The sequence below is a fragment of the Quercus suber genome, unplaced genomic scaffold, assembly GCF_002906115.3.
Source record: "Quercus suber isolate HL8 unplaced genomic scaffold, Cork oak 2.0 scaffold_437, whole genome shotgun sequence".
NCBI lineage: Eukaryota > Viridiplantae > Streptophyta > Magnoliopsida > Fagales > Fagaceae > Quercus > Quercus suber.
The window spans coordinates 272,623-338,132 of record NW_027069888.1 but is presented as its reverse complement, the minus strand read 5'-3'; the positions used below and the strand labels follow the sequence as shown (position 1 = coordinate 338,132).

At 35.3% G+C, this 65,510-nt stretch overlaps 6 protein-coding genes across 7 annotated transcripts in view; 3 read left to right on the top strand and 3 right to left on the bottom strand.

The window, feature by feature from the left end:
- The window catches only part of LOC111989353 (histone-lysine N-methyltransferase ATX3), a 19,252-nt gene extending 4,267 nt beyond the window's left edge, over positions 1–14,985 (top strand). Inside the window, exons 4-23 of the mRNA XM_024021145.2 lie at positions 2,028–2,147; positions 2,262–2,330; positions 2,425–2,493; positions 2,585–2,676; positions 2,821–2,913; positions 3,113–3,248; positions 3,859–3,931; positions 4,073–4,172; positions 4,322–4,446; positions 4,890–5,035; positions 7,336–7,440; positions 7,659–7,723; positions 7,850–8,063; positions 8,289–8,375; positions 8,518–8,574; positions 8,692–8,781; positions 10,516–10,602; positions 11,148–11,222; positions 14,304–14,404; positions 14,550–14,985. Coding sequence (XP_023876913.2) covers positions 2,028–2,147; positions 2,262–2,330; positions 2,425–2,493; positions 2,585–2,676; positions 2,821–2,913; positions 3,113–3,248; positions 3,859–3,931; positions 4,073–4,172; positions 4,322–4,446; positions 4,890–5,035; positions 7,336–7,440; positions 7,659–7,723; positions 7,850–8,063; positions 8,289–8,375; positions 8,518–8,574; positions 8,692–8,781; positions 10,516–10,602; positions 11,148–11,222; positions 14,304–14,404; positions 14,550–14,640 — 1,995 coding nt within the window. The 3' untranslated portion in view covers positions 14,641–14,985. The remainder of the gene's footprint in view (positions 1–2,027; positions 2,148–2,261; positions 2,331–2,424; positions 2,494–2,584; positions 2,677–2,820; positions 2,914–3,112; positions 3,249–3,858; positions 3,932–4,072; positions 4,173–4,321; positions 4,447–4,889; positions 5,036–7,335; positions 7,441–7,658; positions 7,724–7,849; positions 8,064–8,288; positions 8,376–8,517; positions 8,575–8,691; positions 8,782–10,515; positions 10,603–11,147; positions 11,223–14,303; positions 14,405–14,549) is intronic.
- A 3,077-nt stretch (positions 14,986–18,062) lies between these two features.
- On the top strand, positions 18,063–22,218 carry LOC111989364 (probable F-box protein At3g61730). The gene is made up of 8 exons (XM_024021156.2): positions 18,063–18,258; positions 18,939–19,141; positions 19,228–19,272; positions 19,896–20,057; positions 20,153–20,200; positions 20,914–21,084; positions 21,459–21,566; positions 21,820–22,218. The coding sequence occupies exons 1-8, from the start codon at positions 18,143–18,145 to the stop codon at positions 21,900–21,902; spliced, it is 936 nt and encodes a 311-aa protein (XP_023876924.2). The 5' UTR covers positions 18,063–18,142; the 3' UTR covers positions 21,903–22,218.
- A 1,204-nt stretch (positions 22,219–23,422) lies between these two features.
- LOC111989397 (putative RING-H2 finger protein ATL21A) lies at positions 23,423–26,507 on the top strand. The gene is made up of 2 exons (XM_024021183.2): positions 23,423–24,254; positions 25,914–26,507. The coding sequence occupies exons 1-2, from the start codon at positions 23,495–23,497 to the stop codon at positions 26,342–26,344; spliced, it is 1,191 nt and encodes a 396-aa protein (XP_023876951.2). The 5' UTR covers positions 23,423–23,494; the 3' UTR covers positions 26,345–26,507.
- Positions 26,508–35,319: 8,812 nt separating this feature from the next.
- On the bottom strand, positions 35,320–43,807 carry LOC111989347 (kinesin-like protein KIN-12D). Of its 2 annotated transcripts, XM_024021140.2 has the most exons (19): positions 43,711–43,807; positions 42,083–42,846; positions 41,442–41,532; positions 40,937–41,328; positions 39,700–40,418; positions 39,355–39,430; positions 39,198–39,246; positions 39,054–39,104; positions 38,706–38,866; positions 38,410–38,497; positions 38,273–38,331; positions 38,100–38,163; positions 37,945–38,010; positions 37,679–37,862; positions 37,050–37,127; positions 36,823–36,888; positions 36,317–36,397; positions 36,099–36,180; positions 35,320–35,813 (listed from the first exon to the last, which is right to left on the bottom strand). In XM_024021140.2, exons 7-14 carry the CDS (start codon positions 39,201–39,203, stop codon positions 37,773–37,775), a joined length of 585 nt encoding a protein of 194 aa, XP_023876908.2. In that variant the 5' UTR covers positions 39,204–39,246; positions 39,355–39,430; positions 39,700–40,418; positions 40,937–41,328; positions 41,442–41,532; positions 42,083–42,846; positions 43,711–43,807; the 3' UTR covers positions 35,320–35,813; positions 36,099–36,180; positions 36,317–36,397; positions 36,823–36,888; positions 37,050–37,127; positions 37,679–37,772. The 2 variants fall into 2 exon arrangements, with proteins under 2 accessions (XP_023876908.2, XP_065618075.1); XM_065762003.1 differs by lacking the exons at positions 35,320–35,813; positions 36,099–36,180; positions 36,317–36,397; ... (7 more) ...; positions 38,706–38,866; positions 39,054–39,104.
- Positions 43,808–44,479: 672 nt separating this feature from the next.
- LOC111989362 (putative disease resistance protein RGA3) lies at positions 44,480–47,524 on the bottom strand. The gene has a single exon (XM_024021155.2). It carries the CDS (start codon positions 47,522–47,524, stop codon positions 44,480–44,482), a length of 3,045 nt encoding a protein of 1,014 aa, XP_023876923.2.
- A 1,355-nt stretch (positions 47,525–48,879) lies between these two features.
- On the bottom strand, positions 48,880–55,083 carry LOC111989350 (uncharacterized). Its single transcript, XM_024021142.2, has 3 exons — positions 54,314–55,083; positions 53,679–54,198; positions 48,880–49,241 (listed from the first exon to the last, which is right to left on the bottom strand). The coding sequence occupies exons 1-3, from the start codon at positions 54,952–54,954 to the stop codon at positions 49,095–49,097; spliced, it is 1,308 nt and encodes a 435-aa protein (XP_023876910.2). The 5' UTR covers positions 54,955–55,083; the 3' UTR covers positions 48,880–49,094.
- Positions 55,084–65,510: the final 10,427 nt, after the last annotated feature.

The following is a 65,510-nucleotide window of genomic DNA, read 5'->3' as shown; positions in this document are numbered from 1 at the left end:
AATTAATTTTTTTTTTATAGAAGTTTGTTGTTAAACCTATTTAAGATTATTAATTTCAAAAGGCATGTTATAAAACCTATTGTTAGTTAAATTAATTTACAAATTTGTTTTGTAAAACTTATTGTTATATAGAAACTTGTTGTAAAACATATTGTTAGAATTAACTAATAGAGCCTAAATCATGCTAATCCTATTTTGAAATAATTTTTAGACCTAATTTCTTTATGCTTCACATTGAAAAAAACTTCATTATAATATTATAATACACTAGGTACATATGATTTAAGTTCTATATGTATAATAAATATATTAAGAATTTGGCGCCTCGCTTTACTCAGGCTAGCGCCTTTTTGTCGCCTCACACCTCGGGCAATAAAAGGCCTTGGTGCCTTAAGGTCGTCTTTTGCTTTTGACTACCTTGATCAAACCATCTCAGGTGACTCTCCCTCATCTTTTCATCAATGGGGGCTATGACGCAGCAGCTTATCTGTCACTAAGTAACTTGGCAATTCATTAAGGCAGCAGCTTGACAAGTTATCTATCTGTCTCACAAGTGATGAGCAATTGTAATCTGAGTGCCTTGATCTGTAATAAATAGTCAAACTTGATATGTAGTTAGATAAGTGAGTTAGTTGATCAGTTAGTTACAAGCAACAGCTGCGGTGGCTGTGATGGCAGAATCATAACATGGTTAAAGAAAGGATATTCTCTTTGGAAGCCCAAGGCTAAGGGAAAGCCCAAGAATAAGTGCCCATGGTAGTTAACTAAGTTTTTATATTTTATTTAGTTATTCTTGAGTCAAGGGTATTTTAGCAATTTTACTATTGTTGGGTATGGGCCACAGTTAAAAGCCATGGGTTTTATTAATTAGTCTTATTTAATTATGAGTCTTTATGTATGGGTTTTGATTTAATTTATTAGGAACCCTGATACTAGTAGGAATCCTAATACTACAAGTAAGTCTTTATATATATATATATATCTATATATTGTAGGTTTAAAAATAGTAGTCCTAATACTAGTAGGAACCCTGATACTAGTAGGAAATAAATATATATATATATATATATATATTTTGTGTTGTTTCTTTTGCCTTCTCTTTTTTCTTTCCTTTAAATGTTACTGTTTACGGATACTGTTCACACAGCCCCTAAACAGCCTTAATTTCTCTCTAATTCTTCTTCTTTTCTAATCCTAAACCCGCCACAACTAAACGTTAGACAAATTCCTAATTTGTCCTACATCAGGCTGTAATAGAATTCAGGTATGCTGATGTCAGCCAATCCCAGCTGGATCTTGAATTAGTTGCAGATTACTAGCTTAGTGATTAGAATTTGGAGTGCTTTGTGTAAATAAGACATTGACGGTATCAAATACTCAGTTTTGATAATAAAGACAGATTGTTTCTTTTCAAGAGTAAGCCTCTTGAAGAGTTGAACTTTGTCCGCTGTTTCTAAACAAACAACTCAGCCTTCAATATTTCCTTCTTAATCTTGAAATTTCCTGCATTACGCTACCTCTTCTTTAACCTTACCTCATCTTGAACCCTATCTTTCCATGTATTTCAACCTATCCATCTTAACATTCTCTTTTCAGCTACACTCATTCTATGGATATGTTGCTTCTTAAGTTATATATAAATAAAAGCTGTCCCAACTTGCCCCAATACCCTTCCATAAACTACTCTCTTGTCCATGGCAACTGCATGTACATGCTTATTTGGGGCCTTGTACTGAGAAGAATAGATATTTTTTCATTCTGTAATTTCTAAGGTTATTTATCTAAAATTGGTTGATCATGGACTGGTTGCAGTCATTTTAGTGACGGTTTCATGTCAAAATGCTGCTTTATTATTAGCAACAGATCATCTAGACGTGAAAATTTTCTTTGGTTTATGTTCGTGTGCATGTACTTTCAAAAGCAATTTTTGGTTCCGTGTTTTGGGGTTACTACTTTATCAGTTAAATGCTTACAGAATCTGATCTGTTGAGTTAAAGAATTCATCCATGACTTAGTTATGTTTGCAGGATTTCTGCAAGGATACAAGACCCTGTGACGGCTGTGGTTTGTTTCTGCCTTGGAAAAATATGAAGAAAATGAAGGGCTCTACCCGTCAAACCCAGCTTTTGTGTAAACATTGTGCTAAGGTCAGTTATAAGTGTTTTACTTATAAGAGAAAAAAACTGTGGAGAACCTTTTCTGGAAGAGCGTTAATAGAGCTTCTTGTTTTCTAAATGATGTTCACCTCTTTATGTTTACAGTTATGTAAATCAAAACAATATTGTGGCATTTGCAAGAAGATTTGGCACCATTCAGATGGTGGGGATTGGGTGAGATTACCTGCAAATCTGACTTAGGTTTATAATTTTTCCAATTTTTTTTCCTTTTAAAAAACAATTCATTGAATTCAGAGATGTTGATCAGGTGTGTTGTGATGGTTGTAATGTTTGGGTGCATGCTGAGTGTGAGAATATTTCCAGCAAGCTTTTCAAGGTGTGCTTAATTACTTGATTTATGAATTGTGATGTTAATTTCTGTTCCTACCATATATGTGTTTACTAACTGACTTGTGTATGGTTTAAAGGATTTGGAGAATGTAGATTACTATTGCCCAGATTGTAAAGCAAAGTCTAATTATGAGTTATTAGCTTCAGAAAAATGCCAACCAAATGTGAAGTATGTCTACGCTATTTTTGTGTGTGTGCGTGTGCAATTCTTCTCCCTCCAATTGATTTTCAAGGCAATTGTATATTTGACTTCATAGACTAAGGAGTTTATCATCAGGTTTAAAGCCTAATTTTTTGACAATTTTTGAAGCAGGTCTTTAGAAAATAGTGGACAAAATGTTCTACCTGAGAAGGTGGCTGTGGTGTGCAATGGCATGGAAGGAACATATATTCCAAACCTTCATATGTAAGCCTTGAGCTAGTTTCTAAATATTACATGTATGTTGACATATTTTTCTTTAATATTCTTGTAGGACCTTTATGCCCTCCTTTCTCACCACCACATTCATTTTCTTCTTATGCACTCCTTACAACAACTTTCTGTATGTTTTGTTCAAGGATTCATTAAGATGCTTATTTATCATTTTATTTTTCCCCCATCTTAGAGTTATGTGCAAGTGCGGTTCATGTGGGTCAAAGAAGTATACACCTAGTGAATGGGAACGGCACACAGGTTGCAGAGCTAAAAAGTGGAAGTATAGTGTGAAAGTGAAGGGCACAATGCTGCCACTAGAAAAATGGGTCTGTACCAATTATCTTCATTTTGAAAGCACAACCAGTTTCTCCGTGTTCTGTATTTCGACTTGTTTATGGTATTCTAGTTTTATAAAACTGATAAAAGTAACTTTTCTTTGTAAAACAACTTGAGAAACTGGGTATTTTTATTTAAAAATTTTTTTGATGTCCCAAAGTTTTGGTAGCATCTTCTCAATGAGTTTTTGGGTGATTGCTTGATTGTGCATACAGAAAGGGAGATGACTCTGAAATTTAGTATAGGGCAAAGTATCCATGACTTAACACAATGAAAGAACTTAGAGAATGAGTCAACTAAGTTAGGACTAATCTATGAAAAGAAATTTATATTTTGTTATGTTAAAAATTATCTAATGTTTATATACACACACATACACATATAGTCCTCAATCCCCCCACAACAAAAACAAAAAAAAGAAGAAATGCTGGCTTCAATGTGTGTGATACTAGACAACTGCTATTTTTTAAGGAAATTTTTGTATGACTTTATAAGCATTCCTTCTTTTTTTTTTTCCCCCTCATTTCATCTTTGGTTAAAGCTAATGAATTATATGTATGGCCTCTATAAAATTCTCTACTAACATTGAAGATGCTTCAGATTCAAGAGTATAATGTACATGGTGTGGATCCTTTGAAGTTAGACAAGCAGCAGTTATTTGGGTTGTTGCGAGGTAAAATATGCACTTCACTGGAATCTTTACATGTTGAAGGCTAGTCCTATCTTTGGTGTTTGTGTGGGTGCTGTATCTGCAGCCATGGTGTCTTTTGATTGTAATTCTCAACAGCAAGGATACTTATTTTAATTGCTACAGAGAAGTATGAACCTGTTCGTGCCAAATGGACCACAGAAAGATGTGCTATTTGCAGATGGGTTGAAGATTGGGATGACAACAAAATTATTATCTGCAACAGGTGTTTCCATAATTCATTGGATCTTAATACCCACTTTGTGTATTTTGGATGCTTAAATAAAAATTTCCTTGCTGGTAGAAGAATGGATTTTATTTACAACCTTCACTGCTGAAAGAAGTTCTCTGACTTTTTTTTTCTTGGGTGTATAGATGCCAAATAGCTGTCCACCAAGAATGCTATGGGGAAAAATCTGTTCAGGATTTTACTTCATGGGTTTGTAGAGCATGCGAATCACATGATCTCAAGAGAGAATGTTGCCTTTGTCCTGTACAAGGTATGCCATCTAGATTAGTGTGTTAAAAAATTCCTATTCAATCTGTATTGAAAGTTTTATACGATTATATTGTGAAGTTCTTATTAAAACACTACTTTGTCTGTCTAGAAGAGAATCTTCTTTGTCTGTCCAGAAAATTAGTTTTTTGACCCCTTTTTTTTTAGGAATATTTGCATTCCTTATACCTTTTTAGTTGATTTCAGTATAACATGGATGATACTCATTAACAGTGCCCTGCCCCGCGCCCACACCCCCCCCAACACAAAACAAATTTACTAGTATTTTCTTTTTCCACTAAGTTGCATGCAAATATGCTGACTATATAAATTTTTTAAGGATGTTTGCTTAGTATTCTTACTTGGAAATGCTTGTGCTAATTGATTATTAAAGTTGATTGTATTCAAATGCTAACATGTTAATATCTCTAAAAACTGCTTTTATAGGGGGTGCTCTGAAGCCAACTGATGTTGAGATGCTGTGGGTTCATGTCACGTGTGCTTGGTTCCGGCCTGAAGTTGGTTTCTTAAATCATGAGAAAATGGAACCTGCTGTTGGAATCCTTAGAATTCCATCCAATTCATTTTTGAAGGTAAAATTGTGTTCCTAATAATTGTCTAGTCTATCTTTGGTGTTTGTGTGGGTGCTGTATCTGCAGCCATGGTGTCTTTTGATTGTAATTCTCAACAGCAAGGATACTTATTTTAATTGCTACAGAGAAGTATGAACCTGTTCGTGCCAAATGGACCACAGAAAGATGTGCTATTTGCAGATGGGTTGAAGATTGGGATGACAACAAAATTATTATCTGCAACAGGTGTTTCCATAATTCATTGGATCTTAATACCCACTTTGTGTATTTTGGATGCTTAAATAAAAATTTCCTTGCTGGTAGAAGAATGGATTTTATTTACAAGCTTCACTGCTGAAAGAAGTTCTCTGACTTTTTTTTTCTTGGGTGTATAGATGCCAAATAGCTGTCCACCAAGAATGCTATGGGGAAAAATCTGTTCAGGATTTTACTTCATGGGTTTGTAGAGCATGCGAATCACATGATCTCAAGAGAGAATGTTGCCTTTGTCCTGTACAAGGTATGCCATCTAGATTAGTGTGTTAAAAAATTCCTATTCAATCTGTATTGAAAGTTTTATACGATTATATTGTGAAGTTCTTATTAAAACACTACTTTGTCTGTCTAGAAGAGAATCTTCTTTGTCTGTCCAGAAAATTAGTTTTTTGACCCCTTTTTTTTTAGGAATATTTGCATTCCTTATACCTTTTTAGTTGATTTCAGTATAACATGGATGATACTCATTAACAGTGCCCTGCCCCGCGCCCACACCCCCCCCAACACAAAACAAATTTACTAGTATTTTCTTTTTCCACTAAGTTGCATGCAAATATGCTGACTATATAAATTTTTTAAGGATGTTTGCTTAGTATTCTTACTTGGAAATGCTTGTGCTAATTGATTATTAAAGTTGATTGTATTCAAATGCTAACATGTTAATATCTCTAAAAACTGCTTTTATAGGGGGTGCTCTGAAGCCAACTGATGTTGAGATGCTGTGGGTTCATGTCACGTGTGCTTGGTTCCGGCCTGAAGTTGGTTTCTTAAATCATGAGAAAATGGAACCTGCTGTTGGAATCCTTAGAATTCCATCCAATTCATTTTTGAAGGTAAAATTGTGTTCCTAATAATTGTCTAGACAGTTTCTAATTTTCTGGTGCTTCAATTGCAAAATCTTTTATGAATGAATTTATGTTAGGCTGCGTTTGTTTTGGCTGAAATCAATTTAAGACCATAACATATTTTCAGGTGAACATTTTCTGGAAAAGAAAATATTTTCAAGTGTTTGGTTGCGTTCGTAAAAATGTTTTAGAAAATATTTTTGGGTGTTTGGTTGTGTTTGTGAAAATGCTTTAGAAAACACATTTTCTACTACTACTACCTCACATTTTCCCAGGTTCCTAACTGATACTATAATAGAAAATTCCAATTTAAAAATCCAAAGAAACAAAAAATGGAGAGCAAAACCAGATTTTGCGAGATAGATTGTGTGTGAGAGAGAGAGAGAGAGAGAGAGATAGACAGCTAGATTGAGAAGGAGATAATAGAAAATTCCAATATAAAAATCCAAAGAAACAAAAAATGGAGAACAAAACCAGATTTTGTGAGAGAGAGAGAGATAGAGAGCTAGATTGAGAAGGAGAGAGAGATCGGTGACAACAACTGATGATGTTGAGATCTGCCTTAGGACAGCGGTGTTGATGGCTGGTGGAAGATGGCAAAGTTTTGTGGAGTGGCTGTTGGAGGATGACAAATTTTCGCTAATTGGCTGGCGGAGGATGACAATGACCAATCAGCAAAAACAGCCATGAAGAGAGTGGATTTTGCAGTGGTTTAGGGAGGTGGCTGGGATTGGGTTATGCAGTGGTTATGGAGGCAAACAGAGGTTGGTTTGGGAAGATCGGGCCTCGTGGTGGCTTGATGGGTGGATCATGGTGGTTGGCACGAGGCTGGTTGGGTGCTCTGTGTTCTTTGTGCTTGAAGGAGTGGAGAGTGTGAGGGTGTAAAATCTTGTGACTGAAAATCAAGTGTAAATTGATTTATGGTCAAAGGGAAAACATTTTCAGGTTGACCGGGCTTTTCAGTCCTCCCAAACACCCAGAAATGCATAAAATTTACATAAAAACAAACGCAGCCTAAGTCTCTTGTAAAATTTCATAGTATTGAGTTCAATTCCTTGATGGTTAGTAGAAAGCTTTGGAAATTCCCGTGCGTTGTTCTTTAGCAAACCAAGCTTTATGAGATTAATTTGCTGTGTGGTAATGCTTTTTTTATTTTTTATTGCTTGACATCTAAATATACCCTATTTTTCTGGACTGCAGCGTTGTGTAATCTGCCAGCAGAGTCATGGTTCCTGCACCCAGTGCTGCAAGTGTACTACTTATTTTCATGTAATGTGCGCATCGAGAGCAGGATATAGCATGGAAGTAAGTCTTCACAGTTATTATGAACAGAGCAATGGTCTGCCTGAAACTACTAATATTATAGAATATTCTTAAATTGAATTGTGTTGTCCTGTTTTGGTGCTTGCATTGCGTGTCTGTATGATGCATGCCTTTATTTTTCAAAATATTTTCATGTAAGTTTTGAGAAAAAATTGAGGATGGAAAAGGGACTGCGTTAACATTATCTGTTGAACTTTCAGTTGCACTGCTCGGAAAGGAATGGGACACAAATGACTAAAAAGTTGATATATTGTGCAGATCACAGGTTTGGGTTGTGCCCCACAATTTGTTTCAATATTTTCTTTACCAGTGGAATAATTTTTATTTTTTACTTTTGGTTCAACTCCATTATGCACCACATTTATTGGTTTAAACCTTGGTTTTCACGCAGAGAGCCAAACCCCGATGCTGTCGTTGTTGTTCATACTCCTGCAGGGGTTTTTTCTGCTAGAAGCTTGCTGCCAAACCAGCAGGGGTGCTTCAGGGGTTCAAGGCTGGCTTCCTTGAAGAACACTGAACTTCCTGAGTCTCCAACATCAGAGATTAATGAGTTTGAGCCCCTTTCTTCTGCAAGATGTCGTGCCTTCAAAAGATCAAAGAATAAGGTTACTTTATGTAGCAAACTTATATCTGTCTCTGTAATTTTCAGTTCAGTAGAATACTTGTTTCTTAACAAAATTTTTCCACACTGCAAAGCTTTTATTTCCTTTTTTTGTTAGGGATGAGCCCAATTGATCATATTGTTGTTTTGTTGTTAGCATGTTGCCAACAAAATCATCAATTGTCTCTCTTGTTGGTCTCATTTCAATATATATTTTTTTGTTTGCCAGATGGCCGATGGACAGCCAATATTCCACCGACTGATGGGGCCAAGCCATCATTCTTTAGATGCAATAAGTAGCTTGAGCACAAAAAATGTAAATTCTTGTCTTTTAAATTTTTTTTACCTCTCAGATATTAAACTTTTGCATTTTGGAAGGAAATAACCTTATTTTGCTTTTTTGGTTGTGTAATGCGACATGTTAATATCCATTTACATACTTTGTTCTCTTTTAACAGGAAGTAGAAGTTTCTAAGGATTTCACGTCTTTCAAGGAACGACTTTGCCACTTACAGGTAGCTATGGTTTTTTAATATGTAATGGGTACTTGCGTACTTTCTACTTGATATAATTTCTAATTTCATTAACTTTTGGTCTAGTATTTTTTTATTAACACTTGTTTGTGGCTTCAGAGAACTGAATGTTATCGGGTTTGCTTTGGTAAATCTGGTATACATGGATGGGGTCTCTTTGCGCGTAGGAATATTCAAGAAGGAGAAATGGTACTATGACACACTCTCGCACACACGTGTATATGCGTTGCTTATACTGTTTCCATAATTTCTGATATTGAGAATTTTTCTTTGGATATCCACTTCCCAAAGATTTTTTGGTAAATCAATAGACAATGTTGTGGTAGCTTTCTTCTTCTCTTGTTTAGTTGACATAATAGCATTCTGTCTACTTTTTCTCTGTCCTTTTAAACATTAAGTATTTCACTGGGTTGGTTCGTTGATGTGGAAGGAGGAATACAATTTTTATTTTGATTTAGTCTTTATGTAATTTTGGAAGTCAATTGCATTTTTGTTAGTCACTTGGATTTTATTTTAAGTCTTATTAGTTAATTAGGTTAGGATCTTATTTAATTTCTTAGAGTCAAGGGTATTTTTGTAATTCAATAAGCGGGATTTTCTCAATCATTTGAAACTTGGTTTTCTAAGTCAATTTTAACTAGAATTATGGTTTAATAGTTTATATAAGCATGCTATCATACCGCTATGGAGACAATTTATAATATGATTGATTAAGAATAGTTCTCTTGAAAATTGTTCAATGGTCTGGAGTCTATTCCAACCAACCTTAGGGCTCACTTAGGGGGATTACAATAAGAATGATAATTTTTGTTTCTTGGAATAACATATGTTATAATGGAATAATTAAATCTATTCATACACATGTTTGGTTGTAACATTAGAATAACTCAGGATCTGTTTTATGCAATATCTTATACAATTATATTTCCTAACAACAGATTTTTTTAAAAAAAAATTGTTTAAAAAAAAAAAATTTGAGAGATAGTTTTTATAATTGTTTGTGCATATGGAAAATTTGTATTTTTGGAAATATATTAATTTTATAAGTAATTACACCTACTAAGAATATTATAGCCCTTTTAGAAAGAAACAACTATTTCACAAGAATAACCATTCTATTACAGGACCTAGTACAATATACCAAACATATCCTAAGAGTGTTTGTTTGGAGGTGAAATAGGGTAGATGAAAAATTTTGGAGAAAAAATGGGAAGCAAAACTCTTTTGGAGTGTGTTTGTTTGAGTAGGAGGGAATGAAAATAAATGGTGGGGCTCAAGTGTTTTCTCCCCAGGACCACCCAAAATGTTTTCTCCCCAAAATGGAGAGCAAACTGAGTGGGGATGAATTTTTTCTTGATTGACAATGCACATGGGTTGCCTTTATTTTTATTTTCTTCTCCCTTGATGTTGCCTTATTGCCCTTCTTTCCTTTTTTTTTATATTTATTTTATAACTAGACATGATTTTTATTTTTTTGGGTTATGATTTTTATTTTTTTAATAAATTTGGGTGATTGCACTTTTTTTTGGGTTATTTGTCAATTGTTTTTTTTTTTTAATTGAGCATTATTTTTTAACAAGGATATATGAGTAAATTTATTTAAACTCATTTTTTCTATTCTTCTACTTTTCCACTTTCAACCAAACAAAAAGGAGAGAAAATAAAATCTTTTCAATCCCTCCACTTTTCCATTATCTCACTTTTTTCTATCCTCTTTTCTACTTCTCCGACCAAGTGGATCCTAAGTGTTGACCCCTAGGTTTGCTCTTCCTTGCTTGATGCTGATTCCAAGCAAGCCTTGGTGTTGACACCTAGATTTTATCCTTTTATTTTTCTGTTCTTGCATCTGTTTTGATTTGTTCTGCGTCATTCTTTTTTTCTTTGGAAGGTCAGACAACTGATGCTAGGTATGAATGTTTCTAGGTTGTTGAGTATCGTGGTGAGCAGGTGCGGCGTAGTGTTGCAGATTTGAGGGAGGCAAAGTACCAATTAGAAGGCAAAGATTGCTATGTGAGTCTTTTGTTTAATACTCCCTTTTTCTGCATGTGCATTCTCTTGGCGATTGCTAATATTGTTAGACCTCCATATGCCTATATTGGAAGTCGTGAAAAGTATTTTGATGTCTCAATTGCAGTAAGGGAAATTTTGGGGAACTCCCATTCTATGTTTAGTTTAGGCACAGGTACCCATTGCATGTCTTTTACACTCCATATTTGATAATTAGGTGAAAGTGTTGTAGTATAGGAGTGACTATTTAACTGTTTGAATTAATTTTAAGTTAGGGTGAAGTTACTTTCTTATGTCTTATGACCGGTCTGTTTATTTTATTTTTATTTTTATTTTTAAAAATAAGGGACTGGTCATGATAAACCATATATAGAATACAGGAAGTCTTACGTTTTGTTTTACTGACAACCTGATGATTTTAAGTATGCCCCATTTTAATTTATTTTTACCCAAACACCTCTTTTTGGCAGGTTAAATTCTTGTATTATCTCATCAGATTTATCTCTATTAACTGTGGTTTTTAATGTCCAATGAAAAATTTTATGCAGCTCTTCAAGATCAGTGAGGAAGTAGTAATTGATGCCACAAATAAAGGGAATATAGCACGTTTAATCAATCATTCGGTAAGTTCTTGTGTTGAAGTTTTTGATTGACTTTGAGAAAATATCTCCTATTCTTCATTTGCTTCAAAAAGCATAGGCTCATATCTTCATGCTCACTGGATTGTTCATAGCTTGGTTTGACCTCTAACTTGAATTGATCCCAACTGGGAATTTGATTGGCTTTTGTCATGTTGGTCAAATTTGCATTGTGGTCACATTGCCTGTTGAGGCATTGACCAAGAAGATATTAGCTTATATTTTGACAGACTAAGGCTGTGTTTGTTTCGTGTAAAACGTTTTCCGGAAAATACATATTTTCCGGAAAAGGAAAATATTTTTAAGTGTTTGGTTGAATTATGAAAATTGTTGTGGAAAATATTTTCATGTGTTTGGATGTATTCTAAAAATGCTATTTTCCGGAAAATTTTTCACATTGTCTCAGCATCCAAACAAATTTTATTACAAAAAATTTCAACATCACAACCAATTCAACAACAAATTCCGGCAATAAAAACACAACACAACAACAACAACAACAACAATAAATTCCGGCAACAAATTCCGGCAACAACACAACAACAACAACACTACCAAATTCCGGCAACAACAACACAACAACCACAACAACAACAATCAGTTCATCAAAAAAAAAAAACAAAAACAACAATCAAACTTAAAAAAAAAAAAACGGAGAGATCGAGGAAGACGACCATCGACGGCGTGGCGCGGCGCGGTGCGACTCGCCGGTGCGAAGAGCGCTGGGTTCGAAGGAGTTCGACGATCGACGATCGACGGCGCGGCGCGATCGAAGGTGCGACTGGATCTGCCCGTTGCAGTGAGGTGATGGGGACTGGGTTCGTGGGTTCGTGGTCGCCGGCGATGGTCTCTCGGCTTGGATCGGCGGTTCGTGGGTTCGTGGCTGCCGGCGATGGGCGTTGGGCTTGGATCGACGATGGCGCTGGGCTCTCTCTTTCTTTCTCCCTCTCCCTCTTCGTGCTCTCTGTTTCTTTCTCCCTCTCCCTCTTCGCGCTCTCTGTTTTTGGGTTTTCCGGAAAATAGGATTTGAAGTGAAAATAGGAACTGAATCCATTTTCACCTTTGACCGATAGTCAACGGAAATCAATTTCCGGAAAATCGATTTTTCAGGTGCAACCAAACACCCGTAAATTCAGAAAAGCATTTCCGGAAATGCTTTTCACCCAAAACAAACACAGCCTAATAGTAGAGCAGCAGATTTACATGTAAGACCATAGTAATGATCTTAAAGTAGATTTGGCTTGGGTTAGGGTTCCTTTCTAGATATTATGTGGCCCAAATCCAACCTTTGTTTTTTACAAAGAGAAATAAAAAGCAAATAAAATTTCTACGTGCATCTTTTCTTTTTGATGGTTCTATACATGCATCTTATATCTTACAATGCTAACCATTCAATCACATTTTACTGCAGTGCATGCCCAACTGCTATGCAAGGATCATGAGTTTGGGTGATGAGGAGAGCAGGATAGTTCTTATTGCTAAGTGGGTTATTTGTCAATTGTTTTTTTTTTTTTAATTGAGCATTATTTTTTAACAAGGGTATATGAGTAAATTTATTTAAACTCATTTTTTCTATTCCTCTACTTTTCCACTTTCAACCAAACAAAAAGGAGAGAAAATAAAATCTTTTCAATCCCTCCACTTTTCCATTATCTCACTTTTTTCTATCCTCTTTTCTACTTCTCGGACCAAGCGGATCCTAAGTGTTGACCCCTAGGTTTGCTCTTCCTTGCTTGATGCTGATTCCAAGCAAGCCTTGGTGTTGACACCTAGATTTTATCCTTTTATTTTTCTGTTCTTGCATCTGTTTTGATTTGTTCTGCGTCATTCTTTTTTTCTTTGGAAGGTCAGACAACTGATGCTAGGTATGAATGTTTCTAGGTTGTTGAGTATCGTGGTGAGCAGGTGCGGCGTAGTGTTGCAGATTTGAGGGAGGCAAAGTACCAATTAGAAGGCAAAGATTGCTATGTGAGTCTTTTGTTTAATACTCCCTTTTTCTGCATGTGCATTCTCTTGGCGATTGCTAATATTGTTAGACCTCCATATGCCTATATTGGAAGTCGTGAAAAGTATTTTGATGTCTCAATTGCAGTAAGGGAAATTTTGGGGAACTCCCATTCTATGTTTAGTTTAGGCACAGGTACCCATTGCATGTCTTTTACACTCCATATTTGATAATTAGGTGAAAGTGTTGTAGTATAGGAGTGACTATTTAACTGTTTGAATTAATTTTAAGTTAGGGTGAAGTTACTTTCTTATGTCTTATGACCGGTCTGTTTATTTTATTTTTATTTTTATTTTAAAAAATAAGGGACTGGTCATGATAAACCATATATAGAATACAGGAAGTCTTACGTTTTGTTTTACTGACAACCTGATGATTTTAAGTATGCCCCATTTTAATTTATTTTTACCCAAACACCTCTTTTTGGCAGGTTAAATTCTTGTATTATCTCATCAGATTTATCTCTATTAACTGTGGTTTTTAATGTCCAATGAAAAATTTTATGCAGCTCTTCAAGATCAGTGAGGAAGTAGTAATTGATGCCACAAATAAAGGGAATATAGCACGTTTAATCAATCATTCGGTAAGTTCTTGTGTTGAAGTTTTTGATTGACTTTGAGAAAATATCTCCTATTCTTCATTTGCTTCAAAAAGCATAGGCTCATATCTTCATGCTCACTGGATTGTTCATAGCTTGGTTTGACCTCTAACTTGAATTGATCCCAACTGGGAATTTGATTGGCTTTTGTCATGTTGGTCAAATTTGCATTGTGGTCACATTGCCTGTTGAGGCATTGACCAAGAAGATATTAGCTTATATTTTGACAGACTAATAGTAGAGCAGCAGATTTACATGTAAGACCATAGTAATGATCTTAAAGTAGATTTGGCTTGGGTTAGGGTTCCTTTCTAGATATTATGTGGCCCAAATCCAACCTTTGTTTTTTACAAAGAGAAATAAAAAGCAAATAAAATTTCTACGTGCATCTTTTCTTTTTGATGGTTCTATACATGCATCTTATATCTTACAATGCTAACCATTCAATCACATTTTACTGCAGTGCATGCCCAACTGCTATGCAAGGATCATGAGTTTGGGTGATGAGGAGAGCAGGATAGTTCTTATTGCTAAGACAAATGTTTCTGCTGGTGAAGAATTAACGTATGAATTGTTCCCATGTGTGTGTGTGCGCACACTCACATGTATGCATTTGTGCATGAATGAGTTTGCTGCCTTCAAATTTAACCTCTTTTTTGCATAAAAATTCAGTTTGGGAATAAAGAATTGTTTAATCTTTCTGCCACAGGTATGATTACTTGTTTGATCCAGATGAGCTTGATGAATTGAAAGTTCCTTGCCGATGTAGAACTCCCAATTGTAGGAAATTCATGAATTAAGTTGCACATTCTTTTTTGCCATTTTATCTCTGCAAGGAGCAGCTTGCACCGGCCGCGTACCTCCTTAAGTCCTAACCCATGAGGATTCATTCTTTTTCAGAGTGAGCTTGTAATTTTTTTAACCCAAATTTGTATTATAATCATTTAGATGCAATAAAATGTAAATTCACCAACTTTTTTGTTGGTGCCATTTTTCTGAAAAAATTGCATATGACTATATTTTTGTATTATATATCATGACTGCGCACCATGCCAATTTGGTCCCAAATTTGAATGAGTTACCATTTGTATTGTAAATAAATTTGTCTATTTATACGCTTAGCAAAAAAAAAGAAAAAAAAGAAAGTGTATTTGTATAATGAAGAACGCAGAACAGAAAAAATAACAAAAACAACAGAATTAGAATGGACAAGAAACAGAGGGAAACGTAGCAGAAGACTCCAGCAGTATTATATTATGGTCCTTTTTTGTTTTTTAAACTGGTTAGAAATTTATCTTAAATTTATCCTAACGTACTCGCCTGGGGCTAGAACCCTTGACCCCCTCACACCCAAGCTCTAAGGCTTGGGGAGGTACCGTCCCGCCTAACAGGTGAGTGGTATATTATGGTTCTTTGTTTAAGCAGAATCATAGGTTCATAACATACATCGAAAGGCTTTAGAAATGTTAAATGATGAGAGGCCTTAAATCTTAATGCCAAGCCAATCAATAAAGTTGAGTACATCTATATATGTATAAGCTGCAGCCAGCACCTTTTGAGTGATAGGCAGTAATGATCTCAAGACTAGTTTTTCCTACCTGATTGTAGTCATCACTCATCAGGGACAGGAGGAATTCAATAGATTTTTTAAAAGGAAACATGTGAGTGCGTCGCTATTGGTTCTTGCTTTGTTTTGTTGAACGCAAGATCAAACTCTCTAGCTCTAGAGGTCTTAGAAATATCATCTTTCCAAAGATCTTGACTTTGGAAAAATGATGTTTTATTGTCAAGCTCCTAATGAGGCAGACATTTTAAATTAGTATAATTGCAGTTTGGAATCTTACAAATCCTCTGGGTCTAGATGACTTCTTGACTCTGTTTTATGAGTATATCATCGGCACGTAACTAGATGGGAGGTAGTGGAAGCGATATAAAGCTTCTTTTAGCAGAGGTCACCCCTTCTAAGTCCGAAGCCGAATCCCCAAAGGCAAGGGAGCTTCATCGGTGAATCAATGCAAACCTATTATCTTATCTAGTGAAAGCTAAAAGTCCCACCCCAAAAAAAAACTTTGCTTTTATGAGTGTTTTTATTGAGCTTCGTCTTTCCCCTCAAAAATAATTTTTTTTCTTTTTGAGTCTCCCATTGTGTGGGTAGCACTTTAAATTAATTATTATTATTATTTTTTTTTTGGTTGAGAATCATAAATTTTAAATTAAATTAAGTGTGAATTTGCGTAGTGGCATTTCTGCGTTTGTGTTTCACGTGGCTGGTCTCATGGCACTGTTCATGGACTAGCCAAGTGATGAAAATGTGTGAACAATATTTTCAGCAATAAAAAATATTTTGCTACAGTATTTTTAGCAAAATAAGCGGTATCCAAACAGATCCTAAAAAGTTAAGTTATGAAATCATTTTTTGAAAATTTGAGTATTTGTCTTTGTTTTATATACTCATGACTCATTTATATCTACAATACATATCAAGCGCGTATGCATGCCAAAGATTCGTAGATAATACAGTTACATTAACTTCAAACGGTCATATCTTACTCATTTAAATCTAAAATAAGTCAAATTTGTATCCATTTAAATTCATAGATGGCTACTTTTTAATAGAACAAAATAAAATCACTTAACTGTTGATTGTATTTTATGAAGTGACATATTAGAAGTGACGTATTAGAGTGTATAAATGTCATTGTCAACATAACTTTTAATACTTTTGACCTGGGATTATCTTAAATTCTCTGAAGAAAGTATCATCATGCAAAGAGCCAATTATACCTTTATTACTTTTTCATTGAGATAGCATATGTGAATTTATTAGTCAGTGCAAAATGGGACATCCAAATTAGTCATTTATTGAAACTTAATTGTTGTCCAAAACCTTATGCATAGAAAAGCAATTAAGGAATTGAGGGAATTAAATTGGCTATGGAAAAAGAGTAAAATAGAGAATGGAATGGAAGTTCCTTCTTATGGAAAAAATTTTCATTTTAAACCAATGGATCTCTATATCGATATATAAGTGCATATCCTCTCCATCATACTTAGTTCTTCTAAATGGAAGTTTATGTTTCTCCCATTGAGAGGACTAAGCTAATATCACATGATCTCTATGTACATCACCTTTATTATATATTATTATTATTATCTTAGGATACAAAGTTCTTTCAAGATTACTTTAAAAAGAGTTTGACAAGAATTCTTGGAAGGAATTAAATTGATTTTTTTAGACAGAATTTTAACCTATGACATCCGCTTTTGATATTATTCTTTATTATTAGACCAAGACACCAATTAGATTTGATATAGTCAATGATTGAACACTATGTCTCTTATTCAATGATAAGAGAAGAGACTTTACTACTTTGTTTCACCTTTATAATATCAAAAAATGATTTAAAATGACATTAGAATGGAACAAAAGGACTAAAATGACAATGTTGTCAAAATTAACTTATTATAATGATAAAATTTAAACTTAATGTACTAAAATGGTAATCCAACAAATTTATAGTGTAAATTGCATGCTTATAAAAAAAGAATGAATATAGGGACAATTTTTTTTTTTTTTGGAGTAATATTTAGAAATTACATTGAATATAGAGAAATGTTGTCCACAATATTTCACAAAAAAATTTATTTTTATTATTATTATTTTATTTTTTTTGGTTTAGGAAATACTACTCACAACTTGAAATTTGTAGAAAAAGTTATCGATAAAAAGTAGTATTAAAAAAAAAAAAACCTATAAATAATTTTATGTTATGCATGAAAGTCATTAATAAAAGCGAATAGGTTCTTCAAATGAACTTAGGGTCCACAAAACATAATTTTTTTTTTTGGAGTAATATTTAGAAATTACATTGAATATAGAGAAATGTTGTCCACAATATTTCACAAAAAAATTTATTTTTATTATTATTATTTTATTTTTTTTGGTTTAGGAAATACTACTCACAACTTGAAATTTGTAGAAAAAGTTATCGATAAAAAGTAGTATTAAAAAAAAAAAAACCTATAAATAATTTTATGTTATGCATGAAAGTCATTAATAAAAGCGAATAGGTTCTTCAAATGAACTTAGGGTCCACAAAACAGCCCCATACAAAAGTAGAAATTGTGGGCTAACCTGAGGCCCATTAAAATATTAAACAATTTGAAAAAAATAATTAATAATAATTTGTTGGGTTTGTTTTGAATGGGAGTACTTGGCGCGCGAAGAAAGAAGGAAATAAATAGAGGCAGAGAGTGAGAGTGAGAGTGAGTTTTAGTTTGTGAGCTTCAAAAATCGAAAGCATGGGAAAGCGGCAATTGCAGAGCGCAGTTGAGCACATGAGAAAGCGATTGCGATCAGCCAAACGCATTTGCTCTTGCACCTCTCCTCCTCAACCTTCTCGCTCCTCTTTCTCCTGGTACATTCATTTTGATTTCGTTTTTTTTTATAATTTTGTTTAAATTTTACGTTGAATTTTTAAAGGTTTTGGTGTGTATTTGAGTGTGTGAGATTCTGAATCCGATTGTGCTTATTAGAATGATCGGAAATCAATTCTTTCTTTTGTTTAGAGAAGCTAATTTTAGATTCGTAAATCTGTTCTTGGAGAAAACGTTTTGATCATTTAGTGAACTTTTGAATCTCAATTCAGTGATGAATTTCGTTCATATTTGTACAGCTGTTTGGATTATGATCTGGAAAATCTTTTTTCTGAAATGATTTTTAAAGTACCGATCTGTGATTTGAAGTGAATGCTGTTATACTCCTGACTGATTGATCTGATTTCGAATCATGATTGTTATTCAGTAGCGGCAAATTTTCGAACTCTGTTTTAGTTTGAATCGGTTAGAAAATCGAATTAACAAACACTTTCAAGTTTTAGTCATTTTCTTGCGTTTTCTCAGAAGCCAAACGCGAATTCATTTAGATTTTTTTGAATTCTCTCTAACTAACTTTTGAGTCAAACAACTAAAAGAGAACCTAAAAACAAAACTCAAATAACAGAGTTTGAGTTTTAGACTTTTAAAATAATAATAATAATAATTTGATTTTTTTTTTTTTTAAATTTAAAATATGATTGTTAATTGTTTGTCTTTGAAGGTACGAAGAGGACGTGTGGACAGAGATTGCGAAGTTTCTAGACGGAAGGTCTCTGATGAAGCTGGCTGTGACGAGCAAATGGTTCCAGCGTGTGATCATGGATGATAGCATTTGGAAATTCGTGTGCCTTCGTGATCTTCAGCTCCCTGCTGCTCCTCAACACGTGGATTTCAAATGGTTCGACCTCTACACTTCTGCCTTCGGTATGTATAAAAATTTCACACTATCATGGCCTCTCTACTCTGCTTGCTTTCCACGTCTCAATCATCAGCTTTTTTTGATTTTGCAGATGGGAGCCACTCTTTCAAGTTCCACCAAAAAGAGAAGCATATTGGTGAGTTTGATTCATCGAGCATTTTGGATTTGAAAGAAGTTCATTTACCTAACACTTAAAATAATTTTGGCTGAATATTATTTTTATTATTATTTTTTTCGCAATAATTGATATGACAAATTGTGATTGAAGCAACGTCATTTTCATTTTTACACACTATCACTTTAATAATAAATTTATGTTGTATGTCATTGTTAGGATTTTTTTTTTCCATTTAAAACTTTGCTTATTTTATAAGGAATAAAAAATTTGTGCATATTATAATTGGTGAAGTATAAAATGGAATGTTTAAAGTAAAATAATATTTTTTATTAATTACAACTAACATTACTTTTATTAGCACTAATCAAAACAGGCCAATTATTAGTTGTGAAAAATATTGGGCCTTTAAACTTATTTTTTTGAATTGCATAAGAGCTATGCATTGAATGTTATTATTGAAAAAAAAAAATTATTGTAGGTAGTGGTAATATGAACTGTAGGAGGAAGAAAGCAATTTTCATATTTTCAGTTGGATGGGAATAATATGAATCTGTGTATAAGTAATAAAACAACCTTCCCTTCCCTGCATTTGCAGACCGGCTGATTTATTAACTAATATTTTGTTGTGATGGGAATGTCAGATTGGATGCGAATTGGTGCATTTTTGCTTGACTCTTCAGTATTCCTAACAGAGAAGTTAAGCCCTCCTCCCGAAATCCCAAATGAAGATACTGTAGAGAAGATGTTGCAGTCTAGTGGCTGTTGCGTGTTAGACAATGTTAAACCTGGGATCTGGATAGCTGGTACTTCTAATAAGTCTTCTAAAAAACAAGGATCTCATGCTCAAAATTTATCACCACAATTAACCTTTGTTTTAATTCTGGGCTCATGTTTTCAGATCTGCAGCTTGTTCGATGCCCCGTCTGCGAACTCAATACATGTGATGGTGAGCAGGAAAAAAAAAACATTAATACCAATAAAAGTACAATGTATCAATTCCCTTGTTGGTTTATTTGGTTCATGAGATTAGTGCCTAAGGGATACCATTAAGAGACATGTGACTACTTAGATAATCTGGTTTTGTTTCTGTGAGTTAATACTTGACTAGCTCAGAGTTTGGGTGGTGGTAACTTATGGCGAGGTTTATAAATGAAAAATCTTCACAGGTTTAGCTACTTTTGCAATGAATCAATCACTCATAAGCTTGTTTCCTTTTTTAGAATTCTATTCAGTAGTGTATTTTTGCTGTATTGTTGCAAAATTAATCCACGAATCTATATACCATATTAATGTACTTTCATACTAAATGAGCTGACATGCATGTCTTATTTGCTGATACTGTTGTTAGTTAGGATAACTGAGACATCCTATCATTGACTGATACATGCTATTGTTCGATGAATCTTACAATGCAGTAGCCAAATTTGTCACCTAAGAGACAAGTTCCAAGCCAACGAGCTCTAACTCAAATGGCACCTCCTCCCCTTGTAAGAGTAAGGTGGAGGGTGAGCTTGTGGGTTCATGATCCACTGGACGCATGTTTAATTATTAATAAAAAATTTTTTTTGCATAAAACATCACTTTGTTTTGGTATTTTGGTGTCTCACAAAAAGCCTGCACAAGTTTCCACGATATGAGTTAATATCGTTGTTTATGTAGGAACGATGCAGACTTTAGATGCAAGGCATATAGAGCTGTTCCTCTGTGATGGGTACCAGAAGGGAAGCTGGGAATACCAGCTAATTGGATCTCATGATGTCAAAGAGCGTGTAGCTGGAGCTTCTGGGGCCATTTTTGATGTCAAAAACCTGAAGGACATTTCATCGTGTGGTAATTCTTTATACTCTACACTAATTGAGGTCACTGTATCATTTTCCTGTCACCAGAGAAAAAAAAAAAATTATACTATAACATGACACACCTGAAAATGCTGTCTGATCTTAACTGATTCATTGAGAACAGATAACATACTTTCTCACATCAAAGAGTGAATTATTTTTTATTAACTACCCAACAACATTAGAATGGTATTCTTCAACAAGTCAGGCATAATGATTTCATGAGTTATGCTTATTCAATGGGATTAGAAGGGGTTTAAGAGTGTAATTTAATTCTCTTGTAGGAAAACTGACTCAAGTGTCTTGTTCTATTGCTGATCATTTAAAAGTAATATGGCATTGTATAATTTCCAAATGAATTGGCAGCTGTCTTTAATCTCAACTCATGGGTAGGGAAAATCAACGACTTGCATCCAAAGGCTATGATCACTCTCCATGCAGTTGCAGTCAACACCAATTTACAAGAAAATGATGGTAAAGAAAATTCAAAGCAGTCTTTTAATTTCTGCCCCCCACTATTAATTCCATAACTAGTCATATAGTTACTCAAAATAGACAATCAGATCATTGCTTGCATTCCCTATAGTTGGTTTATTCAAGGCCGCAGTTTGCAATAATCTTTTCTATGATTAACTTCTATCTGATCTGTCTATTCTCTTGGAAACAGGAATTAATGTCAGATTCCATGATTAACTTCTATCTGATCTGTCTATTCTCTTGGAAACAGGAATTAATGTCAAATTCCACACCATGAGAGCTGGAACTAATGGAGAAGTAGTTGCTATTAGAATCTCTCAGCAACTCCTGTAATTATCCTCAAATCCCTTGGTCTCCTTAGCAAAGTTTTTCTCTTCAAGGGAAGTAAAATTCCCCTTCTCGACAACTCATACAGAGTACTACTTAAACCATTGATCCATTCAGTTGGAATATAATAATATCCTTTGTGTTGCTCCTTAAAAGTACATAAAACATTGAGTCTGGTTTCCCCTGGGACTGTACTGTACCGTATTATACTGTGGCAGCATGGAAATGACAAACATTTGTACCTATAGGCTATAGGTATGTATGTATATATGAGCCTGTACTTATGTACACTTACATGTGGATATGCATGCATAAAAAATATACGGGGCGGCCAATCTATGTTTGGGTGGCATGGATGAATAGTGCGAAGTAGTAATGGTAAGGCTATAATTGAGCAATGAGCATTAACATCTGGCTTCTCAGAACATTTTGTTTTCTGCCAAATTGAAGAGTATAGGAATCAAGAATCACCAAAATTGTTTCACATCTGGCGCTTCAACGCTATTCACAATTTTGCAAAATGCTATAGTGCTCAACAAGTTTGGAGAGTACCGTAACGTTTTGTAAAACTTTTCTCCTGTTTTTATACTCTTAACTTATTCTATTTCCTTTCTCTCTACTTCCTAAACAAAATTAAAAAAATTATAATTAATATTTTAATATATATATATTTGAGAAGAATATCAATATTTTAATTGAATGTATAAGAACTGAAAATGAAAAGTGGGTGGTTAAAAATAGAAAAAAAAACTTTTTACTTCAAAAATAAGTTTAATTGTACTTTAGATACTGATTATTTTTTCAGCGTTTGTGTTTTGGTTTTTTTTTTTTTTTTTTTTGAGAGAGGTGCGTTTTAGCTTTTCAGTGGGTCCCGTGCACTGTTCACGGGACCCACAAACTTCTTTTTTCATATAAACCTTTAATGAGTCTCACAGCATTATTCACACATTTAAAAATTAACCTGTTGTTTTCAATTTTCAACAAAATAAACAGTATTTAAACATATCCCAAGTCTACAAAACCAAGTTCGGTCATGCGTTATAGTCTTATAGACATGAAATGTGTAGATTAATGATTGAGTATTTCTCACATTACTTGAGTCTTGAGATAAGATGTTACATGATATTAAACTATTAATATTATTATGCTCGCTCAATTGCAGCTTTCCACCTAATATTTAGCAATATTTTTATAAATGGTTCATGTATGACTTTCCCCTAAAAATTAGGGGGACAAATTTTTCAGCATTGGAAGCAAATATAATAAATAAAATTAATTTTACACGTGGTATATATTTACTAGGCAGCCGTACCATTATAGTACTAGACAGACACGTACGTACGTAACTGTAAAAATAACGGTCAGTAGGCCGCTACCAACCAGTGTTGATTGGATAATGCAGTTAGTTGTAAATGCCAGATCAGTATCAAAATTAAAACATTGACTTTAGAATTGTTTAGAAATTTATTTAATAATAATGGTGAGTCTTTTAAGTTAAAACAGGCTACTTAATTAAGTATATATGTGCAAGGGGTGCCAAATCTCACCCCTAAGGCCCTGGATTCAGGGGGCTTTCAATTTGAACAAAGAAAAAAAAGATGAGCATATTCCAAGTCTTGTTTCTTGTCCTCTCCTTCTTGTTCCTCTCTCCTAATCCCATTATTATCATTATTAAAATTAAAGCTGCAGGAGCTGCAGGACCTGCAGGAACAGGACCTTGCCCAGCCACCAAGTGTGGCACAGACAAGGACAACCCTTCTATTCGTTTTCCCTTCCAATTACAGTCTCAATCTGGGCGTAATAATGATAGTAATGAGTGTGGATATCCAGGTTTCGACCTCAGCTGCAAAAGCCAGAGTCAAACAGTTTTAAAACTTCCTCATTCCGGCGAATTCTTAGTTCGCAACATCGACTATTCGAACCAACGGATAGAGTTGTATGACCCTGGTCGTTGCCTTGCACGAAGGCTCCTGCGCTTCAACCTTTCAGGCTCACCTTTCGTTACTGCTTTCACTCAGGAATACGTTTTCCTCCGCTGCCCATCTGAGTTCACAAAGTTCGGTCTCACTGTCATCGATTGCCTCAGCAATTCCACGCATTCTATCTTAGCTACATCCTCGTTGATTCTTGCTAATTCAACCATTCCTACATGCAAAGTCATTACCATATCGCCGGTTCCGGTAGCCTGGCCATCCCAGTATTACGAGGGATTCACAGACCGTGACCTCAACCAGGATCTTCTCTTAACGTGGTACTTACCTGGTTGTGGAGATTGTGAAACACAAGGCGGTGTGTGTGGATTCAGGACAAACAATGATACTACTCAACAAATTGGTTGTTTCTTTACACCTCAACCAGGTAATTAAATTAACATTTTCCTTGTATATTCTCTTTATTTGTTTTCCATTATTTATTTGATAACAGACATATATAATTTCTTTGACATAGAATTAGAATCGTTTTTAGAACCATCAAACCCTACGTTGATCTTGAAAATGAATAATGAATTGGAGAGAGAGAGAGAGAGAGAGAGAGAGAGGGCATGTCAGCTTTCGGACTAGGTCTATATATTCTTATTTGGGCCCACAGAAACGATGTTGTACCGCTCATTAAGGTCGTTGACTTCAAAAAAGATAATGTTTATATTATCACATTCTTCGTATTTTATATATTTTTGGTACTGATTAAGGAAAAAAGAGAGAGAGAGAGAGAGAGAGAGAGAAAAGACAATGTCAATGGAATGGGAGCCGTAGGATTGATAGAATTGACAATTATATTGTAATTTAGAGTCTTTAGACAACACTGGTATTGATAATTTGACCACTAAGTATAATATTTTAAACCTTAAAAAAAAATGTTCTAACATATTAATAAATATCTAATTTTGGATATATTTTCTAAAATTAACTTTATATAGGTAGTTTTAAGGAAAAAAGAAAGAAAGTGAAATGTTGAATTCAAGTGTTACATTAGTAATTCTAATATAGGTAGGGTATGTGAGAATTGATAATTTATACTTAAAATATAGGAAATAGAATTCCTCCAATTTATTAGAATTGATATGTTAACAAAACATACTCTAGTTCTTCTTAATAATAATTTTATTAAACGAATAATCAAATTTTGAATAGTTCTAAAAAATTAACAAAATTTCCATCTCTAATTCATATTTAACAAATTTAACACACTTATCGGCCTAAATGTCTAGATGTATCATAATGTTAGTACAGAGATTATCTGTTTTTTCTAAAAAAAAATGGAGAGAGGAGTCAAACTCAAGATTCACTTGTGAAACAATGAGTTAGATAGTCCATCACTAAAATTCAGGTGCTAACCGACCTTAATTGCCAACCCTTTTTTGTTGTCAGTCTGTCAAGCTACAATGACGTCTCATTAGACATCCTAATCGGCACTTATTTTTTGAACTGGCTTTAAGGGTATTGGTTAGATTTCTAAAATTTTAGGTTCCTTTAGCTTTGAACAACAGCATATTGGTGGTTATCCTATTGTTTCCGTTTGCTGGAACTGGAAGATGCAACAACTCACTTGCCCCATTAAATTAAATTAATCATGTTAATTTTTATTTACGTAGTTAATTTGTTGAGATTGCTCACTCAAGTCAAACTATTTATTTGGATTTAACTAACCTACAGATAATTAGAGCATATTATATTCTAAAGGACAAGAAAAAGCCCCCATTAAGTTCGAAAATCTCTGTTACCAAAAACAAAAAGATTCTAGACCTTTGAACCAAATTGCAGTATAACAGCAGCTTTTCCATTACATATACTTGGCATTGATTGCAAAGCCTAATAAAACTTCTACATATCTATTTTGATTACAAATTCTGTGCTTGTTGCTCTCCCCTCACATGGGATAGAGTATAGACATCCTTTTGCATAGCATTCAAATATGAAATCTAAAATGAATGTAGAATTAGGTGATAATTTAGCTCTAAACTGCATCTGATCCCTCTGATTGCTACTTAATTTAGAACTTAACTGCTTCCAATTTCAGGCCAATTATCTATGGGTCTCCGAATTTTTAGGATCGTCTGCTTCTCCATTGCCTTACCAACCATCACATGTGTTATTGGGATTGCATGTTTCGCATGTTGCATGGAAAGTGCAAGAGGCCGGAGGTCCAACCCCCAGGCTATAGTGACACCACAACGTCCTGATGTCATGATGGGTCTTGATGAATCCACCATTCAATCCTATGAAAAGCTAGTCCTTGAAGAGAGCCAAAAACTTCCTGGACCCAATGACAACACTTGCCCAATATGCTTATCAGAATATTGCCCCAAAGACACACTGAGATGTATACCGGAGTGCAAGCATTGCTTCCATGTTGAATGCATTGATGAATGGCTCCGAATGAATAAAACTTGTCCAGTTTGCCGAAATTATCCATCTACTGCTCATCAGGCTACTTCAGACATTGTTTGATAATTGTAATTAGCATTTTTGGAGGTATTCTTCCGTTTGATTGTACATGGAGGTTGTAACTTTGTGTCTTTACTTTACTCTGTATATCCATAGTTACAGAATGTTGTTTCTAAAAACAATAATCGATAAATAAATAATTTTCAAATTATCATTTAAATAATAACATTTCACATAAATTAGATACCATAATATCATAATATACTAAACAATTTATCGTCAATTCATGAATGTTTTTAAGTGGTGAAGTTAAGGCATGGATTAGGTCACTATCTTGAGACGATACAGTCCACTGACGAAATTTTAGGTGTATATGTGTAATAGACTTACAATTTGTGTGTCTCCTCCAAAGATACAATAGTACGACCACTTTGATGATTATCCCTATAAGCCTACAAAACTTGTAAGATTAAACTCTCTCAATAGTACTTTCTTTTACTTTTTTTTTTGCTGAATAGTACTTTCTTTTACTTAGAAATATAATGAATGAAAAACACATACATTCTCAATAGACCAAGCGAAGATCTTGGAAATTAGTTGCTACGTGCAAGGGTCAAGGGGGGAAAATTTGACCACCTTATACAAAAATCAATGCTTACTTGAGTAATTTCATTTACCAATAACAGAGCCCCATTTTTTCTAAAATGTGTATCCTAGCACACAATATACTGACGTTTGTTTATCTATGCATATATTTTCATGTATAAAAATAAGATAATGAACTCAACTCTGATGAAAGGAGCAGTTAGAATGAACAGATTCCAATTCTTCTGAAAGTGCCGAATCTCACGAAGGGCCACTGTACCTCACTTAAGACATGGCTTCTTCCGCTGCCCCTGCGTTCCCGGAGCTACAAAAATATCAACAAACAAGTTGAAGAAATAAGTCATCATAAACAGATTAAAAACTAATGGATTTGACGAAAAAAAAAAAATTTACATTGTGAATTCTCCCTGTTGGTACCCAAAACAAAAACCAAAAAGAGTTAAGTCTCTAGGTTAATGATTGTAGCAAGTCAGAACAGCAATATCTTTCCTTATCTAGTCAAAATTTGAATCAAAAGACAAATGTTTGCCTAATTAAAAAGTATGCAAATGTTACCAAAAGAGAGTTTCTATGCAATTTCCTTTGTACACTTTCACATTTTATCCCTTAATGTCAGCAGACACTATGTTCTGCAATTCCATTAGCTACGAAACCTCCAATGCAATGTAACAAATACCTATGGCATTAAAAATGAGCCCAGCAGAAGTGAAGAATTAAGCTCAGTGACTAAACATTTGAAAGTCATCTTAGATGGATTAACTGTGTGCAAGTGCAATGACGGAATTCGATCAGTGATAACACCACTGAGTGGTTTTAGGAAAATGTAACAAAGGGAATGAAGGACAAAGCTTTTAGAAAAGATTTGGGAACCTATGGGATAGTGGTATCCTTGCAACTAATTAAAACCCAAGCAATTTGGCCATTAGGATTTTTTCCAAGTAGAACATTTAAAACACGCAGATAATGGTATTTGCGAAGTACCAAAGATGGTTATCAAAATCAATTTCCAGATGCAACAGAATGAAGCAAGCCCTTGAACAGTAGTATATTTCTGGCATATTTAATAATAAGCCTAAAAACCACCAAAAGAATAAATTGCTTCCTATAATACTGAAGAAGAAAGCATTGAACAACAAATCAATAGGTGAGGTCTATCCACCCCAAATCAATATGCTGGCTGCATGAGCTACTCTTAGGATAATGTGTTGATATCATCAATTTACAACCAGCATCAGGAAGCATGTTTGTTGTTCTGATTTCATTGATTGTCAACAATTATTTCTTTGGTCACCCCACCCCTTGAGCGAAAATAAATAAATAAATCTTGAATTAAATCCTTTAAAATCACCAATCCTCATTATTAATTGTAGAGCTCAACCACTGCATGGTCACTCCACAATTATAAGTGCTTGTACGGTGTGGGAGGTAAAGACCGAGGTTTAAGTCTCTAAAACAGAGCTTCACACACATATACACTTAGATTAGGTTAGAATAAAATTTTTATCTTGTATTAAAAAAAAAAAATTATTGAGCTAACTAGTCCAAGTTTTTGACATCCAACGATCACCTTCAAATTCAATACGTGAAAACATTGACTGGGGTAATACTTGAATTGCTGACTAACTTCCTATTATAATTTTACACTGGTTAGCCTTTATTTAACATGAAAAATAAATTTGGGAAGAATCTTGCTTCGTCATCTCAATCACATCAATACTAGGGCTGTCCACCACCCGCCGAACCCGAAGAACCGCCCGGTACTCGACGATCTCCACCCGAGAACTGCCCAATCCAAGCGGTGGTTTGATCAGCCGCAGGTCACTAGCGCTAGGACTTCATGTTGTCTGTTCGAGTGGTGGTTTGGCTGTCTGAGAACCCGATGAACTTGACCTACCTGAACACTTTTTCTCTCCGTGTCAGAAATTGCGAGTTTCGGCCAAAACTTCGGTAAGCCCGACTCTAATTTTGTCGATATTAGGCGATCTCATCCAGATCTTGGTAGATTCAGTGAGATCTCGGCCAGATCTCCATATATCTGAAGGAATATCAGCTAGATCTCGTTAGATTTCGCTAGATCTAATGAGATTCGGCCAGATTTCGGCTAAAATCTGGCAATATCGGCAAACCTAAAACTGACTGATACACACCCGACAACCGATATGACTTGACCCGGTTGATCCGAAACTTCATTCTGGTTGGTTGTAGGTCAAAATCTTCCCTACCTGATCATGTCGGGTCGAGTCCAAGTTGGGCACAGACCTGGCTCAGCCTGACCCGTGGACAACCTTAACCAATACCTAGGCTAGCACGACCATTATATGCAGTGGTTTGGTCACACAGTCTCTGGTTAAAGGCCTCAAGAAGAAGAAGTTTTGTTTTCCATGATAAGCAGGTGGGTTGTGCCAAAACGACGCCGCTTCAAAAGTGGAGATGCGGGGTATCAATACCCTGTATCTTTACCATCTAAGCTACATCCCCATTTTTCAATTGTAGCAGCATGTGTTTAAATCTTAATATACACACAAGCGAGTGGTGGAAACTGCCATTCCATTTTCAAGTTTAAATGCTCATCTTCACTTTACCAAAAATAGAGCGTCCTTACTTTAGTATTGTGTACTAGCTTTCCCAAAGGCATGCTCAAAGATTTTTATTTATTTATTTTTTTAATATGTCCTATTTGTTGTGCTCAAGATTTTCCTTCTCTTTATTTGTAGAAAAACTTCAAACTACTAGGAATGAATTGGAGAAAACTCAACAGATTGATTTAAGGTAAAGAAACTACAAAATTATACACAACATAAAATGAATGCGCATGAACCTAGATTCATATTAGATACATGAATTTGTGAATAAACTCCCAAAACCTTGATTATACTCTCAAACGCTTTCTAAACTCCCATAAGAGCAACTAAACACATGTAAGAACATTAGCGTAAAGAGTGTCAAATGCCAAATATTTGGCATTTGGCACACCAAACACTAAAAAACCTCTCACATGAGATGTTCTAAATGCCAGAAATTGTAAAACTTTTATTATTATTTTATTCTAGTTTTTTTTTTTTTTAAATTATTCTCCTCTCACTTGCTTTTCACTCTCTTTCTCGTTTGCTTTTCTCAGGCCAAAATTGGGAATTAATTTCGTTTTCCAAACAATATAATTAGTAGGCACTGTTTTCAAACTATATTACTTACTAACATCTTAAGTCTAAGAGGCTCGATTTTGGGCTTATAAACCGAGTCTTTGAGGCTCGGTTTTCATGTTCTGAAGGAGTCTGACCTGGCCGGTTTGTCCACGTGGAAATCGAGTCTTAAAGACTCGATTTCCATCTCAACCCTTATATACTCGATTTATGTCATACCTACATCCCACGTGGATTCCAACTAGATATCGAGTCTCAGAGACTCGATTTCCAATCTTTGGTCCACGAGCTTCCACATGGTTAGGGCAGCTACTGACCTTAGTCCTCATAATGTGGGTATGGGATCTCTCCATTTTTTCCTCCAAAAAACCCAGCAGCTCTCTCTTCCTCTCTCACTCTCTCTCTCTCTCACTTTCATACAAAACTCACCTCCATTACAAAACTTCAAATCAAACTCACTCTCCATATTTTCACATCCTCATGTCAGGTAAGGTTTCTCACTCTCTCTAGTTGTTAGTTACAATATATATGTATTGTTAGGTTTTTTTTATGGGTATGTATATCATGACTATTTTTTTTTTTGTTTGGTTTGATATTGTTCTTTATATTTTCGATAGAATGATTTGAAGGTTTGTAATGGGGTGAGTTGTGTGTTTAGTTTTTTTTGGTTTGAGTATGATTAATGATTTTTTATTTTTTATTTTTATTTTAGAAACAAATGATAATGATTGAGTGTGTTTGTATGTGATAGGGTGATTATATGCAAATGTGGGGTTTGTATATGCATATGATGTAACAAGTTAGTGTATATATTTGCTAGGCTTTTATAAAAAGAAAAAAATATTGTAGATATATATTTGTATTGTTAGGCTTTTTATCATGACTATTTTTGTTGTTGTTTGGTTTAATATTTTTCTTTATTTTTTTGTTAGAATGAGTTGAAATTTTGAAATGGGGGTGAGTTTTGTCTTTAGTTTTTTTATTTGCTTGAGTACGAAATGATAATGATTGAGTGTGTTTGTAAGTGATGTAGGGTGAGTATATGCAAATGTGGGGTGTGTTTGTACATGCATGTGATGTAAGAAGTTGTAATTTTTGTACTTTGAGTAGATAAAATGGTTTTGTAATTGATGTTAAATGAAAGAGATAAAATATGTCACTAACATATTACACTTGACTATAATAGGTTCACAATCTCTGAAGAATATTGATATAAATGTATACAATGATGGACCCTTTCTCAATCTTGATGAGATTGATGGATTCCCATTTAAAGGGTTGGGTATCGAATGCTATTACATGATGATACATCGTAAGTTGAAGACGTTATATGATTTGAAGATGAAAATAATGGAAGAATTGAATTTGAACCCTGCTTGTTATGACATAAAGATTATTTACCGTTACCCACAAGAAGTCCTTCATGAACGGATAAATTATGGGTATATGGCGGTCAAAGAAGACAAACATGTAAAGATCATGTTTAATAGGATTTGTAAAATGCCTCAAGTAAATGCTACTGAGTTGTACGTAAGTTCAGAGTCGCTTGCAGAAGTTGATGCCGAGAAGGTGCAACAAACAACTACATCTTTACAATTTACAGCCCTAGATGATGGATGCACTACAATGGGAGGCTATACAATGGGAGATTATACACTCCCACGTCAAGATCATGCTGCTAATACTGGTGAAACATTCCAACCTCAAGAGACACATTTAAAGGAGGAAGACAAAGACGAAGACGAAGATCATGCTGTGAATGATGGTGAAAATCTTGATGATATGGATGAGTGCGAAGAGAGGATTGAGCGAGGCGACTTTGACAGGGATGTGGATGACCATGAACTTGTTCCCAATTTTGCAGAGGAAAATATGGAGTACCATGACGAAGGTAATGCGGATGATGATATTGGCGTCCAACATAATACAAATATGACCACTGCCTACACACCTCCTGCCAAGTCATTCTATGCAAATACTTGAGAAACTATGGTTGATCCTTCACAACTTCAGATACCATTTGTTTCTACTTGGGAAGATGAGATGAATTTTAGTAAAGGGTTGACTTTTGCAAATAAAGAGGCAGTGAAGCATGCATTGATAATATACGCAGCAAAGGAGAATAGAAATTTTACAATTCGAAGGTCGACCAAATCCAAATTGTGCGCTGCATGCATTGACACCAATTGCAAGTGGTACGTTGGGGCATTCATGAAGGCTAAACTTAATGGTCTGTGGATGGTCACATCTTATGTGGGTCCACACAGTTGTATACCCTTTGGCCTACGAAGAGATGGTAAAATGATGGATTCTAATTTTGTTGCATCAGAAATTGTGGGAAAATTGTGACAAAATCACACTGCTCGTATTGATGAGCTCTGGGGGATCATACATACTAAGTATAATTATGAGCTTTCTTACTATAAGGTATGGGACGCAAAATAAAAGGCAATTATTAAGATATTTGGGGATTGGGAGAAGTCTTACCAAAGGTTACGAAAGTTGTTGTTGGCATACTTGGATCAGGATTTGGGTACCCAGTACAACTATTACACCATACCTAGGGGCATAGATGGTACTACGTTACTGCGCTATGTATTTTGGGCATTCACTCCATGCATTGCTGCATTCAGATATTGCAGGCCAGTGATCAGTATTGATAGGATTCATTTGTAAGGTAAATATTGAGGGGTGTTGATGATTGCAATGACAACTGATGCTAACCAAAAGGTTTTGCCTTTCGCCGTTGCTGTTGTGGACAAGGAGTCAAGGCCTAGTTGGGGGTGGTTTTTAGAGTGTCTCAGGATTTCGATAGAGCATGTGATACCTGATGAGGGCATTTGCATTATTTCTGACCGACATAAAGGTATCAAATGAGCCATTGCAGAGTGGCCTAGAGGTGGTGATGGAAGCTTACGGGTATTTCACTGATATTGCCTTCAACATGTTGCTAGCAACTTCAACACACACTTTGATGACCTGACTCTAAAGGCATTGGCCTTGAAAGCTGGATATGCGACTTATGAAGCTAAATTTGAGTCCATAATGCAAACCATTAGGGATGTCAAGATTAATGCACTGAGGGGTGTAGAACCTGATGATCCTCATATTGCACGCTATATGCCATACACATATCTAATGAGTGAGAATCTGGACAAATAGACCCAGTCACATGACGGTGGAAGACGTTATGGGGCAATGACAACCAATATCTTTGAGTGCTTTAATGGGGTACTTAAAGGTGCACCCAGTTTGCCCATTGTTGCAATGGTTGAGTTCACTTGGTGCAAACTTGTTGCATATTTCCACGATCGACATAAAGAAATTACTTCTGATCCCTCTCGAGGTAAGGTGTGGAGTGATTATGCAATGGGGATCTATACCAAAAATGCGCAAAAAATTTTAGGTCACACTCTGATGAATTTTAATCATGAAACTGGTGTATATCAAGTGGTTACCCCGTACAACGACCATAGAGGTGGAGGGTGAAACCACAGTCATGAAGTGCACGTATTTACTAGAACATGTGGTTGTGGAAAGTGGCAAAACATTAAGATCCCTTGTTCATATGCAATTAAAGTTCTTCAAGGTCTGCACCTCGATGCGACCAGCTATATTGACCTATGTTACAGTTTGGACAACGCCTTCACACATATGCACATCAATTTGTGGTGCCAAAGTCAAAGTCATTGTGGAGGGATGTTCGCGGATCACAGTGGGTGTCTGACCCACAGCTGTTGCAGGCCAAAGGTCATCCTGTGAAGTCAAGAATAAGGAATGAAATGGATGGGGTACAGTGAGAATGGGGAAGCTGGAGGTAAGATGATGACTTGAGGGAGATTCAATCGAGGCAGCGATGTGGAGTGTGTCATGAAGAGGGGCATAATTGCAAAAGATGTCCCAATTCCCGTGGGGCTTCGACAAGTGGTAGTCTACAAACTAGGCAAGGGCTGTCGTTATTTTTATATAATATGCTCATAATTTCATTTGCTTTTTGTTCTTCGCATTTGGGAACTAACAATCGTATTTTAATGTTTGTCAGGCGAGCGGAGACTCGATTTTGGAATGACATTGTATGTGGGAGTTGTGGTTATCTTTGGTATGGACAAGTGCTAGGCGATTATGTAGACCATGTTGTATCAGTATGGACAAGTGCTAGGCGACTATGCAGACTATGTTGTATCGACTCAATTGTTATTTTGTTTATTGCTGAATGTTGTTGTAATTGAACTATTCACTATCCATTGTACTCGTTACATTAGTTGCACTGTGCAGCTTTTGCCTATAATGCTAGCAATGATATTACTTTGGCATTAGTAGCTAGTACTTTGGCAAGTTCAACCACAGGAGCCTTGTACCTATCGATGATAGCTAGCAATGTTTTTTGTGTGCCTTATGTAGTGGTTCAATTTTTCTGGTATGTAGGTAAGAGGGCAACTATAATGCCTATGAATAGTAATTGTTTTAATCCAGTTTTTTGCATCTGATGTACTCTCCCTTTGACTGGTATCATATGCTTGTATCTAGTTGTTTATTGCCCATGTGATGTGTTTTGGATCTGGTTTATTGCTATAGGGGAAGGACAAAAAGAAAAGAAACTAGTTTACTGTTGTAGGTGGGGGAAGGGGAAAAAAAAATTCCTAGTGGAAATCGAGTCTTTGAAACTCGATTTCCATTTGGGTGGCATATTTGTAAATAACTTGCCAGTATTTTAATAATAATAAAATAAAATTAAAAAAAAAAAAACTACCAATGCAAATTGAGTTTCAAAGGCTCGATTTATGCTGGACTTATTTACAAAAAAGCCACTGAATGTAAATCGAGTTTCAGAGACTCGATTTCCACTGGGAATTTTTCTAGTGGCAGTTGGCCGTAAATAGTTTTGAACTCTTGGCCTGACATACTCGCTGCTAGTGAACTTGAGTACTGAATGGAAATCGAGTTTCAAAGGCTCTATTTGTCGGGATTTTTTTTTTACCACAAACTATGAAAATAAATCTTACAATTTATTTCATGGTAATGAGTCAAAATAAATCTTACAATTTAAAAACAACCTAAATTGTAAGATTTATTTTGACTCGTTACCACCTTAAATCATAGGATTTATAATACAATTTATTAAAAATAAAACCAACCAGTCAATGGACCAACCAACAGACCATCAACGTAACTGAAGGCTATGTTTACTTTTATAATTTTTTTGCTATCTTTACTTCTCATTCGTCTTGAATTATTTATTGAGTTTATGATAGATACTAGATGGTACTTTTAAGATAGTACTCAGCACCAGCATTAGAAAAAACAGAGAAACAAAGACATTACTTTCAAATGATTCCAGAGCGCACACAAAATAATCCCAATTTACGCTTAACACAATATCATAAATTCTATTGGTTTCTTTGATACAATCATTACAAAATGGGGGAGGCTCTCCACTCATTTTCCCAATCGCTGCTGCTGTTGTCACCCTGCCAAAGACCCAAGCCAGCCATGGAGAAAACCTCAAGAATATTGTTTTCGTAAGTTGAAAAAAATAAATCCATCGAGTTTCTTCTTCTTTTATTAATTTATTTGGGTTGCTGAAGATCAGATTTCTAATTCCTAATCAAACTGATTGGGAGAAAGAATGCACAAAATGAAGCATCGGGCAATTAATGCTGAAATCAAATTTCAGGAGCTTCAAGATCTTGATAATCTCATCAATCAGATGGGCCAATCATTTTCTCTGGCACCACAAGAGTATCAAATTCTTCACTGGTTAACCCTCCTAGGTTCAATGCAGCCTCCTGCAGAGTTAAGTATTGGTTAGATTAGATGTTTCAGCAATCCAAAGTTTCAAGCCATTGCTGAAGACAGCATTAAACACGCCACTGTAAACATGATCGTCTTCCTAAAGTCAAACACTAGTGGAGCAACATTGTAGAGTGTGTAAGAAGACATAAACACTCAGTAGGCTCATGGAGTTCATTTTGTCAAAGCCATTTTGTAATCTCCATCATCTTGGCTTTCTTTTTTCTTAGTCCATAAAGTTGAGCAAGCCAAGTTGAAAATACACTTAAAAGCAGAAGTACCTTTGTGATATTGACAATTGCATCTCGTTCATTGGGTTCAGATCTGATATTCTCTAACATAGAGCGTAGATCATCTAATTCTCTGCAGAACATAGGAGAAAAAATTTGCAGAAAAAATTAGGGAAGCCACTGCAAGATTAGCAGCACCAATCTGCAAAGAAGAAGTTCAACAAAATTGAAAGTGGGAGAAAATGAACTTATAGGAGCATCAAACTTACCTACTGAGTTTTACATTCTCTTCTAAGCAAGAGTTTAATCGGCACCTGCATTCCTCTAACTCATCAAGAGTATTTTTACAACTGAAACCAATGAGAAATGTGAAATATATTAGCCAGTACTAAAGAGGAAACATGTTAGGATGTACATATAGAGACAGACAGTGCAACCTCCAAGTGGGGAGAATTATTTTCTTTGCTGCTGCATATATCTTCATGTATCAATGAAAAAATATTATAAGATCTATAAATAAAAGGACAAACAAATCCAAGGACAAAAAATTAAATTAAAAATTTCTAGTTCTACGATTGTTATAGAATAAGAATGAGGTAAAGGAAAATGCTTTACATCAATTTCTTTCCTTTGACCGATATTTCTGAAAATGAAATGATGTTGTTTGTATCGAGGGTTCAAATCCCTCTCTTTCCACTATTGTCAATTACATATTAACTGTTTAAGGAATGGAACACATGAAAAATTAAGTTAGGTAACCATATTATTGACCAACCTTAGGTTGCATATTAGACTTAGGATCGATACACTGCTTAGCGTTCCCATCAAAAAATTGAAGCAACTGCAAAAACAAAGGTCTTTTAGTTCATACGGGCTTCCAAATGACATTCCAAAACAAAACAATATTCTATTTATTGTTGAAGAAATAACACTAATAATGATGACAAAAAGGATAATATGAATTATAATGATAATAATAGTCATAATTGTACTTATTATCACCTCAAGTTGCTTGATAGAAGTTTCTGCCATCTGTTCCCTTCTCAAGGCACCAGCAAGTGTTGTTTCCAAAGTTTTCAACTGATTCAGTATTATTCATTGGCATGTTACGATTGGTAATATATGGAAAACCAACCTCATGGAATGTTTGAGAGTGGAATGGCGTGCTTGAAATAGAAAATTAAAAAGCAAAAGAGAATAAGCAAATTAAAGAGCCAATACTTTACTTTAAATGCATTTCAAATCAAACAGCCACAACTTACTTTAAATCTCTAATTATAGTAATCTCTATATATCTACAGCAACAACAACAATAACAAGAAAAATAATTATTTTAATTAGTAAAACCCATCAATAATATTTTTTGGTTAACTCGATAGTTGGGAGAGGGGGAATTTGAACCTTGAATGTCTCCAATGGAAAAACCGGGAGGGGCCAACCAGTTGAGCTACTTGGCAATAACAAGAAAAATAATAATAATAATAATGATGATGATAATGATGATGATGATGTTGAATTAAATTATCAAAAAATTGTAATTATTGGAATATCAGTCAAATAATTCTAAAGTTTCTTTATTCAAGTGTCAGATTGTTTTACTGAAATATTATTAGCCTAACAAAGCAAAGTACCTGTTTGGTAGACATTCTAACAATGCCTTTTGATTCATACCCAAGTGAATCAACAACATGCTGTTGATCCATGTCACAAATGTCTTCTATACAATCATTTTCTTGTTCCTGAGTTGCATCTTTTGTCACAACAAAATGACAAAGATCTGGAGACATTGTGACGTTTAAGTAAAGAGAGCTCCTCCTGTTACAAAATTACCCAATGATTTTGAATTCAAACCTTTCTACAAATTAGAACTTGCAATAACACAAAAGATTCATATCACCTTCAAAAGTCTAATCTGGTGTTGCAGTGTAATAACATCTCCTGAAGAATCTTCATTAACCACCGCCTATACCAGGAAGGTAAAAAAATATTAAGACAAAAATAAGATGTCGAGAATATTCTACCATACAGCATAGGTAACAGATAGACTTTTACATTGTTCTGAATAAGTTTTGCTCGCTGAGCAAACTTAAGAGTATTTAGTGTTTCAGCTGCACAGCTGCAAGAATGAAGGATTAAAAAAAATAAGAAAAAAGGCCCATTGCACATTTATGACCAATTGTATGAGTTGAAATGAAAGAAAATCAATTAAAAGCAAGTAAACTAACCATATAGAAGGGCTGACATTTGCAATGATCATTGTCTTTGAGTTTCCACCAAGTGAATCCTGCATTTTGTTTGTGTCAAGTCTAACATCATAACCAAGAAACATAAGACTGAGGAAGGCAGAGGGGAAAAAAAGAACCTGAAGAAGAAAAGTTAGCCTTGAATCCCTATATGGAATATGTCTCAGCTTCCCATGTGCCACATCCACTAGAAACATTATTACATGACTGCAAAATGCAAATGTAAATCCATAATATTCTAACAAAGGGCTAATCTGAACAAAGGACTTATTAATGTTAGCAGCTTCCTTTAAACGCTCACCCTCAGCACCAGAAGTTTTCTGCCTATTAAGGATAATCAAGCTAGCAGGGGTGACCCTCATCAAGTATGTGCTGAAGTATATACAGTTGAACAAGCTCAAGTATGATGACTCACCTCTCTGAACCAGCAAGATCAACTAGGTTTAATCTTGCAAACCGTAGGTTAGTTGTGGAATCTTTTTCCCATCTACTCTCAATTACACATGTAAATACACTGTGAGAACGACTACTCTCTCTATTCATATTTGTAGCTGCAACTCTCCTATTTGAAGAACCCTATGCACAAGAACCACAAATACATGCTTGAGAAACCAAGATACCAAAGCAAGAATATGCATACACACTCCTATACATGTGCACACCTGCATATACATATGTGCACAAATGCATGTGTGCATGCACACACACGTACTGAGAAATTTAGTTGCCTCAAACTGAACCTTTTAGTTCATAGATTAGTAACCTGAGTTAGAAGACTTAGAATATCGCTCACAGTCTTAACATCCTCCCGCAGCTATTAAAATATCACAAACAAAAAAAGAAATACTAAGAACAGCATGAAGAAAAGAACACTAGGGTAGAATTATGCACTAAGAACTAAACTTACCAGCATGTCAGAAAAGTTCAAAACTGTACAGCAGCAACAAGCATTATACCTAAACATGTCAGATTGACTTCAGAACGTGTGCACTCAACTTGTGGTTCAAATTAAGATACTTAATAACAAAAGAACCATAGATAACAACAAACACATGAATATCTACCTCCAAGATAACAGCAGCAACAATATCCTTGTTGGAATATCTACCTCCAGCTAATTTCCTTATTTGTATCATTCACCTAGTTCCAATAATGTACGTTAAAACCAATTTGAAAACAAAAATAATATCATGAAGTATTTAACACCAAATTGAAATATGAAAAAAGGAATACCACTGGAAATAAAGTATGTTTTTACAGTCATCAAGCTTTGTATGTTGTTTCACTAGAAATTTATTATTATTATTATTGGTAAGTTATTCATGCAACCATGCAACCAGTGGATGTTAAACCCACAACCTCACCCTCCACTTCACTCTTACAAAGGAATAAGGTATCATTTGAGTTACCTTTTTTGAACCTTACGCTGTCTCATATAATGAGGAGGAGGTCTTGCATGTCCTTTGTCAGATGCCTTGGGCCTAGCTTTGTGTCTATGTTTGTGCCCCCCTATCCCACAAGGAGGTGGCTTTGATATGCGTTTCGGCCGGCCTTCTGCCACTGCAGGTAACCCAACAGCCTGCTCAGCCTAAACATGGGGTGGGTCGATGCTCGAAGAAGGGCTAGTAGACTTACTGTGGGAGGGTGGCTCCTGCTGCATGTCAGGAGGGGTTGGATCAATACCCAATTCAAAGGATGGAATGGGTGACAGCTCATGAGGAAATGACAATGGGGTGGGTGGACGGATGTCAGACCCAGGACATGGATGTAGGGTAGGTGGAGGGATGGTGGGGCTAGGGGATGGACGTGGGGTGGGTGAAGGGATGGTAAGGCTAGGGGGTGGATGTGGGGTGGATGGAGAGGGATCGGGAGTAGGGACAACCCGAGTGGTAGCAACAGGCGGACGAGAGCAACGTCCGGTAGGAGTTGTGCTCGTGCTTGGGCTCTCAGTAGTGCTTAGCCTCTGAGTAGCTGCTGCCGTAGGAGTAGCTGCCTCCTCATTCGGGGCCTCAGGGATAGGAGGTTGTACACGGCCAATCTTATGCACTGCCTTCAGCACATCGGTAATGTCCTTGTGGTCCTCCATGCCCACTGGGTGACGTTTCAACAAACGGACATATCCTTCAATCTGCACATGGAAAAACCACATATATTAGTAATGCAATACCAAATCAACAATGCCAATCGATAATAAAATAAATATTGGTTCTGAATTGGTTCTGCTAGTAATAATTGCAAATTATAGGGAGACCAAGTGTTACCTTTGACTAAAATTAAATTATCTTTTCTATTAAAGATGTAGCTAGTGGATAGAGTAGACAAAAATGCTAATTATTAATTCAAATGAACAGAAAATTAAAAATAGTAAAAATGGAAATAAGAATGTATACCATAACTCTAAATGCTGAAATAGGAAATATGTCCTTAGAGCATCTCAAATTAGATTTTTAAATCAATAGAGTTCTCTATAAGGGAGTTCTCTATAAGGTAAATCAACAAAGTTCTCTATAAGGAATCTTAAGCAGACAACAGCTTTAAAAGGGAGGTTTGATGCTAAGAAGACATTGGACCACATATATCATGTTCTCTAAACAGTGGTTTCATGCTAAGAAGTATGGTAAGATGTAGAAGACATGGAGAAGTTACCGTTAGAATCAATCTAGCACCGGGGATATTGATGAACCTCCGAGTTACCCTTTTGAACCAGTCAAAGTACTCGTGCTGTGGAGGCATATCACCAAGCACTGCTTCATAACGCCGTTGAAGGTGATTACCCCACTCCATGGTATGCTTAGCATGTTTCCGAATCCAATCAACACTGACCTTCCCCCTCAAATCAATGTCATGAAGCACTATATCAGTGTCAACATCGCGGGGAATTTCTTGGATCATCCCAAATTGATGAACGACATGATCCGATGTATGTTTCTCTACTAGGTGGAAACATACAAGCGGCACCGTTGCCGTCCACATGGCCCTCCCTGCAACGCACCACGGTGGAAGGTCCTCTAATTCAACTACATACAGCTGCCACACCACTTACAACAGCCAAAAAACAAGTATGCAACACATTAGGCAACAATGTTTATATTCCAAAATTCACCAAACATATATGTTGTTCCTAAACATGTTAAACAAGGCATTTTCATACCTGGTCTGACAACATTAAAGCTATTTGCTCACGATACCTCTTTAGGAAGATGTGGGCATGCCTGTTTTTCTTGTTTGGGACCCACACCCACCTACAATCAACAACAAGGGATCATTAACTTTGTACAACTTTCCCACTGAGAAAGTCATATGATTAAAACTATAATGTAATCAACCTATGGATGGTCAAGTTAATGTAATGAAGTTGTACAAAACAATTTGCATATAGACTCTCTAAGTTCCAAATCATGGTCATTACGGCTAACTATAACATGTTATTAGGTAGAGCTTGGTTAATGTACACAGTAATTTTAAATTATCTATTTATAACCTTAGCCCACCTACTCACTTTTCAACTAATCATTACAAACATACTTTGTTATGCTGCATTTAGAGTATGTTTTCTAATAAGATAGTTAATCTAGTAAACTGAAGCTTGGCTAACTAAATAGCTTTTATATACTTATAAAATAATAAAAAAATAAAAATTAAGAAGAAGTACTCGAGTATATTAACCTAATCGTATATTCTGTCTGGTCCATTTAAAATTGTTTAATATTGACTTAAATAATTCCTGGAAGCCTTTAAAATAAATAAATAAATAAATTCAAGTTACATGACGTGTATGAGGTAGAGACTTACTTCAGGGATAGTGGACCACGCACTAAAGGACCATAAGCACCCACTGGCGGGCCACGCTCAACTGTCGGGCACAAATATGGGAACCTAGCCTATGCCCAATACTGGACCAACATCAAGCACCCACCAATCTGACTAGCTGCCTTATCGCTTGCCCTGCATAACTCTCTGTACAACCATGCAAGGCAAGCACTTCCCCAACTGTACCTTCATGGATTGCGAAGGTCCTCCAACTACTGCTCCCACATTAGATGCACCCTATTGTCGGATTTGTCCATGAAGATTGTGTCCCCCAGTAGCGCTAGGATGCAGCATCATGCGTACTTATAGAGCTGATCCTCTTCAGCATTAGACGGCAATGGACCGGCAACTTGCTCCAAAAGCTGTTTGATGACAATCCTCTGGCCAGTAAGTTGCTTTGTGTTATCATTTATGGGAACAAAGCCAAGGAAGTCCTGGCACACCTCCCACCATACTTTCTGCATGCTCCCTGTTATGGCCTCACCATCAACAGGAAGCCCAAGAAGAACCTCGACATCTTGCAATGTGATGGTGACCTCACCATGTGGAATATGGAAGGTGTGAGTCTCGGGCCGTCATCGCTCCACTAAGGCCATTATCAGGCCAGGATCAATCTCTCTACTCGGGATCTTGAGGAGTCCCTCCAAACCAAGTCCCTTAATGATGCCAACGACCTGGTTGTCCACCATTGGCTTTAGCTTGGAGAACTCTTCATTGTGGTTGCGACAAGTAAGGGCCCCCAGATCCTGCACACAACAGAACCATAGATTAATATATGACAGCAGGTGTGTGTACATTTTTGAATTAAATGGGGTACCATAAGAAGGATGCAGTTCAGAACAACACATTCCAAAATATAAAGCGGATCGAAAAGGAAAACATAAAGAAGCAAAAAGCAGTGCAAAGTAAATCTACTCCATGCATAAAGTGCATACACAACTTGACCAAGCCTTAATCTTAATGAGCATATAAAGGTTGTACCTAATGCAAAAAACTCACAGTTAACGTGCATGAAAGATAGAATAAAGAGAAGATTTTCTTTTTATTTTTGTGGTTGCCACCATTGTTATCGGATTATGAGTTAAAATAAGCTAGGTAAATACTACATGAACTCAATCTAAAGCCAATAGGTAAATTAAAATACTGATCCAACTAAGCTTCACCTTGCAGTATTAGTCACAAATACACTAACCTTCTATTGATAGGGCTGCCACTACAAAGTTTTTTTTTTTTTTTTTTTTTAATGAACTAGAAAATTTTTATTCAACAAACCACTATACAACAGTATTACAAATCACAGGCAACAGCAGGCTACAAACTATCAAAGGAAACTATTACAGATATGTTTTTTATTCGGCTTGGATGAATTAATAAATTTTTGTTTTTACTGAATAAATTATGAATTAATTTATTTAGCTTCAATGCATGAAAAATTCATTACCAAATCAAAGCAGACAAATACTTAAATATTAAAATCACTATTTTCTAATCACCGTTTTAAGTAGTATATAGAAAACATTTAAAAAAACGGCATGTGAAGTAAGCAGGTACATGCCACTGGCCATAGGTTTCAAATCTAAATTAGTTAAATCTTTAGTGTTGTGTTTTACCTGCCCATTCCAAATAGCTTCAGGCCGATGGTCGGCCTACTGTGTCAACACCGACCTGTCAAAGGGTCCAGGCTGTGCATGGTCAATCTGTCCAGCATTTACAGCAGCCATACTGATTTAAAATCATACTAACCACAATTAATAATCTACCATACACACGCACACACAAAATAATAATGATTTTTTTCCATCCAGTTAGTTATTAAACTGTGAACTATATTTAAAATCATACTAACCATTATTAATGTTCTTTAAATATATTAAATCAATATCTTTTGTTAAATAATTTAGAGATTGCATAGTTAGAGTATACTAATAGTTTTAAAAATTATTAAACATATAAAGTTTAATTAATTTTAAATAATAAATGTCTTACATACCTAAAATATACAAGTCAATATAAGAAAAACATAACAATAATAAAAACTAAAGAAATACCTTACTTTTCATAGATGACAAATGCAATAATGATGTTTAGCTCCTAACCACGGAACCCAAAATTGTACTTTTATCTAAAAATAAAAAACTAAAAACATGTTTTCCATATCTCTAATTTTCTAAATGACAAATATAAAATAAATAAATAAATAAATAACTAAAAAAGTTTTTTTTTTTGGAAAATAAGAAAACTTTTCTATTTCTTAAAACATATAATTAATTCTTAAATTTGTTTTGATTTAATGAACCATGTAAATTGATATGCCAAATAAAAGAAGAAAACAAAGGAGAAGAAGTAACCTGTGAAAGGATGAGGCTTGGAGCACCCTAATCAAGCATCACATTCACCATCGTCTGTTTGCATATATTTCCAATCAATTTTGATGTTTGGGATATGAGAAATCTTGGACCAATCCTCTCCTATCTCCTTTTGGCAACGTTCACCCAGAATTGGACATTGAAAGATAACTAATTTCTTCAATGGAGTTGTACGAAGAAAATATGGCAGAACTTTTAGCTTGGGGCATCTAGAAATTGTCAAGTCTTGAAGACATGGCATTATAGTAACACCATTAATTTCTTCATTTCTCATTCCTCCAATCCCAACCCATTCTTTCCACTCTTTCAAAAAACTAAATTTGAGAGATTTCAATTGTGGGAATATATTGTCTTTCTTGTATATGGATTCCAATCCCAAAAATTCAACACCCACCTTTTCCAAACTATCCACATCAATTATGCTTAATGATTCAAGGAATGGTAGCTTCCCCAGGGGAGGCAAACCCTTTAACTTTGGGCATGCAAAGAAACAAAGTGTTTTCAATTTCATCAAAGATATCATCCAATTAGGATATATCGTGGTGCCTTGATAGTCATAAATCTCTAAATATTCCAAGTCTGGATGTGGCTCTAAGTCATTTAGAACTAATACATTATTATTAATTCTTCTATCATTTTCATCTTCTCCTTCAAACCCTAGATACAAACCACGAAGGTGTGTCTTTTTCTTGAGTTGTGCATTCTTGGCCTCACATACATCTACCACATTGCCCAACCATTGTATTCTAAGGGTACCTTGAAGCTGGTTTAAAATTTTTAATTCTCCAAGTTTACATCCTTCTTTATCATCCTTACCACTTATAATGAAATGACTTAATGTTCTAAGAGAAATCAATCTCCCAATCCTTCTTGGAAATTGTGTCATTGCATATGTATCAAAAATAAGATGTCTTAAGTTTATTAGTTTACTCATCCCTTGTGGCAATTTCTTCAAACAATAACAATTATCAATACACAAAGTTTGTAAATTACAAAGATTACAAATGGTTTCAGGCAATTCTTCTATTTCAACCTTGGTTGATAAAAGGAGAAATCGTAAATGTATCAAATTTTCCACCACATCTGGAATTTTCTTAATTGGACAATCCAAAATTAAAGTCCTTAGACATCTAAAATTTTGGAATAAATTGGATATGAGCATGTTAAAGTTATAATCAATTTCATCAGAAAGAAGAAAGAGAGTGCGGATATTTTCTGCATGGTAGACAGAAACAGGAAATAGCATTTCTTTTGAAAATTTTAATCGCAAATGATGAACACTTTTATAGTCTATCTCCAACTCCATGTCACCATCAATTGCTACAAATTCATTTGTTATCATTGACTGGGCAAAGTCATGCACTATGTCATGCATTTTGCACCTTGTTATCTTGTCATCACTCTCATCTTTCTCAAAATCTTGAAAGAAAGAGCGTATAGCTAAATTTTCAAAATATTCTCCTGCTATGATTTCCATTTCCGTTTTTACCTTTGACTCAATATATCCCTGTGCCATCCACAGGAGGACTAACTGATCTTTAGAAAAGAGATAATCTTTTGGAAATACAGCACAATATGAGAAACAACGTTTCAATGCTAAGGGCAATTCATAATAACTCAATAATAAGGGTGCCAAAAGACCTTTTTCAAAATCTTCTAATTCCCACAAACTACTATCCAACATATTCTTCCATTGATCTCTACTCCTCTTGTTGCGCATGAGACCACCTAGAGTCTTTGCTGCAAGTGGCAAACCTTTACACTTATTTGCTAGTTGTTTGCCAAGGTCCTCTAAATCTTTATGTTGATCATTATCAAAAAACACTATTTTGCTGATCATCAACCAGCAGTCCTCATCAGAAAGTACCCCCAAATTGATGATGTGGACACTCCCCATTCTCTCTGCAACTCTATATTTACGTGTAGTGACTAGAATTTTACTTCCTTTGGCACCATATTCAAGTGCAAATTTGAATGGCTCCCACATTGTGGAGTCTTCAGTCCACACATCATCTAAAACAAGAAGGAACTTCTTTCCCCTAATCAAATCACAAATTTTATGCAATAGAGATTGCAATTCAGTAATATTATGAGGGGATTCAGAGTCAAGCTCTTGACAAATTGCTCTAGCAATCTTACATTGATCAAAAGGTTCAGAAACACAAACCCACATTCTTACTTGAAAATGGGCTTGCACCTCAGGATCATTGTAGGCTAGTTGAGCAAGAGTTGATTTCCCTATACCGCCCATGCCCACTAAGGAGATGACCTGAGGTTTTCTATCTTCTTGACTACCTTTGCCTAATAGGTTGCTTAGTAGGTCACCCCTATAGTTTTCTCGACCAATTATATTGGACACATCAACAAAGGAAGTAGTTTTTATATGCTCAATTACATCATGTTGCTTGGTCAAGTCAAATCCGTACGTTACTCTGTCTTTGACAATCTTATCTAATGTTTCATTCAGTGTTTTAATCTTGTGACCAATTTCATGACGCAGAGCAAGGCTTTTAACACGACGGAAACAAAATGATAGGGAAGGTAAGAAAGAACCTACCTTCTTCACAGCACGAGATTTATCATTTTTTTCTTCTTCTTCTTTCTGAATTTGTGATTTGATTCTTGCAGTGTTCCATGTGTCCAACACATCATCCATCATGTAGTATACGTCTTTGAGCTGATCAAACCAAAGCTTCACAGCTACGTCGGACGCTTGTCTTTCCTCAGCATTGTTGAGCATTGCCTGGACGATTCTGAGACCATCTTTAAGCATTTGGACTTCTTTGTCAACACCCGCAATCAACTTTATCTCTTGCTGAGCCTGCTGGGCAGCGATTGAACCCAACTGCGTCAAGAGATCGGTAACTATTGCGTCAACCATAGTTGGAAATGGAAGTTTGATTGATAACAGAAGAAACTGAAAGAGGAGAAGGTAATCAATTGAGGTAATGTTCATTTTCTTCTTTCCAGCTTTTATAATGAACTGGAAAAGGCCAAAGACTTCCACCTGGACACTCAACATTTGATTAAAGGCAATTATGTAGGGACAACTTGTCATTGCATATTGGCATTGTCAGAAGATTTGCTACCGAATACAGTAAAGCACAAAATTTGAGATAGAAAACACAAATTTAGAAGAAAAGAATCAAAGGAGCTTCTGATGTTTGGTAGGCTAAAGCTTTTTGTGGTGTTGTTAAGAGAAGAAATATAAGCAAGGAAGATTATAAACATTGCTTCTTGTCTTGATACAATATTTACTCTTCTAGTTATAGACTTATAGTGTTAAAATAAAAAGAGACTATACGATTACTCTTTGCACTTCGAAAGCTTGATGCTTCGTATATATGAAGAAAAGCACAACCACACAGAGAGAAGGCAAAGAAAAGGGAAGAAAAGAATAAGTGAAAGCCAAAGGATCTTCTCATGTGTTAGGGTCAAGCTTTTTGGATGCTGTTAAAAAATAATGTACATTTACGCAAGGGATATGGGCATTGCTTCTGATGTTTGTTAGGCTCAAGCTTTGTTGGATTGTATTAAGAGATGAAAGTTTGCCCATGCTGTTAAAAAATGTGCATTTACTCAATGGATATTATAAGCATTGCTTCTTGTCTTTTGATAGAATATGTATGCAGTATGCTTCTAGTTATTGAGCTTAAAAAAGCGACTATATGACAGCCTTTGCACTTTGAAAGCAACATGCTTTGCCCCTACAAATGGGCAATGGCCTAAATTTTGGCTTTTAATCACTTAGCATATACTCTTCATTTCCTTGTCTAAAAAACAGTTTTGAGTAGGTTTTGAAAATCTTTGGATGGAAGGGGATCAATCAGTTATTAATAATTACTATGATTGAGTTGTTACTACAGTGTGTTTGGATGGAAGGGGAGGAGAGGGGGATAGAGGGAAGGCATGGGAGAGATGGGAAGGGTTTAATTAACCTTTTTTGGATGTGTTTTGAAATGGGAGGGGAATGGTTCAAGGGGATTTGGACTAGAGTGGGTATCAACCTCCTTAATTTTAATTCTTCCAAATTGCATAAATTTGGAGGGGAGGTGTTCTAATTATACTAAATATATATATATATATAAACTATCAAAATTTACCCTTATCAGTTTCTTTAAAATTAGCAAAAGATGGGTATAATTATCCATTTTTATCAAGTCTTATCATATCCTCTATTTGGACGTACTACTTACTAGCAGCAGTGCAAACGTACAAAGGTTAAGTAAATTATAGTAGAATCAAGATGAACCAAGAGTTACAGATATGCATTTGATGCGAACATTACAGATATTCTCTAGATTTTCATTCTGAAGGACCCAAGATATAAAGATAATAATGGTTAATGAAAGGATAAAAGATACGTCACTTGCTTAGAATCTACAAATGGTTAATGGAAAGATAAAAGAGAAGTAAGAAAGATCCATCCTACGTGTTTATACACTTATATTCCATACACAATCATTGGCATTCCTTCTGTCTTGGCTCAGACTTTAAGCATTTATCATCATACAGACTACATGATCAGTCAACTGAACGAAATTCAAAAAATTTACAAGATTCAACCTAGTTCTCATACAATGAAGGAGAGAAATTCCTCCATGATAGTGCCCAACACATACATTGACTCATTTCTTTGCCACCAACTTCTTAGGAAGCTTATCCAAAGGCGTAGATTTCAGCAGGAAAAGCCTGGCGGCACGCTCTTGCAAAGTACCTCCACATTTCAACCCATGTGCTTGCAATTCAGACTTTAATCTTTCCATGCCAAGAACCTATCATTATAGTAGTGGAAAAAGAAAACATTAGACTGATGCTGTAGAATCAGTGTCTCACTGACTAAAATCTGGGATTAGGATAAAAAATGATAGTGACATTACTGGTAATAAAATTAACAACATGAAATAAATATTTGCTTGCACATGTGGCCTTCAAAAAAAGTCATGTTCATAAATTAAAAGGGGTGGAAATAAAGTTAATACATTCAACAAAGGCCATAGCGCATAAAACTTAGTCTCAAGATCTAAACAAAATGCAGAAAAATAAAGTGCCTGCCTTCCTTTTGATGCAAAAACTTCTTTATTTACTTGATATTTGGAGAGTAAGCTTAGTGGTGCGATTACCAAATTAGAGCCATACATACTGATTGATTTCATTGGACCTAATTGACCGCTATTGATGCTATTAGAGAGGTTGATTGTTATTTGAATTTTTTTTTATAAATAGCGAAATTTCATAAATCAAAAGCCCTAGGTAGACCGGGAGTGGTACATGGAAAGTGGTACATCAAGATCAAAAATTACAATGATCAAGCATAACAAAAGGATTAGAGCAAGAAAAAGAAGAGAAAACAGAACCCCAAGCAAACAAAGAGTATAGGAGGAGAGATTTAATCTCAAGAATTGACCGTTCCGTTCCCTCAAAGCTTCTACTGTTATTTTGTTATTTGAATTTTACTTCCACATATCATGCAATCTCATTATGATTTTACCTCCTTTGTGTCTTTGGTGTAATTTGGGGGGGCCAATGAGCTCTAACTCAACTGGCACCTTCACCTTCTCTCCTTGCAATGTTAGGTGAAGGGGGAGATCGTAGGTTCAAGAACCATTGAGCATGTGAGTAAAATTAGAAAATTACCACTAAAAAAATTGGGGACTATTTAAATGGCCTCCAGATTTAAAAATAAATTGGGGTTGGAAGTTTTGTTTATACTGCGGTGCTGATTCCTACATTCCTATCATACTTGGTGCTGATTCCAAGCAACTTTAGGTGCTGATATCTAGGTTCTATCTATTTTTCTCTTTTTATTGATAAATGTTGATTAAGCAAACCCTATGTGTTGATTCTAGGCTGTATCCCCTTGTTTTGTTCTTTTTTCCCCCCAAACATAAGTCCCCCTCTTAGAGTATATTTGCGTGCATCAAATTTGGTATCAGCGCAAACCCCAATTCGAATTCCTTGCAAAACCATTGAAGCCACAACAAGAAGTAAAGTTGCTCCACCACGACGACGAATCCATCCCTTCACCATCCACAAAAATTCAGAACCAACAAAACCTCTAGCTGCTGTCAATAATACAACCTAGATCACCCAAAAAAGAGGGAAAAAAAATATATCGAAATCAAATTACCAAGTGCCATCATGGCAATCACAATCAACAGCACACCCATAAACCCGACCTTTAAACCCACTCGCTCCATCCACAAACCCCAAAAATAGCAGCCCACCACACCAAAATCAACCCAATCAATCAAACCTTGTTAAGCCAAGTCATGCTAAATCTCTTTCATGACTGATTGAGAATCCACCATAAGAATTTTGACTTATTGCCACCACCATCAGCCAATGCCGTGAGGTTCAGCTCAGATGCTGAAACCTAGCTTCCTATCATGCTTGGTGCTAATTCCAAGCAGACCTAGGTGTTGATGCCTAAGTTCTATCTATTTTCCTCTTTTTTATGGCTTGATGCTAATTTCAAGCAAACTCTAGGTAATGATTCCTAGGTCTATCACTTTGTTTTTTTCTTTTTTTGTTTCCCAAACACAAGTCCCCCTCTTAGAGTATATTGGCCTACATCAAGCAACCTGCTTGGTGTTAATTCCTACACCCATCTAGTATCTTCCCATTTTGTTTCCTCGATGTATCTTAATCTCCTTCCTATTCCCTTTGAATTTGTCCTGCATCACTCATGCTTTCTAATCACCATGGGAGAAACTTCGACACAATGCAAGTCCAAGGAAAATGTCACTAGTAAGATAAAGACAGAAAGTGCAAGGAAAGCACATAGAAAAGCTGAATCACCTATATAAATGACTGCATAATAACTTATAATGTTCACTACAGAGGACTTAAAGTTATGGAACTAGGAATTTTGAGAAGTGAGGTCAATAAAAGAAGATCACTCAGTAAGAAAATTGTTCTAGAAGCGAAGGGAGAGAGGAATCAAGAGGAAATGCACAATATGGACGAGTTGGAATCAGAAGTAAAGAGGTTAGCTACATTGGAGGATGTTTAATGGTGCTAAAAATCAAGGGCAATATGGTTTTAGGAATATTAGATCCTTCAATCATTAGCAAACACACACTGGTGAATATATCACATTTAAAAATTAGAATTTTTGTTATAAGCACATTTAAAAATTAGATATGAATGGGGATGTCTATAATGAGGAAACTGAGGTCAAGAAACAAATTATTGGTTTCTATGAAAAGCTCTACAAAGAACCAAAAGATTGGACACCACAGGTGGATGAGTTGCAATTCTCCCAGTGTAGTCAAAGGCAAAAGGCAACCTTAAAGCCAAGTCCTTATGATACAGGACAATAAACTCTAGGAAAGGAACTTCAGTTTTAGAAACAAAAAACAATAAAGCAAAGGGATATGACCTAGGAATGAGCAACTAGATTGCATGGAATCAACACCAAGCAAATAACACAGATAATATAACATAAGCATCAATACCAGCCATATTAGGAACCCAGTAATCAGTACATGGACTTGCTTTGAATTAGCACTAAGCATTGGAAGAAAACATCCAACCCAAATTTTTAAATCCATCATCAACTAGTTACAATAATGAACTTCGGGCCTTTAAATAGAGTCCCCAAATTACATCAAACATGAAAAGAAAGTAAACTCATAATGAAATTAGAATCATTAGATCAAACATGCAAATAAAATTTAAATAACAATCAAATATCTCTAATAGCATCAATCAATGTCAATGAACAAAAATCACAATCACTTAGGTCTAACAAAATCAATCACCTTTAATAGGACTAATTTTGTGGCCTCATTAATTCTCCCAAGGTGGGAGAATCAGAAACTTGACCCACCCAGTATAGCTCATGGCAACACTAGATGGGTCACAAACCTTGTGCTGCATAGGATTAAGGCGTGCTTGGGAGATGCCTTTTTTTTGTATACATGGGTCAATGTAGGTTGAAGGGTTTGGTTGAGTAAAGGAATAATTTGGACTGGGATTGATTTTTTTTTTCCCCCTTTTAAATGGAAGGCTTGTGTGCCAAGAAGTTTGGGTATGTGTCTCTCCATTTCAGGGCTGAAGTTCATCAACTAAGAAACAATTGCAGGTTTAGGTAGAAGCGTGGGTTGATAATGGATTAAGTTGAGTGAAAGGCTTGGTTTCTATGTGTCTGAGTTGTAAAGGTTCAGGCATTGTTTTCTGAAAAGGTCTGGTGGGCTTTATAGGTCAGGTCAAATGCAAGCCTAGGGTTTTTAACAAACCAAGGCAGATGCAAGTATCAAACTTCTTGAATGAAGATGGATTTTTAATCAGTTGAGGATTCATGCTTTCTATAAGTTGCTAAGAGGGTCCAATGGAAGATTTCCTTGGAAGAGTATATCCTGCACAATGGCTCTGGAAGAGTACATCGTGCACAACGGCTCTAAAGAATGTTGCTTTCTTTGTGTAGACAGCAACATGGGCTCTTGACGGGTGATAACCTTATTAAAAAGGGACTGTTTTGGTATATTGGTGTTGCATGTGTAAGTATAGTGGTAAAACTGTGGACCATTGTTAATCCGCTGTGAAGTAGCCTGGCCCTACGACATTTGGTCCTTTGTTCTGACCATGTTTGGATTACTTTGTTCTTAGTATGTTAACCATAAATTCTAACATGGATATGAAATCCTCCATGTGCAATTGCGTATGGATGTGAAATTCCCAAGTGTAGCACCATTTTCAATTTCTATTACAAATCTCTAATGTGAAACGGAATGAATGTCACAAATTGGTAAATCCCAAATTGTGCACGGTGAATGCCTTAAAGACCAAAGTTCATACTAGATCTCATCCAAATGGTTTGAATGTACTCATCCTATACTCACTCACCAAATGATGCATACAGACCCTGGTCCTGACTAAAGATATAATCTGATATCAGTTTATTGACAAAAATACTTCACCCAAGTATACAAGATGTATACAAATGGGATCCACACCAAATTTTCAGATGCACTGCTGAGTTCCATCTATTTTAATTTTACTGCTAGTTGTTCAAGCATGTAAACATTCAACAACACAAATTATACATAAATTAAGTTTATGAATAAAAAACAACTAGAATCCATTTTTGGGGTGAAAATAAAGGAAAAGAAAATACACACAATAATTGTAAGTAAAGCAATTGTGGACGCATATAGAAAATACAAAAGGTACAAATGAGAGATTGTATTTAAGTTTTAACAACATACCTCCATTTCTGCTGCCAAATTAAATTCATCAAAATTAAGCGGCTTTGCCAATTCTGCAGCATTAGTAGTCACAACTGTTTCCTCATGAACACTCGATTTAGAGTCCAAATTACCATTGGTTTGAGAATCAACCAATAAGCTCTCATCACAAGCTTCCCTATTTCCTAAGTTCAAAACATTGGCAGGTTCGTCCACAGCCACAGCCTCAGTTGTAGAAACTGAAACAGATACACTTGTAGTCTCAGACATCTCCTTGTCACAGATCACAGGTTCAACCACCTCAGTGCATCCATTAGATTCCACTATTTCTTGCAAAACAATATCTTTCTCTCCCTCAGAGCCACTCTCACTCTCACAAGTAACCTGCTTCTCACCAGTAACTGAACCAGAACTCCCCTCAACTTCCTTACTCGAATCAGAATGATTCTCACCATTTAACACAACAGATTTCTCCTCCCTCTCCTCCTCATCCTCATCCGTGTCGTCACTATCACTTTCGCCCAATTTTCTCTTTCCCATCCTAACCAACCACAAAAATTCATCCAATCAAAACCAAACAATAAAACATAAATAGCAACATACATACATACAAACATAAATACAGAACAATTTAATCAAAACCATGAAATGCATACCAAATGTTAGCGCGCTTTGCCTCGAGGGGCGCCGCGGGACCCGCCTTGCGCTTCTTGAGGGCGTCATTGACAGAATCAAGCACCTCCGCCACACAGCGTTCGGACTCCTCCCGATACTTGGCGACGTACTTGTGAGCAAGGCCGTCTCCGACGCCTTTCTTCCCCTTCTTGGCCTTCTTTTTGATGAAGTCCTCAGCAACCTTCTCCAGCTTCCTCTCCTCCTCCTCGGCTTTCCACTCCTCGAGCCGCTTCTCCGCGTTGACGTGGCGCAGCCTCCGCCCGCTCATGTCGCGGCACGCGTCGAAGTTGTTCGTCTTCTTCTGCCCGGCCTTCGTCGCCGCCCCACGCAGCAGCGACCCGAACCCGCCCTTCCCACCCGCGAGTCGACCCAACAATTGCACGCTCGGGAACAGCGACGTGCCCTCGGGGCACCGAATCAGGGTCTCGTCTGACGCGCAGCAGAGTCCGGTTGTGACCAGGCGTTGCTGCCCTAGGGGTATTTTGGTGATTTCATGGACGCGGTGCTTGATCGCGAGGGCTGGTACGGTTGGGGAAGTGAGTCTTAGGGCTAGGGTTTTTCCGTCTAATAGTTTCACGAAGAGATGGTAGATTTTGCTGTTGTTGCTGTTGTCCTCCTCCATGGATGAAGCTTCGATCAAAAATCGAATTCTTTTCTCTGGTTAGATCTGAGAGAAGACAGAGTTTGTAGAGAGAGTCAGAAAGATATATCGTATACACTAGTGGTTGACTTTTAGCGACCACGTTAACATTCGCCGCCTAAAAAATTCTTTTGCGACCAATCCTTAACCTATATCTAGACGTGGGAAAGGTGTGGGTTGATTTGTATTTTTTACGTGAAATTCCTTTTTAAATTAAACCAAATGTATTACTCATTTGAAAAGTAATTAGTTAATGTAAAATGTATTATTTTGTATTTCTTACTTATATAAAAAAAATGAATTCAGTTAAATAAATTAATATTTTTTTAATAAATTAAAATTATATACATCTTAAAATTACTAACCAAAACAAAATAGCACAAATGATGGTGCAACAAATACATAAATTTTATTTCTACACAATATCAACATCCCAAAATATAAAACAAAATTATAAATGTCTTATTGGATAAATAATTTGATAAAAAATAAAAACACATAAAAAATTTATAATCTTGAAAAATAATTTTGTAATCTATTATCAATTGTGGTTGGCACTCTATTTTAATTTGAAAATATACATAAAAGTTTGATTGTACTTATTTATACATGATCTCTGTAAAGACCAGATTTGAATTCCCTAGCCCAAAGGTTGATAGACTCAAGCTCAAAAAACCCAAAACAATGAATTTGTAGAGAGAGAGAGAGAGTTGGAAAACTGAGTTTTAATGAATCAGACAAATGCTAGAGCAGATTCAGATGACAAGATAATGAAAATAAACGAGTTTATACTAAAGAAAATCGTCATCGGCACAGTCCGAGGAGATCAGTTCTTATATATTTCTTTCAGGATTGATTACAAAAATCATCTATTGATACTACAGTGTTTTTCTCTTATTTTCATGATCCCCTTCTCCCATTGCCTTTTCCTTCTTTTAGACTCTCTTCTCCTTTCATCTTTTTCCTCCACGTGCATGCCAAATGGCTAGTGTTGATACTTGTCTCATCAACCCATTCCATAAGTCTTTATGTAGTAGCTGTAATGCTGAAAACCACTATTTAGGTATCACCTCCACATTAATGCAGCTTAAGAGTTAGCTGCAGTTTTCTCCTTAGATATTTTAGGACTTCCCTCTGTCTTATGTTTCTGCAATGCCTATCCATACTAACAGAATTTCCTGAAACATTCCCCTAAATTGCAGATCACCTCTTCTGGCCTCGGCCTTGATTAGTTGAGGAGACATTCATCCTCGGCCCACACTCTTGAGCCATTATGATCAAAACTAACTTCTTCATTTACTAACACAGACTCTTTTGACAATGTCTACTCCTCTTCGGACGAAACTCTCGTCCTCAGATTGGGCCTCAGGCCCAATATCTGCATAAATAATAAGCTCATGGCCTAATACCCCTACAATCTCTTTTATGAATATCATGTCATTGTTAAACAATATATACTCTAGAAAATATTATAATTTATTTCGGTTTATTTTGGGCATAAATTGTTAAAAAGTAGGCCTAAGCATTCATAATCTTCTACTAGTCTTTATGCACGTGCTTACACACGTGCTCGGAGGCTCTTCTTTTTTTTTTTCTTCTAAAGATTAATAATTTTCAGCCTATAAAGTAATCACACACACACACACACACACTCACGCACACACACACACACACATAAAGTGAATACACAAATAAGTAAATTGCAAAAATTGGCTAAAAAAAGACTGAAAATTTCCCCATGAGAGAAAGCCTGAAAAAACTTTGAAGATAAATTTTTGGCCAAAAAACAAAACACGCCCTCTAAGTTTCACAATTTTTCATTTCAGTTCTCTAAGTTTGAGTTTTGTCATTTTAGTTCTCTAAGTTTCATTCATTTTCAATTAAGTCCTCTGTTAATATGCTATTAGTTTCTGCTATTAACTTTTTTGTTTTGTTTTTTTTTTCTTAATTTTAGAGAAAAACGTTAATTAAAAAAAACAGAAACCAAATTAGAGGAACCCAGGAAGACTTTAATACCATGAGATCATGAGGGAGGAAGTGAGAGATCGATGAGTGTCTAACCCTAAAAGAAAGACTCTTCCTTCGACCTGAAATGAACCAAGTAATCCACTCTACAATCGGGTTAAAGAACCCTATAGACCTGGACTAAACCCAGGTACTCAACTTAGTGATGCTCAAGCACCCAAGGTTCTCTAGCCTCATGGTCCATGAGTCCATGACTCTAGTGGCCGAGAACACAGGCGTCGCATTGAGAGACCGAGAGGGAAAGGAGGTATTTCGGCTGGAGTTGAGTACATCTCCTGGAGCGGAGCCACTGAGGATTGGCCAAAGCCAAGCTGCCAAGTACACCAAAAGCAAAGCTGCCAAAATACCTTCTCTCCCTCTCGGTCTCTTGACCTTTCACTCTCTTTCTCGATCTCGCTTTCTCCCTCTCAATCTCGATTATTGATGGGTTAGGCAGTTAGGCTAGGGGGGTGGTGGGCTTTCTATTTCTTATTCTTCAGAAGGTTCATATTATTCAGATGGGGGATGGATTGGGTTTTTTTTTTAGGTAACATTTTTTTAATTAAGAAATAAATAATTAGATAAAAATTAAATATTAAATAAAGGGCAAAACAACGTCGTTTTTGGACAAATTAATAGTAGTTATGGACAGAATATTAATGGAGGACTAAATTTAGGAGGATTGAAACTTAGAGGACAAAAATGACAAAATGCAAACTTAGAGGAGAGAAATGAAAAGTGGTGAAACTTAGAAGGTAAGTTTCGCATTTTAGCCTAAATTTTTATTACATCAATATTGTAAAATAGAAAGAATAAGCAACTACATTCTAAAATAATCATAAAATTTGAGACAGCTGCCCACAAAAATTGTTAAATCCCATTACTTTTCTTTTTTCTTTGTTTGACATAATCTACCATTTTCTTCTCATAGAGTACTTTCTTCTCCTTATTGGGAGTTTGTGGTGGTTAACGCTAAAAATTATCACAATTTTTGTTGTTATAATTTTTATAACAAATGATTGTGGGAAGTTGTGAGAATAACACATATATGATAACTAATAAATAGTTTTTTTTTTTTTTTTTAACACTGAAAAAGTAAGCGGATAAGAAATGTGAGTTAGTGGGATTTAAAAAAAAAAAACACAATTTTACAAATTTATTGTAGTAAGTAAATAAGATATATCTTTCTCTTCTTCTTCTTTTTTACCTATTATCATGTAAAGAAAAATTATCTCATAAACAAAATTTGATAAGTAGTAAAAAGTGGTTGGCAAGGCAATGAAATGTGGGGTTTATGGCATTGATATACTTTGGCTTCATTCTTTTCACACTTATGAATGTTTTTCATACATGTCTATAATTTTAAATATATGTTTTATCCTTACTGTAACCAGATTATCTCGACATGTACTTTGTTATTTGATATCTAAAAATCTTTACTTATTACAAAATAACTCAACCATTCATCTTTCAATTCATTTGCATGCAATTATGTAAATGTCTCAATTGTTTACATAAAGCCATTATATCTAAATGATGTTATATATATATATATATTTGAATGGCGTTATCCAAAAAAAAATGTTAAAAAATTGATTTTTTAATAATAATAATAATAATAATAATATCTATTATATATTGCCAATTGAGTTTGACTTGTGCACCAATATTGTCTTAATTATATTATTATTTTTACCAAAAAAAAAATTAAAATTGGTTCGGATCATAGGTCATCCCTTTTTGCTTCAGGTCAAAAAATTCGGGTTTGGGTCAGGTATTTTTTAGGTCAGCAAATTTTAACCTATTTTGCCATGTCTACCTATAGCAACCACCAATGGCATTGAGCCCTCGGGTCTGGTTCGTTTTACCCATGGGCCTACATTTTTTTTTGTCTTGAGGAAAAAATAAAAACTAAATCTTTTGGTTTTTTTTTTTACTATTAAAATAAATTTTTTTTTTTGAGAAAGAATAAATCTTGAATTAACTTAAAACAAACAAATATTGAATTCCTTTTTATTTTAATACTAAACCTTGTATTTCAAGTCTTACTACGTAATCTAATTTTATTTATGAGTGTGCTATATAATAAGCTTTTTAAATTATTTTTTTTATATAGATGAGATGCTATATATAAGTTGGTTCATTATTGTTAATGCTTAAATTTTATGGACATTAATGTTAGTGTTTTTTAATTCTTTTGTTATTTTTTTAAAAATAAATTAGTGCTCTTTAATATTTTTTAATTAGTAAATATTTAAGTTCTAATTAACTTAACTGATAAATATTTAAAAATAAATGAATGCTTAGGTCTCTAATTGTCTTATTAAATTTCCTTTTTTAATACAATACTATATTGCATGATTTATGTTATTTTAAAATTCTACTTTAAATAAAAATCAAAAGTTTATGCAAGTTGTAGACATGCTTAAACTTAAGTACAGATGTATAGTACCTTTATGTGCAGAAAATTAGCTTCTCCGATTAACTTTATTTATCTCTAATTAAATTCAAACACAATGTTTTATTGAATTTAATTGTCTTTGGAAAACAAAACATTGTTTATATGTCATTTGTCAATTTAATCATAAGTTTGAATTTAATTGAGGAATTTAATGTACTGCATCTAAGATACTCTATCTAAGTTTTGCCTATTTTATTTTCCAATTTTTTAATAATTCAAAAATCTGATTCCACTGAAATTATATTACTTAAAAGTTTCATGTAATTTGAAATAAAATTTAATATTTATTTTATTTATTTTTATTATATATCATTGTAGGGTCAGTTTTTGTTGCCCAAGCCCAAAGGATATGGGTTAAAGGCCCAACGAACCCCGAACAATGAATTTGTAGAGAGTGGGCAAAAGAGCTGGGTTGGTTATGAAGCATAGAACAGTTGGCTAGGTTACGTGCAGTGATGATAACATGAACTGAAGCTTAGATAACTCCATGAATGAATGTCTGAAGAGGCGTTTTATTGAATGAACAGTGATTACAACATTCAGAGCTACAGTAAAGCTTTTCTCTCTCTTTCTCTTTTTCTTCTCCGATCCCCTATTATCAGGGACCCTTCTTCTCTATATAGCATCCCTTCCTATCATCTCTATTGTCCACCTGTTCTTCATCCACGCATCTACTCAAGTGCATGTCACGTCATGTGTCTACTTTAGTTCTTTGTGAATGGCGGTAGCTGAGGTTGCACTGTTCAGGGGTCTTCTCCACATAAATGCGGCCAGAAAAACTGTTGCAGCGCATTAAATGCAGTGGTAGCAGCTTTTCCTTTAGATATTTTTTTAGTTCTGATCATTTCCGGATCCACCCAGGACCTATCATTGCCGTTGGGATCGTTGGGAAGATTAGTCGGACTTTCCACACGTTCGTTTGATCAAGGCTCATCATAGCCGAGGAGCAAGACGTCTTCGGACCAATGGTGACCTCTTCGGACGACACTCCCCTTCTGCTTCTGGGCTTCCTGCTTTAGATGGGCCGCCCCAACCACCTATTAATCCTCGGAAATACAATAGTCTTTAACAGGGGGTTCCGGGCCCATTAAGTAGTTTTGGGCTTTTTCCCCCCACAATCATAATTATGTATTTTAATATATTAAAATTTTCACAGTATAGAATGTCTTATATTGTTTAAGATAGTGCGTTGTGTGCAGTATAACTTGTCTTACGTTCCTTTAAAAATTACCATGACTTTTGAGTGAAGTTTGTGATATTTTGTGTTGGAATTTCATTCTCTATCCTTTGTGTGAGTGTGAATGTTTCTAAAAGAAATGAAAGGAAAAAAAAAAATCTTATATTAGTACAAGTATAATACTAAATTTATCCTAATTAATTTCTTTTCATTCTTCATCTAATCAAAACATTTATTTTTAAAGATAAAAAGTGTATAAGAGCATTCACAGTTGGGTTTGTTATATAAAAAAAAAAGAAAAAAAAAAAACCTATTTTAACACCCAAAAAGTTACTTTATCCACTTTAAGAGTCTATTTGGTATCAGCTTTTAGCATCAGTTTTTAGCTTTTAACTTTTAAGAACATCTTTTTAAAATCTCACTTTTTTCCACTTTTTTTTTAACACTCTTTTTTCACTTTTTTTCAAGGTACAAGTATATACTTTCAACAAAAAAGTTAGATAATTTTGTCCCCAAATGGATACTAAGACATTATTTTACAACTCACCAAACATATCAGTTCTTATTTTTCATATCACACTTAACACTATTCAATTTTTTATTCATTTCACTCTCTTTAATTCTCTTCGTCATCGTCTCTCTCTCTTCACCCATAGCAATTTATCTCTCTTCCTTTTCATCTCTTTCTCTTTTCACTCAAATAAAACAAGCCACCACCACTAAGATCAAAACCAACCAACCACAACCACCGAGAATCCACCACCACCACCACACCATCAATTTGTACCAACCATCAACAAACCTATATTAAACCCTTAGCAAACCCCAAGAAATCCCAAATCAAAAACCGCAACCTACTGCCACCACCACCATCACAAATCACCACTACACCAAACCAACCCACCATCGCAATCCACCACCTCATAGACTGGAACCCAAAATCGTCACTATCTCAAACCATGAAAACCCAAAATCATCACCACTGCAACCCAACCGTTAGCAGCTCAATTTCAACCACCTAACCCACAATTTTGATCTCACCCACAACCCAATTTGATGGTGGTAGAGAGAATAGTGAGAGAGACAAGAGATAGAGAGACTCAAAGATAGAGACAAAGAAAAGAGGAAAGAGAAAAGAAAAAAGATTAAAAATAAATAATACTTGCTACAATAATAGTTTACTTATAGAACTCTATTGTAGTTGGTGCGTAAATTTTTCTAAGTTATAGACACCTGAATAAAGAGGTGTTTTGGTGTTTAAGGGCTTTAAAATAGCCATTTGAGGGGTTGTACACCTCGGATACTAATGCTCTAACAATTTATAAAAGTGATTTCGACAAACTTAAATGCGGCCAGAAAAGCTGTTGCAGCGCATTAAATGCGGTGGTAACAGCTTTTCCTTTAGATATTTTTTAGTTCTGATCATTTCCGGATCCACCCAGGACCTATCATTGCCGTTGGGATCGTTGGGAAGATTAGTCGGACCTTCCACACGTTCGTTTGATCAAGGCTCATCATAGCCGAGGAGCAAGACGTCTTCGGACCAATGGTGACCTCTTCGGACGACACTCCCCTTCTGCTTCTGGGCTTCCTGCTTTAGATGGGCCGCCCCAACCACCTATTAATCCTCGAAAATACAATAGTCCTTAATAGGGGGTTCCGGCCCATTAAGTAGCTTTGGGCTTTTTCCCCCCACAATCATAATTATGTATTTTAATATATTAAAACTTTCACATAGAATGTCTTATATTGTTTAAGATAATGCGTTGTGTGCAGTATAACTTGTCTTACGTTCCTTTAAAAATTACCATGACTTTTGAGTGAAGTTTGTGATATTTTGTGTTAGAATTTCATTCTCTATCCTTTGTGTGAGTGTGAATGTTTCTAAAAGAAATGAAAGGAAAAAAAAATCTTATATTAGTACAAGTATAATACTAAATTTATCCTAATTAATTTCTTTTCATTCTTCATCTAATCAAAACATTTATTTTTAAAGATAAAAAGTGTATAAGAGCATTCACAGTTGGGTTTGTTATAATAAAATAAAAAAATAAAAAATAAAACCTATTTTAACACCCAAAAAGTTACTTTATCCACTTTAAGAGTCTATTTGGTATCAGCTTTTAGCATCAGTTTTTAGCTTTTAACTTTTAAGAACATCTTTTTAAAATCTCACTTTTTTCCACTTTTTTTTTTAACACTCTTTTTTCACTTTTTTTCAAGGTACAAGTATATACTTTCAACAAAAAAGTTAGATAATTTTGTCCCCAAATGGATACTAAGACATTATTTTACAACTCACCTAACATATCAGTTCTTATTTTTCATATCACACTTAACACTATTCAATTTTTTATTCATTTCACTCTCTCTAATTCTCTTCGTCATCGTCTCTCTCTCTTCAGCCATAGCAATTTATCTCTCTTCCTTTTCATCTCTTTCTCTTTTCACTCAAATAAAACAAGCCACCACCACTAAGATCAAAACCAACCAACCACATCCACCGAGAATCCACCACCACCACCACACCATCAATTTGTACCAACCATCAACAAACCTATATTAAACCCTTAGCAAACCCCAAGAAATCCCAAATCAAAAACCGCAACTTACTACCACCACCACCACCATCACAAATCACCACTACACCAAACCAACCCACCATCGCAATCCACCACCTCATAGACTGGAACCCAAAATCGTCACTATCTCAAACCATGAAAACCCAAAATCATCACCACTGCAACCCAACCGTTAGCAGCTCAATTTCAACCACCTAACCCACAATTTTGATCTCACCCACAACCCAATTTGATGGTGGTAGAAAGTCGAGAATAGTGAGAGAGACAAGAGATAGAGAGACTCAAAGATAGAGACAAAGAAAAGAGGAAAGAGAAAAGAAAAAAGATTAAAAATAAATAATACTTGCTACAATAATAGTTTACTTATAGAACTCTATTGTAGTTGGTGCGTAAATTTTTCTAAGTTATAGACACCTGAATAAAGAGGTGTTTTGGTGTTTAAGGGCTTTAAAATAGCCATTTGAGGGGTTGTACACCTCGGATACTAATGCTCTAACAATTTATAAAAGTGATTTCGACAAACTCAAAAAAATAATTTTTTTAAGTTAATAATTTGCATGCATTTTATTTTGGGATTATTATATTTTCCAATCACAAAAATACCTAAGGGTGTGATGAAAAATTATTTTACCTGCAAATGCATAATACTTAATACACCCCTAGGTATTTTGTGATTGGAAAATGTCGTAATTCCAAATTATAATTTATGCAAATTATTAAAGTTTACCCAAAAAATAGAAGAGTCTCTAAACACGTGCGTGAGTGCGTGCTCAGAGGCTAGTATATAACTTATAACCCTAGCCGCCCTCAAAAGTTATAACCCTAGCTACGCCTTAGTCCCTGACCCAATTTTATCTCCCTCTCACAAACATATACCCTGCATCTTTTTCTTTTTTTGATATCCGCATACATATTATTTTTCTGATTTCTCCCAACACCGATTCGTTCTCTTCGTTTCTTGCTATGGTATGTCTTCTTCATGATTTTGTTTCTCTTATCCCAAATCACCCGTGCTTGAACTGGGATTCCATGGGTTTTGTGTCATCCCGTGATGTTTGTTTTAAAGAAACTTTGTAGCTACTAATCTTAGTTTGTGTTTTATGGTTTTTAATGTGTTGCTTTGTATTTTGTGTTGAAAACAGGATCTATGTTTTTTCTATGTTTGTCTTTCAATAATATCTCCGTTTGATGCAAAAAAATCTTTCTTTCTCAATAACCCTCTCTTTGGAAAATTGAAAACTGACCGAAACCGACTGAAACCGAAATACACCAAAACCGATTGATTTCTAGCCATTTCAGTCGGTTTCAGTTGAGAATTTCACAAATTGAAATATTTGGTTTCAGTTGGCCATACCCATAAAAAATGACAAAAACCGAACCGAGCACACTCCTACAAAACCCCAATCATTTCTCTTTGTTGGTCCACCCCTCTCTCTCTCTCTCTCTCTCTCTCCGCACCACCATTTGTCGTTGTTGTCATTCCTTGGCGGTGATACCTCGGTCAGGTTGGCTTAACTCAACAAAAACAGTCATTTCTCTCTCCATTTAGTCTTAAATCTCTTAAAAAATGGGGAAAAAAAAATTCTTTTTGGTGTGATTGACCCATGGTTTAATTGGAAAGTATATATGGAATTCGTGGGTGGATTTAGCTGGTATATATTTGATTTGGATCAAATTTCGTGTTTAGAACTAAAAATAAAATATTTATTTTTGAGAAGCTTGGCTTGAAAAGGGGACTGAGAGTACAGATGGGCAAGTTTGTTTCTTGTTTAAAAGACAAATTTGATTTGTAAACTACTACAGAGGAAGTCAAGTTTTGCTGGTCCTAAGAAGGTATATTATGAGTTGGAGAGAATATTTTGGATGCCTAGAAGTTTTTTTTTTTTTTTTGGGAAGCTTGGAGATGAAAATTTTGATATTCCCATAAGCTTAACACTTTCTAGAATTATCTTGATTTTTTTCTCTCTTTTTTTTCCCCCTTGATTTTCTCTCTAGTTTTCACTCACTCCCATTTCCTAATCAACAACTCAACACCGCTTGTATCTATAGGTCTCATGAGCTCACTTGAAGTTGTTTTTTTTTTTTTTTTTTGGGAGTAAAATATTTTCACATTTTATAGTTATTTTTTTATAGTAAAATAATTGGTCAAATATAAAATATTTTCAATCATAGGTAAAATCAAAGCGAAATTATGTAAAATATTTTACACTTAAGACAAAGGTAATACACTTGCTCTCGGATTTGGATCCTCTCCATTTCTCTTTGAAATGGAGAGTGTCCATTTCATGGATAGGATGCATCTAAAATAAATCAA

Bases quoted from the DNA above. Each gene is read 5' to 3' on its own strand.
- LOC111989347 (XM_065762003.1), bottom strand. From the start codon at position 41,263: ATGTGGACGGCAACGGTGCCGCTTGTATGTTTCCACCTAGTAGAGAAA. The intron at 40,419-40,936 runs GTAACTTCTCCA...TTCCATGTGCAG, and splicing joins GTGCTAGATTGATTCTAACG to ATTGAAGGATATGTCCGTTT.
- LOC111989362 (XM_024021155.2), bottom strand. From the start codon at position 47,524: ATGACAAGTTGTCCCTACATAATTGCCTTTAATCAAATGTTGAGTGTC.
- LOC111989397 (XM_024021183.2), top strand. From the start codon at position 23,495: ATGAGCATATTCCAAGTCTTGTTTCTTGTCCTCTCCTTCTTGTTCCTC. The intron at 24,255-25,913 runs GTAATTAAATTA...TTCCAATTTCAG, and splicing joins TTTCTTTACACCTCAACCAG to GCCAATTATCTATGGGTCTC.
- LOC111989350 (XM_024021142.2), bottom strand. From the start codon at position 54,954: ATGGAGGAGGACAACAGCAACAACAGCAAAATCTACCATCTCTTCGTG. The intron at 54,199-54,313 runs GTATGCATTTCA...GTGGTTGGTTAG, and splicing joins GCAAAGCGCGCTAACATTTG to GATGGGAAAGAGAAAATTGG. The intron at 49,242-53,678 runs GTATGTTGTTAA...CTATAATGATAG, and splicing joins ATTTGGCAGCAGAAATGGAG to GTTCTTGGCATGGAAAGATT.
- LOC111989364 (XM_024021156.2), top strand. From the start codon at position 18,143: ATGGGAAAGCGGCAATTGCAGAGCGCAGTTGAGCACATGAGAAAGCGA. The intron at 20,201-20,913 runs GTGAGCAGGAAA...TTGTTTATGTAG, and splicing joins CGAACTCAATACATGTGATG to GAACGATGCAGACTTTAGAT. The intron at 21,567-21,819 runs GTAAAGAAAATT...TCTTGGAAACAG, and splicing joins CAATTTACAAGAAAATGATG to GAATTAATGTCAAATTCCAC.